The following is a 72089-nucleotide window of genomic DNA, read 5'->3' as shown; positions in this document are numbered from 1 at the left end:
CCAGTGTTGGCCACGGTAGCTCTGACCATCATTCAAGGCACCCCAGGGCGCCATAGTACACTGGTTGAAAGTCACTGCCCTAAACAGACACAGCACCCACACAATCCAGGCACGGCAAGGGAGCGTGTGCTTGTTTCTAGTCTGCTTGAGACAGGAAGTAGAAAAGTGTTGGGAGGACTGAGTGAAAGGCAGGTGTCAAATGCCTCAGGAATGTTCCAGCAAACCTGCCAAAGAACCTTTGGCACTCCCTTGCTCCGGCCCTCCCTGTCACACTTTCCCTCTCCCTCCTTTCACAGAGAAAAGATGGCGCCTTTTTTGTTCCCCCAAGGCAAAACAGGAATACTTTGCTTTCAGGAAATGGGTTCTTCCATCTGCGGCCGCCTCCCCTCTACGTTACTTGGTCCTGTGTTTGAAAACACCTTTCTCCACTTGCAGGCTACAGCCAAGACATTGAGGCGCAACAGAAGTGGGGGAATGGTTGTGGGTAGATGAGGAAAAAACAAAGGACAATGGGGATGAGTGGGGAAAGAAATGGTGGGCGAATCACTCCCAATTTTTTTTTTTTAAAGCGAGGTTTCAGGTTTCATTTGTGCTTGTTAAGTTGTTGCATTAGCCAGATACCCACAAAATGGAGAGAATGGCCATGGACTCTGAGGTCCCTTTGGGCCCCTCAATAAAATATTTGAGGGGACCTGATCCCCCAGTGTTGGCATTGCCATTCAAATGGTGTGTGTGCAACATGCCTTGTGATCTATTGTGTGGGCTTGCCTGCCTCCCCTATTTTATTCAAGTTGGGACCCCTGACTCAAATTATCTTTGAAGGCCTTCTGGTGGCCTCCTCTGTTGTGGTGTCCTGGTTAGAGGACTCTCTCCTTAAGGAGCCTTAAGGAGGCTCACTCTTTTCAGCACCAAGCATTGACTTCTAAATTTCCCAGGCTTTTAACATCTGAGACATCTTCTTTTTGAAGTCTCATTATTTTATTGCTGTTTTAAGTCTGTTATTTTATTGTTTGGTGTTTTAATGTTTTTTGTTCTTTTTAATGATCTTCTTGTTGTACCTTTGAACCACCCTGGAAGTTTTATACATAAAATCTTTATTTCGGTCCAAAGACCCACAAAGCACTTTCAAAAGCAAAATAAAACAGGAATACAGGGAAAGGATTCCAAGACGGTCACTATGTCTTATCCCGAGTATGTGGGTTTATATTTCTTATTACTTCTGAGAGGAACTTAGCCGCAGCCAGGGTAGTATCATCTGACATATCTCCAAGGAGATACTTAAGGTAGAAGGTTTTGGATTTTCCAGTTAAGTTTACCAGGAGGGGTTTAATTAATTGATCCCTGGCTTGTCTGAACTGCTCAGTGTAGAGTTGATACCCTGAGAGCAAAAGCAGAATCTATTATGATATGGTATGCCAGACAGTCTACCATTTAGTACAGTGGTACCTCGGGTTACATACGCTTCAGATTACAGACGCTTCAGGTTACAGATTCCGCTAACCCAGAAATAGTGCTTCAGGTTAAGAACTTTGCTTCAGGATGAGAACAGAAATCGTGCTCCAGCGGCACGGCAGCAGCAGGAGGCCCCATTAGCTAAAGTGGTGCTTCAGGTTAAGAACAGTTTCAGGTTAAGTACGGACCTCTGGAACGAATTAAGTACTTAACCCGAGGTACCACTGTATGTCTGATGGAAATACATTTAATCTGGCTTTGGTGAATAATCAGTGATAGGTACAGACTTAATCATGAAATATGATTGGTAACTGAAATTCATGGCCATAGTGGATTCCCTAGTAGTCCACAGGTTACATAAGATCTAGAGCGAAGATCTAGATCTAAATTTATATATATGGGCAGTCTATAAGATGAAGAATTATTTAACTAGAATTGTGCCAAACATTTTGTGTCCCCCCCCTCCCAACCATTTGTTGGGTGAACCAAAAACCTCGTGAAAGATCACTGAGGGAGGAAAATATTTTTATCTGAAATGTTTGGGAGGGGGTTGTTCACATACGGTACTTTGCTTAACTTTATGATGCGGCCAAGAGATTTCCAAGTGTTTGGGTGTTGTTGTTGTTGTTTTCAGCTTTAAAAAGCCTCCACACTACTTGTTGTTTAGTCGTTTAGTCGTGTCCGACTCTTCGTGACCCCATGGACCAGAGCACGCCAGGCACTCCTGTCTTCCACTGCCTCCTGCAGTTTGGTCAAACCCATGCTGGTAGCTTCCAGAACACTGTCCCACCATCTTGTCCTCCGTCGTCCCCTTCTCCTTGTGCCCTCCATCTTTCCCAACATCAGGGTCTTTTCCAGGGAGTCTTCTCTTCTCATGAGGTGGCCAAAGTATTGGAGCCTCAGCTTCAGGATCTGTCCTTCCAGTGAGCACTCAGGGCTGATTTCCTTCAGAATGGAGAGGTTTGATCTTCTTGCAGTCCATGGGACTCTCAAGAGTCTCCTCCAGCACCATAATTCAAAAGCATCAATTCTTACAGTGTTGCAAGGCCCTCTCCACAAGCCACCACGAGGCAAACTTCTTGGATTTCCTCTGGAGCTGCATTGCTTCACATCGTGTGACTCTGAAGGGATTCCAGAAAGTGTAGCTGGTGGGAAGTGTTACAATACTTTCTCCTTCCAGCTGCACTTCCTGACAAGATCCAGCATCACTCTCCCAGACATTTCAGATAAATTTATTCTCTCTGCAGTAAAGCAGCAGATTAACCACCTCACAATCTGTGCAGGGGAGTTAATATTTTTGGGGAACTGGGTGGGTAATTTCATCCCCACTTTAGATTTAACAGTGATGAGCACCAGACAATCAGGGCTGCACCTGATAAATATGAATGGCTGGAGTGTGTGAGAGATGAGAGAGCTCAGCCTTCTTCGCCTCCCAGCCACTCCAGACTCCCCCTCCCCTCCTAGGGGGTATTTTGCAACCTGTCATTGCCATGATTGTAGTGCATTAGTGGTGTATTTCTACTAGAAATTTCTACTACGCATAATTCCATTTGTGCCCTGCCTCCTCGATGTTATTGTATTATTGCCATCTGGAGGAGGAGGAGGAGTTTGGATTTGATATCCTGCTTTATCACTACCCAAAGGAGTCTCAAAGCGGCTAACATTCTCCTTTCCCTTCCACCCCTACAACAAACACTCTGTGAGGTGAGTGGGGCTGAGAGACTTTAGAGAAGTGTGACTGGCCCAAGGTCACCCAGCAGCTGCATGTGGAGGAGCAGGGAAGCGAACCCGGTTCACCAGATTACGAGTCCGCTGCTCTTAACCACTACATCACACTGGAGGGGCACCCTTGTGCTATATGCAACTCTATTGGTACAAAAAATAAAGTGGAACATTTCTAGTATGAAATGGTACAGGATTTCAGCAAGAAGCTATGGGGAAGGAAGCATCATGTTTGCCCTGAAACCTTTGCAGATGCAAACAATATTGAAAGCAGGACCACAAATAAACAGTATCTTGATGAACACAAATCTCTTCTTTTTCTTTCTTCTTTGGCAATCACTGAGGCCGAGTAAGATTTTCTTCCATGAACATGATCTTAACAGTGAGTCCATAAGTGACTGTGGAGGCCAGTTCTGAATCCGCACGTCCTTCCACAGTGGGGACATAGGTTTCTGGGAGGGAGTTGATTATGGTGAGGGTTTGTCAAACATGCCTTCCTCTTAGCACATTTCTCCCGTTTGTCCTGAGTTTGAGCGTCTTCAAAGTAAAGGCTGTTCTCCAATTGGAGCGCTCACAGGCCAGTGTTTCCCAATTGTCAGTGTTTATACTACATTTTAAAAGATTTGCCTTGTGAGAATCTTTAAACCTCTTTTGTTGACCAGCAGCATTACAGTACGCTGTCCGTTTTAAAGTTCAGAATAGAGTAGTTACTTTGGAAGGCGACAATCAGGATGCAAACAGTATTGAAAACAGGGCCAGGGCCGTCTTACCCACAGGTGCTAGGGGTGTGGGGCACCCGGGCGCCAGGCTCTCAGGGACACCAGGCCGAGAGTCTGGGGCCTGAGAGTTGAGTCTGGGGAAGAGCCCACCCTTCAGTCAGAGTGCCACAGCGGGCTCTTCTGCTGCGAGCGGCTCTGCACCGTGAGTTCAGGGGCGACCGAGCCAGCGAGACGCTGAGGCGGGAGGGCAGCTCTGCCCTCCTGCATGCCTGGGTCTGGGCAACTTGGGGGGGGTGTCGCTGGACGGATTTTTGCACCTCATCACCACATATGCTTAAGACAGCCCTGAGCAGGACCACAAATAAACACCTCAGTATCTTCATGAACACAAATCATCATGAAGGCACAATAAGAAGCATCTCTGGGGGAGCCTTCAGGGGATGAAAACAACAGGAGACAGACACGGCCGCCACCAAAGAGTGTCCTGGGAAGGAAGCAAGGATCCAGCCTGTGCGCAACCTGCACCTTGGAAGCTGCTGCAGCTGACAGAAAGAGGCAAACTGGGAGAGGGGAACGGCAGGGGAAAGTCTGGGGGTTATGGCTGGGTTAGGAGGAGAGGAGGCTATAAATAACCTGGACCGCAGCAGTGGTTTTTCAGTGGCCCATCTGAGCTTTCTGTGCTAAATTAAGTTCTGTTTGGCACCATGAGGTGGAAAACCGAAGCACCATTTGAGTAACAAAGTCATTTTCCTGTCAAAGGTGACCATTGTGCTGTCTGTGCTGGGTAGTGAAGGAGGCACCTCAGGGAGAGAATTTATTTTTGCGCTTCGAAGTAGGCAACCGTACCAAGCGTCATAATGACTTTTGCAGCTGATTGCCTTGGCCAGACTAGAGTTCAGGGAATGTGTATTAGGCATAACCTCATTCTACTCATCTATATGGGTTTGCTCCTTGGAGAGCCCTCCCTGGTGGAGGAAGCCATGCTGCTGTGAGACTTAGTTTCCTGAATTATATTTTTATTCTGCCATATAGAAATACTTAAGGGCTGTGTACATTCAAAGAGCAATTCAGTGTAAAAAGCTGATTAAAATGCAGGCTTAGACGACCATAATGAGCCCAGCAGATAGGGCTGACACCCACAGACTAATAAAGAGGACAGTATTTTTGGGTGGCCCTCAGCCACATTTGACTGCCCAGCCGGCCCTTGCATTGTCTTCCCAAAACTGGGTAAGGTGATGGGCTTTGGGAAGGAGGTGTGAGGGCTCCTAGAGTCCTTCCTCTTCCTTCTCAAAGCCTAGTTAGTGGTCTCCCAGCATGAGGCCTCACTCTCCCCATACCTGACACGGCATTATGCAGCCCACAGGTTCCATGTCAAAGTACCCTTGTACTGGCCCAGGAACACAGGTGGCGCTGTGGTCTAAACCACTGAGACTCTTGGGCTTGCTGATCGGAAGGTTAGTGGTTTGAATCCCCACAACGGGGTGAGCTCCCGTTGCTCTATTCCAGCTCCTGCTAACCTAGCAGTTCAAAAGCACACCAGTGCAAGTAGATAAATAGGTACTGCTGCGGCAGGAAAATAAACAGCGTTTCTGTGCACTCTGCTTTCCGTCATGGTCCTCTGTGCGCCAGTAGCAGTTTAGTCTTGCTGGCCACATGACCCAGAAAGCTGTCTGTGGACAAACACCAGCTCCCTCGGCCTGAAAGCGAGATAGGTGCCGCAGCCCCATAGTCGCCTTTGACTGGACTTAACTGTCTGGGGGTCCTTTACCTTTTACCTTATTCATATAAGCACCAGGTAAGTCAGGTCTTACCCTGGAATGATGTGGGTAATGCCGAGTACCAGGAGAAGCTCCTCCCTTCGCTATCGCAAGCACAGTCTTCTACCACCTCCATGTGCAACCTGCCCCTCTCTCAGCCCACACAGCTCAGGGCGGTGGCCTGTTGCAAGTTCTTAGCTGGTGGTACACAGCTGTGAACATTAAACCCAATGCAAATCCCTCCTCAAAATGAATTTCTCCCGCTCAGCTCACAATGAATGACTCATTGGTACAACAAGAACAAACAATTCCATGGTTTTCCTCCTCTGGGCTTTTGTGAGCATACTGCCTGTTCCCAATCTCTCTCACACACTCTCTCCAGGAACGCTACAGTTTTTGACTGAGCCTTATGTTCACCTCAGGAGCCCCTGAATTCATGTGATCTGTTTGCTCTGAGAGGACGCAGCAGTCTACCATGAAGGCTGCTGTTATGTACTGAGTTGAATAGGATCCAAACTGCAGCAGTCTGATTGGTCCTAGAACAATATGCTCCAAAAGGCAGCAGTCTGATTGGTCCTAGAACAATAGGATTCAGAATGCAGCAGTCTGATTGGTCCTAGAACAATGCAGCAGTATGATTGGTTAGCAGGAACCACCCAATCATGCTCCAGATAGCAGTGAATCCACAACCTGATTGGCTTACAGTAGAATTCTGGAATTAGCCAATCATGTGCAGCCTATTGTGTAAATCATGTATATAAAGCAGATACTTTGAGGGGACTTGCATTCATTCCTCCTCACCACTATGAGCTGAATAAAGAGCATGAAATCACTTTGCGACTCTGAGTATATTTCAGCTGCCTTGCTTGCTCCTGAAACCCCACCCAGGTCTGGCCTGGCCTGTTAAGGGCAGCCCTGTTCCCCCATCTCCAGCTTCTGTCTCCATGTCTCATTCAAAAAAGAAGAACCCTGTTTATGAGCCATCGGGTGGCATTCTGACTCTTTCACCACTTCAGGGACGAAAACATCCAAGACTGAAGGCAGGCAGGAATTCTGAAGCGAGGCAGAAACATGGTTTGAAGGCACTTCCTTTGCCCCAAACGCAAATCCTTTGGCAGGGAAAAAGTGGATGTGTGTTCTACTCTAGCTGAGCCAAAATTTTGCCACATTTTTCAGGAGTGGAGAAATGGGGCTAACCATTTTGGCTGTTTTTCAAGGAGGGGCTGCTACTCCAGCATACCTTCCAAGTGTCCCCATTTTTCAGGGTCATCCCCATAATTATGAAGGCTGCCCTGGCTTCTGATTTGATCCCAGGGTGTCTCTGTTTCCTCCACCAATGCTGCTGCTGCCAAGCTTGGCATGAGCCGGCATTTTAAAAAATGCTTTATGTGTCCACATCCAAGGTGGGCGGTACTCTTCTTTACAATACTAAAGGTAAAGGGACCCCTGACCATTAGGTCCAGTCGTGACCGACTCTGGGGTTGCAACTCTCATCTCGCTTTACTGGCCGAGGGAGCCGGTGTACAGCTTCCAGGTCATGTATCCAGCATGACTCAGCCACTTCTGGCGAACCAGAGCAGCACACGGAAACACCGTTTACCTTCCCGCTAGAGCGGTACCTATTTATCTACTTGCACTTTGGTGTGCTTTCGAACTGCTAGGTTGGCAGGAACAGAGACCAAGCAACGGGAGCTCACCCGTCGCGGGGATTCGAACCGCCGACCTTCTGATCGGCAAGTCCTAGGCTCTGTGGTTCAAAGTCCTTATTGGGTGTTCATGGGTTGCAAGGTCCAGCTGGAGAGGCTCAGAGGGGGCCCTTTTATGAGAGGTGAGGCTCTCACCTCAAATGGCAGGTTCTCAGCTGCCATTAAGCATGGCAGAGTGGGAGACAGACAGCTTTCATGGTCACATCATATGACTGCTTCAGAAAAGGTAGGGGAGCCACCACCAGGGAAGCCAGGTACAGGAGGAGTTGCCTGTCCTAATGGCGACTGTGGGGCAACTGCTCAGAGCACCCTTGGGCCCCACTGAAGGCAGGAACCCAGGCCACAGGATCCTCTGTTTGGTAGCTTCCTCAGCCCCAGGAACAAAGATGGAAACAAACACAGACAGAAGCCACCATTCGTGTGCTTGCCAGGGACTTTGAGGTCTCCCTTCATCAGGCTCCACTCCTGAGGACAAGACCTGATCTAAATGCTTCTGGGATCAGGGCCTCTCCTGATGCATCAGACCTGCTATAAGGACCTTCAGCTGCTGCCTGTGCAACGTCTGTCCTTCCCAGCTCCTTGCCTACTTTATGGACAGCTCCCTGCTGCTGTTGCATGTCCAAGACCCTGGCTGCAGTGAAAGGTTCCCCTCCTAGGCGGACACTTCCCCATCTGCCTCTCTTGCAGGTCCCCACAACGCCAAGCCCAACAGCTCTCCGCATTTGTAGGAATGGGACACTCACACCGCTTCTGTGCATTTCAGTAAAGGCATTCACACAGGTATTTCATTCTGGAATTTCCCCCTTTGCGTGGCGAGTTCTCGCCCCCCACCAGGATAAATAAAGACACAAGACACCATAATTTAAGGTTAAATGGGCGAATTAGGCCACAACTTTATTGAATTCAGGAATGAGAGGCATTGGCTTAGGCATTGGTCCTAACGACTATCCGGCTCCAGCCCATTTGCTGGAGACACAGGGAAGGGTTAACACTTTATCGGGGGAGTCTCCTGCCGAGGGGCGTGCCTTTGGCCCACACCTCCATAGGCTTCGGACAGGGCCACGCCCCCCGGAGTCCTTTAACGGACCACCCTTCGCTCGCTGGGGGGAGGTGATGGCGTTCCTCCCCCCCCCCCACATCCTCTTAATCCCTTCTTACCAATGCCTAACCGCCAATGCCGAGGAGTTGTGACGAGTTGCTACGAGGTAGGCGAAAAACCAAATGGCTGTAAATTGCCAATTGGGAAAAATTCCTACCATGCCCCTTGCGGCGACAGACCGAAGTCCATAGCAAAGTCAGAGACCTACCTAAAGCCTACCCAAAGGGAGGGAGGGTGGGAAAACGTGGGGGCTAGCCGGCGAAAAGAGGGCGAGCCCCCTCTGCACTGGCCCTAAATAGGGCAGGCCATGCCCCCCCCCCCAGCCAGCCGATTGGCCGGCTGGGGGGGAAGATGCAGCCGGGATTCCTCTGCTCTCGCGGGGGCTGAAACCAGCCCCCGCTCATGTGGGGGTGGGCGTGAAGCCCGCAACCCCACCTCCTGGGCAGGCCGGAAGTGGCTTTCTAAATGAATGGATTGCAGAGCTGCTTGGAATTTTCATCATCCCACCCCAGAGAGGTGTTATCAGTCGTTCTCATGCCATGATATCATTTGTATTCAGGAGTCTGTCCGTGCCTGGAAATCGTGTTGTATGAGTTAATACTGTTAAACCCTTACTTTATTTGTTTGTGGTCTTTTCAGGCTCTTTGGCTCTGTTGGGAAGGCTGTGCATTCATTGGCGAAACAGCCAATGAGGGATGGCGCTCAAGCACACACTTGCTGAAGTGCCACTCAAACTTACACTCATCTGTTATGGCTATTCCTTTTTTTAAAAAAACAACCAACCATTTTTATTGGTTTTTTAAACAAGTCACAATAAACAACCTCAAATAAAATTTAAGATTATAAAATAACTTTATCTACTGCTGCAGTGTTATAAAAGGACTATAATAAGCATTAATTATACATTACAATCATGTTGGCTCATTAAATGTTTTCAATCCATACCTCACTGCCACACTGGCTCGTTTAATTTCAGTCAAGATATCTTATCCACAAGCATTTTTGTGGTGGTGATGGTGGCATTAAAAGTTTTGTTTTTCATTAATAAAAGTAAAAAAAGGAAATCAATCTGTGTCAAACGTATCTTTTTGGGAAATGCCCATCGATGATGTGTGAGGCCTTCTGGTAGAGCTACGTTTCAGATAGGTAAAGGTAAAGGTACCCCTGCCCATATGGGCCAGTCGTGTCCGACTCTAGGGTTGTGCGCCCATCTCACTTAAGAGGCCAGGGGCCAGCGCTGTCCGAAGACACTTCCGGGTCACGTGGCCAGCGTGACAAGCTGCATCTGGTGAGCCAGCGCCGCACACGGAAACGCCATTTACCTTCCCGCTGGTAAGCGGTCCCTATTTATCTACTTGCACCCGGGGGTGCTTTCGAACTGCTAGGTTGGCAGGCGCTGGGACTGAACGACTGGAGCGCACCCTGCCACGGGGATTCGAATCGCCGACCATGCGATCGGCAAGTCCTAGGCGCTGAGGTTTTACCCACAGCGCCACCCGTGTCCCACGTTTCAGATACTGTATTGTTCAGCCAAGCCTTAATTGGTACATTGGAAGCTTCATTCCACTGTTGCGCAATAACTAGCCTAGCTGCTGTGAACAAAAAGAAAATTAAGTCTTTCGATTTGAGAGTAGAGTTTGGAGTCAGATCTAAGAGCAAATCAGAAGAAATAGAATGTGTAGTGATTTTGGAGATCAGATAAAACACTTTCCCCCCAAAAGTCATGGACACTCCGGCCAAACATGAAAATAGGAATGTTGTCCTCCACTGCCTTTCCAGCATTACAGTGAAATCGAAGAATGTGTTCTTTCCAAGGCGCATGGGGTTCCAATGCCATCGAAAGATACTTTTAAGGGAAACTTACTGGAGGCGAGCTGAAATTGTTTTTAAAGATGGATTGTGTCACATAGACTCCTATGCATTTCCACTTATCAAGATCCCAGTGCCATCTTCCCATCTCATTGAGGTACCTTGCCAGCAAAGATGTCTAAAATCATACCATATATCACTGACACAGCCCTTTTCATGTCAAAGCTAGGTCTGTGTCAAAGATCTCAAGCCCTCACCTATGCGTTCCAAATATTTTGCGAACGTTCATGATTGGTAAAGTTGTGGCCAAGACCATTTTATGCCTTTCGTCTTTGCTACTAGATCCTCTTCTGAAATTGCCTTGCCTCTTTCGAAGCCATTAGTTTTGAGGTCTTTAAACTGCTTATATTGATCTGAATACTTAAATGAGGAGTGATCTGGCACAGGCATTCGTGGCGACGACTTAGGAGCCAGGGCTGAGCTCCGGTTCTGCTGCACCATCAGTGCTGCTTTTGAGAACAGGTTAGCCATCTTTCCTTGTTCCATGCGATACAGCTGCAAGAAGGGCAGAGCACATGCTGATGGTATCATGCGGCTGTTTTCTATATGAACAATGGGATATCCACTCAGGCCTCTAATGAGAGGTATCAGTGATTGAATTTGGAAAACTATGTAGTGTAGCCCAAGATAGGGCATTCCTAGCCCTCCTTTCCTCCTGGGTCTAATTATGGTTTTCTGGCTGAGTTTTTACCTAATGGGGGGGAAAAGTTAATTTAGTTTGCCATTTTTAAAGCATATGTCATAAGCCATATGAAGAGAGGTGTGGACAAAGAACAGGTGACTTGGAAATACATCTAGAAATACTGTTGTTGACAACCCCAGGGAAATGCAATTTGAAACGCAGCAAAACAAAATGGCCTTCCTGCATTTTAAACCAGTAATGTGTACACGGCCTTAGTGACTGGATCCCACCAGAAAATAGCAACATTCTGAAAGCAGCCTCATGCACACATGCACCCAAGCATGACATGTTGGTTTTGAATCCATAGTGTATATCCACAATGTATATCCCTGGCAAATAAACTGGGAACTCAGCTTTTAATCACAGAAGCCAGAATCACTCAAATCCCATCAAAGCAGTCATGGAAGCAGCAATGAAGTTTGTACATTTGTGGTACGTGCCACCCATTGTCTCAGGATATTCTCAGCTTCTATCATGCCAATGTCAAGCTCTTGTGGTTCAAACTCAAAACTCTCAGAAAACATAGCCGCACATGGATTGGGGCAGAAGGGATCGTGGATTTGAAGCCAACTTCGAAAGAGCCGTTTTGAGAGTCTGACTCATGTTTTTAAATAAATAGTAATAATAAGAAACAGCTAGCAGTGCCAGGAGAAGAATTAACCATTGGAACAGTTTACGAACAGAGCACGGCAACTTCTCAATTATGCTGTGCCTTCACAATGAAGAGCAGACATTCCTTTCTCACTAAAAAGCCCTGTGAATCGCCCTGAGACCTGTGGGTATAGGGTGGCCTATAAATTCAATTAATGATGATTATGATAATGGGGGGGGTGGTCCCACCAGGGTGTTTCGTGTGCACTCAGTGTGCTGAGGCATGTTTTGTGCAGCATCCACACAACATTGTTTTCATCAAATGATCATGGGTCTGGAAAACAAGCCTTATAAGGAACAGTTGAGGGAGTTAGGTACAGTGGCGTAGCATGGGTTGTCAGCACCCGGGGCAAGGCAAGTAATTTGCGCCCCCTAACCCCTAACCTGCCGCCACTGCCAGCTTCTTCTTGCTGCTGCCTGGTCTGGTCTGGTGTGGTTCTCTCCCGCGCTCAGCACTGCGCTGGGCGCCCGCTGCACTGTCCCTCCCCCAGATAGTCCCTCGCTCTCTCTCCGCACCGCACGCCTGGCACCCTCCCCCTCCACAGTGGGCGGCGACCCGGCGGCTCGGATCGGATTCGCACAGCCAGCACTGCAGTGAGAGAGAGTGAGTGAGCCAGGTAGGGGCAGAGAGCTGCGAGTGTGAGTGCGCCCCCCCCAGATGTGCGCCCGGTGCGGTCGGCCCCCCCCCCCCACACCCCCACGCTATGCCACTGGTTAGGTATGTTTAGCTGGTGGTGCATAGCTGTGTGCTGTAAGTCCAATGTGAACAAAGGCAGTGTGGGACATGAGGCTCAAGCTATGGGTCTTTGAGAGGGAGGAATAGTTGGTCCTGCTTTGTAAAAACATGGGTTTCCCCTCCTCATCCAAACAGCAGCAGCTGGCAAGTGGTTTTCTTTTTTTAAAGAATCATGAGATTCTTTTACAAACTGGCACCATGTGTGGAGAGAAGAAATTCCCGCCCCAGTCCGAGCTCTCCCACTCTCCCTGCCCTCCACCATGTCACCTGAGGTCTGAGAAGCATGGCGGCATGGTGAGAGAGTTGATTCCAAGCCTGCGGATATTGTGAAAGAAAGCCCGCCCTGGGAATAGTGCTTCTGAGCTAGTGCTCTCATGCAAACAGGCCTCTTAGAAATGTGAGCCCTTTCCTCTGCCCGCCCCCCTCACCTATTTCTTTCGTAATTAATAGGAACTCACATACTTGAAGGGGGAGCACAGCCATAACAGGACATCTAAACACCTCTTCAGCTTTCGTTTTTCACGAAATATGTTTATGAACAAATAAGTGCCTGGCCCAGCACTTCCTTTGACACATAGATGTGCTTCTTTTGTTGGGTCACCACCAGTCTGGGAACTCTATCCAGCAAATTTGATATATATTCCTTAAAAGGGTAAAGGTAAAGGACCCCTGACAGTTAAGTCCAGTCATAGACGACTCTGGGGTTGCGGCGCTCATCTCGCTTTACAGGCCGAGGGAGCCAGCGTTTGTCTGCAGACAGTTTTTCTGGGTCATGCGGGTAGCAGGACTAAGTCGCTTCTGGCGCAACAGAACACCGGAACCAGAGCAGCGCATGGAAACGCCGTTTACCTTCCCGTCAGAGCGGTACCTATTTATCTACTTGCACTTTTTGGTGTGCTTTCGAACTGCTAGGTTGGCAGGAGCTGGGACTGAGCAACAGGAGCTCACCCCGTCGCGGGGATTCAAACCACCGACCTTCTGATTGGGAAGCCCAAGAGGCTCAGTGGTTTGGACCACAGCGCCTTAGAGTGCCAAATTGTGGGTTGAGGGGAGGGGAAGTAGCACAGGGGGAAGAACCAATCCGTGCTCTAACATTTCAGGAATCCGAACAACCCACAAGAACCCCACGGAAACCCCATGGAAAGAGGTGTTTCTTTATTTGAAGGTAATTATCACCTCACCCTTCACAACTCCCAGGGTTGTGGCCCAAGGTGACTCTGTAGACTTTGTGACTGAGTGGGGATTTGAGCCCTGGTCTCCCAGGTCCTAGCCCAAGTCTCTAACCACTACACCATACTGACAGCATGTAAGGTAAAGGTAAAGGTAAAGGGACCCCTGACCGTTAGGTCCAGTCGTGGCTGACTCTGGGGTTGCGACACTCATCTTGCTTTAAAGGCCGAGGGAGCCGGCGTACAGCTTCAGGGTCATGTGGCCAGCATGACCAAACCGTTTACCTTCATGCCAGAGAAGTACCTATTTATCTACTTGCACTTTGAGGTGCTTTCGAACTGCTAGGTTGGCAGGAGCAGGGACCGAGCAATGGAAGCTCACCCTTTCGCGGGGATTCGAACCGCCAACCTTCTGATCAGCAAGTCCTAGGCTCTGAGGTCTATCCCACAGCGTCACCCGCGTCCCTAGCTCCATATAGCATATATTCAACACAAAAAACAGTGACAATCTGTTGTTGACAAATGACAGCAGGACATATAAAGGGCCCCATTACCTTCAGTAGCTTAGGGCTTCATCAAACCTAAATCCGTCCCTGCACACATGACAGCATGTAGGTGCCTCTTAAAAAGTGTGTCAACAAACTGTGTCTATACCAGGGAAAACACCTTGTATGGAAGGACCCTGCCAAGTCCTTTCCCCAGGCCCCAGACTGTACCACACCATGAACTTTTCAGAGGAATGTATTTTCTTGTAACCAACCTCAAAGTGGAGCACTGACTGATGGCCCTGCCCACTGTACCTTAAAGCACATGTTTTCACCCAGGTTTTATTTTTATTTTTTTAAGGATGGGAACTCTCAGTAAATCTACCACAGCCCCACTGGGTGCTAACAATGGTCTGCTGTAATTATTGTATTCTTTCTTATTTGTTGTACAACCAAACCTCAGATCCTTAACGCCTCCATTTTGGAACTTTTCGGCTCCCGAACACCGAAAACCCAGAAGTAAATGCTCCAGTTTTCGAATGTTTTTCGGAAGCCAAACATCAGATGCGGTTTCCACCGAGTGCAGGAAGCTACTGCAACCAATCGGAAGCCGCACCTTGGTTGTTGAACATTTCGGAAGCCAAACAGGCTTCCGGAATGGATTACGTTCGACAACCGAGGTTTGACTGTATCTTATCTGAAGATTTGGTTATTTAAAATTCCGTTCTACACTTTTTATAGTACGTATGTTAAGACGAAGGCTGTCCTGGAATCCATGCAATTGATGGGATGGGATATTACCTGAAAAAATACATGAACCGATAAACAAACTCCAGGCCTGATGTGAACTCCATCTATATCTGAGGAATCAAGCAGATGTGTATACACTCTAAGGTCATAGCAGGCTCCTTGAGTTACAGCAAAAAGCTCTCCCAGAGCCAGCCAGCACACTCTCTGGAATCCAGGGAGAATGAAGAGCTTGGCTTCAGTCCCTTGTGGTCTATATAAGCCGGGGCTTCAGGACTCACTTCAAGGGCACATCTGAGCATCTTATGTACCCTGCCATTTCAAAGGCATGAATAATGGGTGGTAGGTCTAAGCCAGATAGAAAGAGTCACAGTGTTCTCTCCAGATGGAGTTAGTTAGAAGTGTCTCTGGCGGCTGCCACACACCACATCCTGAAAGTTTGGGCACAGGAAAGGATCCAGGTGAGAGCTTGCTGTACTACTCAGTGGCCAAGAAACCAAACGGTGTCTTCGTGGCCTCATTGATGTGGGCCCCCGGACTACAGAGATTCATGTGCTGGGAATGTGGACGCATAATATTGGTGTCACCAATGTTCTCGTTGTCTTCTGTGTCTGAATGTATGCAACATGGGCTGTTCTGGGTAAGCAATGCTCTCCTTAAGTATCTGCAGTTAGGGTTTCAGTTTCTACCTTCCCCTTAAATTTGTTCATTCCCAACCTTTATGTATATGAGCGCATATCTATATTGTGTTGAAACTAGTTGTTTTTATTTGATATCACAGTCATTTTTGAAGGTGCCCACAGTAGCTGGCACCCTGTCCCAGCAACATCAATGGCCCAAATAGGATACTTGCTTGCTTTTAATTTATTTACTGTGAACAAAGCAAAACAACAAGTGCAAACATAGCAAAAGGAAAGAAAACAAAGACTCAAAACTGTAAGCCATGAAGCATCACAGCCTGGAAAGACAAAAGTGCAGAAATGCAGCACAGCTGCAAAGGGACAATGAAGTATGTAACTCATACAAAGGTTCCATTTACAAATAATAAAGATATATAAAATAAAAGCATTCTCTGCCTAGTTGACCATTAAAATTTTTTGGGGGGGGGCAGGCATTGTTGGTATTGTAGTCCCACTCCTCCTTTAGCTGTGCTCATTTAGCAGCCGATAACACAATGCCCATTCTCAGAAAGAAACAGATCTGAACTAATAGAAAAGAGGACCAATGAACATGTACAGAGTGTATCGCCCTCAGCATTGGTCAACTGCATTCTGCCCTGCACATCAAGGAGTTTAGAGTTGCCATATTTTAAGTACTGAAAAATTGTTGAACTTTGCCTTTTTTCAGTTTTGCAGAAACAACACTGCCAATGGGTTGTCATACATCTGCCTTTTCTTGGACTTTTTTTTTTTTTTGCCAATTGCTGCCCGCAGACTGCTGCCAACTGCAGTATTCCGGATATGTCCAGGAAATTCCGGATGTATAGCAACCCTAAAGGAGTGAGGCTTCCATCTACATAGACCTGAACTCCAGGACATTTTAGTGATTCAACACTTTCCTTGCCTCCGTTCTGAGAACCGAGTACAAAAAATAACAGTGTTTTGATACTTCTGAGTAGCTGCTGATGGTGTATTTATGCCAGCATGTGGCCCCAGACTGCACCCATTCATTTCCATCAACACTTGCTTGCCTTCATTAATAAAACTTTGTCATCTCGCAAGATCTAAGCTACAAAAGCTTTGGAAAAGTCCACGATCTGTTGCTCCTCTGCGTGCCGAAGATGGGTTGGGCAGGGCTGGGCTGGGCTGGCCACACCCCATGGTCCTTGTTTGTGCAGATCTGTGGCTTCCACAGAAGCCCTGCCCAAGGAATACAATCTGCTATGAATCACTGCAATATTGGATTAGATGTCCCCTCAGCAGACGGCTAATTCAAACCATGCCATCCCACAGTGAGGCCTTTCTGCTCACTCACGTGGGTAGGCGGTGGAGGGGCAGAAAGGATTTCTGTGAATAGCACCACTCAAACACTTCATTTTGTTCTCTCTCCTCTGATTTTCTCAGCGGTCAAGTGATTTCCTCTCTTTGCATCCATGCCTCAGTTTACTCACTGTGAAGCAGAGCCAGCACTATGGCCTGTGAAATTCACCCGTCGTTATCTGACGGCATTAAACACCAAACCAAGAATCCAAGGCGGGTATTCAGCCACTGGGCATGACTCCCCAAAATAAAATTTGCATGACAAACTGGAGGAGATCCTCCTAGGAAAGGCTGCCCCCTGTTGGCTCGTTTTGGTCAATTGCTAGCACATGTGACTAACATAGGGTAATCTGAGGGCATATGCAAACAGGTACCAGTTTATCCTTCATGGCTTCCTGCAGGAAACTCAGGAACTGTATTTTAATGGGAGTGCTAAGAGTTCTCTACTGCATGTGGCTTGAAACTTAAGTTCCCAGGATTCAGTGGGGAAAGGAACACAATTACAACAGCTTAAATCTGTCCCACAAATTATGCTTTCAGGAGCTTTCTCACTGATAATGCCAGGGCGCTCCAAAAGAGGAATTCTAGCAGAGCAAGGAGCCAAAAGGTGCCCAAAGGCTAAGAAATGGTTACCAGATGTCCCCGTTTCCTGGGGACAGTCCCCGGATTTACAAATCTGTCCCCAGACAAAATCCGTCCCTGGAATGTCCCCAGATTTCATTTAATGCCCCTGGATTTATTTTTTAAATGTTGTAGATTTATTAGTAGGGAATGAATGTTACATGATTGGTTCAACGGCACAAGACACATCATATGGGGACTTCTGGCGAAGCAAAATGGCGGGCGCCACGGCAGCGAACAGTTCCTGAAGCCAGCCAGAGCCAACTGCGCCACCAGGCTGGCTCCGGGCTGCTAAGACTGCCACTGCTGCCACCACTGCCGAGGGGGAACTGGGGATGCCCGGAGCATCAACTGGGGGAACCGCTGACACACCCCCCCCAGTGACCCAAATTGAGCCGGGAGCAAGAGCGCCCAGCCACCCAGCTGACTGCCCAGGGGCACTCCAGGGCCAGGAAAACCCCGGAGCCACTGCAGGGAGAAAGAGGAGAGGAGAAGGAATAGGGGAGCCCCGAACTTTCCGCGCTGCCGCCACCACCATCGCTGAGGAGGAGAGGTAGGAGAGCACTGGGAGGGCAAGGACACGTGGCCGAGCCCAGGCCCGACCCAAGCTTACTCCATGGCGACTCAGAGAAGGCCACGCAACAGAGGAGACCACAGAAGAGAAGATATTACAGTACTTATTAATCTTTTTTTTTAAAAAAAAAATAACTTTTTTTTCTTTTTTTTAAAAAAGTGTCCCTGAATTCTCTGAAAAAAATCTGGTAGCCTTAGGCTAAGATGCACATACACAGTGTCTGCTGCTGCATAGCCCTCAACTCAGCTGGTCTGTCCTTCACACCCCTAAAAATTGCCCCCCCCCCAATTGGGCAGCTGGGCTGCCTCATGTCAGACTGGCCCCAGGACTGTGCTTCCCAAGAAACTTGAATTGCATCCTGTTTCTTTTCTTTGTAGTGTAATTTTTTATTCCCCCCCCCCCAACATTTTTACAATAATCTTCACATCAAATAGTTGCATTGTTTCCTAAATTGACTTCCCACCTCTGCAGTGTTTCTGCTCAGACCTTTTCTACAGCATTACATCAAGTTTCCTGCTTGGCAGGGGGTTGGACTCGATGGCCCTTGTGGTTTCTTCCAGCTCTATGATTCTATTATCTTTATCTATTATAAAAAGTTTCTCTGGTACAATTATTCTATCATCCCCCCCCTCCCCCGCTGCTTTTATCTTGAATCCCCTGCCCGTGATTTCATCTGACTATAGTATTTTTAAAAATATTCCACAAAAGACCTCCATTTGTCTATATAAAGTTCATCGTTTTGATCTCTTAATTTCACTGTCAGTTTTGCCATTTCTGCCTAGTCTGTTACTTTCAAGAGCCACTCTTCCTTTGTTGGAACTTGTTCTTCTTTCCATTTCTGTGCATATAATATTGATAGATGGCCAACCAACCTCTGCTTAAAAACCTCTGTGCATATAATATTCTAGCTGCTGTTGTCATGTACACAGAATCATAAGAGTTAGAAGGGACCCCCAAGGGTAATCAAATCCATACCCCTTCAATGAAGGAATCTCAACTAAAGCATTCGTTCTGGAGGTCCGTTCTTAACCTGAAACTGTTCTTAACCTGAGGTACCATTTTAGCTAATGGGGCCTCCGGCTACTGCCACACAATTTCTGTTCTCATCCTGAAGCAAAGTTCTTAACCTGAGGTAATATTTCTGGGTTAGTGGAGTCTGTAACCTGAAGCATATGTGACCTGAAGGGTCTGTAACCCGAGGTACCACTGTACGGTAATTTATTGACCTAATAGGAATCTAAAGCCATTTGCATATGTTGCCACGCAACCAGTCCATGCAGAATGTAATGTAAAGGCAAAGGGACCCCTGACCATAAGGTTCAGCTGTGGCCGACTCTGGGGTTGCGGCGCTCATCTCGCTTTATTGGCCAAGGGAGCCAGCGTACAGCTTCCGGGTCATGTGGCCAGCATGACTAAACCGCTTCTGGCGAACCAGAGCAGCGCACGGAAACGCCGTTTAACTTCCCGCCAGAGCAGTACCTATTTATCTACTTGTACTATGACGTGCTTTTGAACTGCTAGGTTGGCAGGAGCAGGGACCGAGCAGCGGGAGCTCACCCCGTCGCGGGGATTCAAACCGCTGACCTTCTGATCGGCAAATCCTAGGCTCTGTGGTTTAACCCACAGCACCACCCACGTCCCATGCAGAATGTAGGCACCCTATATATAGAAATGAGCAAACCAGTGATATTTTAGGGAGCAGGCTAGCTGGTGGGGCCCATGACTTACATCACAGGAGCCTATACAACAAATGATCTTTTATCATATATTTTGGAACTGTACATCCAGAGGTTTTTTTCTTTAATTTTTTGGGGGGGCTCCCAAGAGAGCGTGGCCCTAAGCTATAGCTTGTTTAGCTTATACGTGCATCTGGCACTGGCATCAGTCATCCATGTGGCCTGCCCCCGACTGCCTCCTAAGGCCCCCTGCTTGTTACCTTCAGCAGCAGCAGAGGGGGTGTCCTGTTGCCAGGGCTGAACCAAGACCACGTTTAAAACACCCTGCATTTAAAACATGATGAGATCACTTTAAAGCATTATATCAGCTGCTGCAAGGGTGCTGAGAGTTGTTCAGAGACCTCTACTTGCCTCCTAGAGTTCTCTGTGAAGAGGAATCAATTGTTAAAACACTATGGCAATCCACCCTCTGCATTTCACTGCAGATGGTGACAGCAGCCATGAAATTAAAAGACGCCTGCTTCTTGGGAGAAAAGCAATGACAAACCTAGACAGCATCTTAAAAAGCAGAGACATCACCTTGCCAACAAAGGTCTGTATAGTTAAAGCTATGGTTTTCCCAGTAGTGATGTATGGAAGTGAGAGCTGGACCATAAAGAAGGCTGATCGCCGAAGAATTGATGCTTTTGAATTATGGTGCTGGAGGAGACTCTTGAGAGTCCCATGGACTGCAAGAAGATCAAACCTATCCATTCTGAAGGAAATCAGCCCTGAGTGCTCACTGGAAGGACAGATCATGAAGCTGAGGCTCCAATACTTTGGCCACCTCATGAGAAGAGAAGACTCCCAGGAAAAGACCCTGATGTTGGGAAAGATGGAGGGCACAAGGAGAAGGGGACGACAGAGGATGAGATGGTTGGATAGTGTTCTCGAACCTACCAGCATGAGTTTGACTGAACTGCGGGAGGCAGTGGAAGACAGGAGTGCCTGGCGTCCTCTGGTCCAGGGGGTCACAAAGAGTCGGACACGACTAAACGACTAAACAACAACAACAACAACAAGGGTGGGTGGGTGTGTTCATTGTCAATTACCCGCTTGCAATATCTCAGTGACCCATCTGCATATTTAACACCCATCTCAGAGCATCCACAGTCCAGATAAGATTGAACACTCTTAAAATCACATGCTCTGGTCCATGGGGTCACGAAGAGTCAGATACGACGAAACGACTAAACAAAAATCGTAATGCAAAGGACAGATCACATTATCTGCCACAAGAGGGCAGCATGTGCTTGGAAAAATATTCTTCTTCCTTTCCTTGGCGAGTAGCCAAGTACGATTGTCTTCCATGAACAAGGTCTTAACAGTGAGTCCTTGAGTGAGTGTAGTTTTTAACATCAGAAAAGCTTGGAGAGGAAACCCACCGTGCAAAACTTCATCAATCTCAGTACACAAATATAATGGGAAGTTTAAGTTTAGTTTACGCTGCTTTTTTGCAATCAGCTGTTCTCAAAGCAGTTCACAGCAAACATCAGCTATTTGTTCTCCCCATATGAACTGACTCGGACCCTGCAAGCATCATCTGAGGCCCTTCTCCATGACCCTCCTGTACGAGAAGTCTGGAGGGGGCAGTAATACAAGAACGAACCTTTTCTGCAATGGCGCCCGATTGTGGAATCCTATTCCCAGGGAGGCTCACCTGGCACCTTCATTATATCTTTAGGCACCTGGCAAAAACATTCCTCTTCTCCCAGGCCTTTGGCTAATTAAACAATCTATGGACGCAGGTGGCGCTGTGAGTTAAACCACTGAGCCTCTTGGGCTTGTCGATCAGAAGGTCGGTGGTTCGAGTCCCCGCAAGGGGGTGAGGTCCCATTGCTCAGTCCCTGCTCCTGCCAACCTAGCAGTTTGAAAGCATGTCAAAGTGCAAGTAGATAAATAGGTACAACTCCAGCGGGAAGGTAAACAGCGTTCCCATGCGCTGCTCTGGTTTGCCAGAAGCGGCCTAGTCATACTGGCCACATGACTCGGAAGCTGTACACCGGCTCCCTCGGCCAATAAAGCAAGATGAGTGCCGCAAGCCCAGAGTCGTCCAAAACTGGACCTAATGGTCAGGGGTCCCTTTACCTATGGTCTTTTAAACAGTGGGAGCCAAGTTATAGTTTTTGTTTGTTACTAGGTTGTGTATTTTTGTGGTTTTATATTGTGACATAAAATAAAATATAAAATATTGTGATCCTTGGGGGAAGGGCTTTATATAAATTTAATAAACTATACTAATAGCCCCATGGCCTGACTCGTAACTTCCTATGTTCATATCCACTTGTAGTAGATTCACTGCAGTGTTCATACATGATCTCTTTCTGAGGGCTCCATTGTATTAAATGACATGGATGGTTATGGTTACCAAACTTTGTTTCATGTATAAAAGAATTTCATATATAAAAATAATTTCAAATCCCACACAGGTACATATATATTTAATCTCTAGGGACTCAGCTGCATTAATAAAGAAACAACTCTTTGAATGTGCTATAAACATGCAACATCAGATGGCGACAGAGAGCAGGAAATATTTAAACAGATATTCCTTTTGTTATAACAATCAAATTTCTGACTTATTTATAGCGGTGTGTAGACCCGCTCTATAATTCAGTTAACAAAAGTAAACCTTAGCTGCCGTCTTTTAAGCTATTAAGATAGTTACAAAATCAAAACCCTTAATTTTGGCTCTACCTGAACCATAAATTTAAAGCAACTTAAACACCACTTTAAACAGTCATGGCTTTCCTCAAAGAATCCTGGAAACTGTAGTTTGTTAAGGATGTTGTGAGCTGTTAGGCTACCCCTATTCCTCCCACAGAACTACAGTTCCCAGAGTTCCCCAAGATGAGGAATTGTTCCTTAACCACTCTGGAAATTGTAGATCTGTCAGGGGAATAGGAGTCTCCTACCAGGGACACGGGTGGCACTGTGGGTTAAACCACCGTGCCGCTTGGGCTTGCCGATCGAAAGGTCAGTGGTTCGAATCCCCGCGATGGTGTGAGCAGAGTCATTCATGGCGGGACTTAATTGCCAGGGGTCCCTTTACCTTTACCCTTACCAGCACCCATAACAAACTACAGTTCCCAGAATTCTTTGAGGGAAGCCATGACTGTTTAACAGGGACGCAGGTGGCGCTGTGGGTTAAAGCCTCAGCGCCTAGGACTTGCCGATCGAAAGGTCGGCGGTTCGAATCCCTGCCGCGGGGTGCGCTCCCGCTGCTCGGTCCCAGCGCCTGCCAACCTAGCAGTTCGAAAGCACCTCCGGGTGCAAGTAGATAAATAGGGACCGCTTACCAGCGGGAAGGTAAACGGCGTTTCCGTGTGCGGCTCTGGCTCGCCAGAGCAGCGATGTCACGCTGGCCACGTGACCCGGAAGTGTCTCCGGATAGCGCTGGCCCCTGGCCTCTTGAGTGAGATGGGCGCACAACCCCAGAGTCTGTCAAGACTGGCCCGTACGGGCAGGGGTACCTTTACCTTTACCTTTACCTTTATGACTGTTTAAAGTGGCACGATACTGCAGGTGGGATTCTTCAAACACCTTCAAACCTTAAGCTCAGGGGGTCAAGAGTGTTAATCAGACCATCACCAGATGGTCAGAGCCAAAAACAGAATTGGCTACACAGTGGCTCCTTTCCAAAGCTGTCAGCATTTTCCTTTTTTTAAAGGGAAATTCCCTTATTCTGAATAGGATTCCTTGCAAGAAAAGGGAAAAGTTGACAGCTATGCTCCCTTCCCAAGCAGCTGCACAAGGCGGGGCTCAGTTTTTGGGCAATGCCTATCTGTGTCCTTTGCAGCATTCTTAAAACCAGCAGCACCAACCATGTGGTCTCTTTCTCAGCCACCGTCTGTTTGGCTCTCCTGACCCCAAACCACAGGCTAACGGTTTCCTGCCTATTCCAATAAGCCGTATCCGGGACACAGAGCCTCTTCATAAATGCAGTGATATGCAGATGCAGCTGGTATCTGGCTGTGTGGGCTATTAAGACACATGATGTCTGCACCACTGAAGGGGTGTGTGTGTGTGTGTGTGTGTGTTGGCAGTACAGTGCAGAATCCGGAAGAGGGTTAAATTAGAAAGGGGTTCTAGCTCACTGGATGCAGGCCCTCCAACATTTCTCCAATGAAAATAGGGACGTCCCATTCCATAATGATAATACAGTGGTACCTCGGGTTACAGACACCTCAGGTTACAAACACTTCGAGTTACAGACTCCGCTAACCCGGAAGTAGTACCTCAGGTTAAGAACTTCACCTCAGGGAAAGAAGGAATGAAATTTACTGCATGTACTACAATAAAGGGACGCAGGTGGCGCTGTGGGTTAAAGCCTCAGCGCCTAGGACTTGCCGATCGAAAGGTCGGCGGTTCGAATCCCCGCGGCGGGGTGCGCTCCCGCTGCTCGGTCCCAGCGCCTGCCAACCTAGCAGTTCGAAAGCACCTCCGGGTGCAAGTAGATAAATAGGGACCGCTTACCAGCGGGAAGGTAAATGGCGTTTCCGTGTGCGGCTCTGGCTCGCCAGAGCAGCAATGTCACGCTGGCCACGTGACCCGGAAGTGTCTCCGGACACCGCTGGCCCCTGGCCTCTTGAGTGAGATGGGCGCACAACCCCAGAGTCTGTCAAGACTGGCCCGTACGGGCAGGGGTACCTTTACCTTTTACCTTTACTACAATAAAATAAAATGTTATGAAAATGTTATATAGATGGTATGTTACACCAGTAAAACTTGGAAAGATGTATAAAGTGAGTAATAAATGCTGGAAATGTCAGGAGAAAGAAGGAACATTCTATCATATGTGGTGGGAATGTAAAAAAATGAAAGGTTTCTGGGAAATGATTTATAATGAATTGAAAAAAATGTTGAAATATACCTTTGTTTAAAAACCAGAAACTTTTCTGTTAGGAATACTAAGAAATGACATAAAAAAGAAGGATGAGAAGTTGTTTTTATATGCAGTAACAGTGGCAAGAATCTTGGTGGCACAAAAATGGAAACAGGAAGAAATCCCGACGAAAGAAGAATGGAGAATGAAGTTGATGGAATACACAGAATTAGACAAGCTAACGGGGAGAATTCGGAACCGGCAAGACCAGAGATTTACCGAGGACTGGAATAATAATGGAAAGAAATATTGTTTTATAATAATTGTTAAGATCGATTTGGTTAAAAAAAACCAAAACAATATAGATGCAAGAAATGTGAATAACTGTGAAAACATGAAAATTTCCAGATAGACTGAAGGAAGTCTGAAAGTGGAAAGATTAGAATTGGATGTATAATTCAAATGGAATGGTTTTTTGTTGTTGTTGTTTTGTTAAATTTGAAAACTTTATAAATAATTTTTTAAAAAAAGAACTTCACCTCAGGATGAGAACGGAAATTGCGCGCCGGTGGTGCGACGGCAGCGCGAGGCCCCATTAGCTAAAGTGGTACCTCAGGTTAAGAACAGTTTCAGGTTAAGAACGGAACTCCAGAACGAAGTTCTTAACCCGAGGTACCACTGTATTACTATTTATACCCCACACATCTTACTGGGTTGCCCCAGCCACTCTGGGTGGTTTCCAACACATATAAAAACGTAATAATACATTATACTTTTTTTTTTAAGTCTTCTCTATACAGGATAGCCTTCTGCCGGCTCAGGGGTCATGTTATGTACTGAGTTGAATAGGATCCAAAATGCAGCAGTCTGATTGGTCCTAGAACAATAGGATTCAGAATGCAGCAGTCTGATTGGTCCTAGAACAATGCAGCAGTATGATTGGTTTGCAGGAGCCACCCAACCCAGCTCCAGATGGAAGTGAATCCACAACCTGATTGGCCTACAGGAGAATTCCGGAATTAGCCAATCACGTGCAGCCCATTGTGTAAATAATGTATATAAAGCTGATACTTTGGGGAAACTTTCATTCCTCCTCACCACTATGAGCTGAATAAAGAGCATGAAATCCACTCTCAACTCCGAGTATATTTCACGTCAGATAACTCCATACCCTCCAACATTTCTCCAATGAAAATAGCTACGTCCTAAGGAAAAGCAGGACATTCTGGGATCAAATCAGAAACTGGGACAGCTTATCTAAATCAGGGACATCCCTGGAAAATAGGGGCATTTGGTGGATCTGCTATTCTACATAGGAACCTGTCTCAAAATGGTTGCAGCCTGGTGTGATTTCCTGTACAGCTCCCTGTGAATGCACAGATGATTGGCATAATTGTCACCATATTCAATTAGAAGTATGGCAATCCTGTGTGATTTGTGGAAAGTAGCATTAGTGCAGGGGTAGGCAACCTAAGGCCTGAGGGCCAGATGCGGCCCAATCGCCTTTTCAATCTGGCCCGCAGACAGTCCGGGAATCAGCATGTTTTTACATGAGTAGTATGTGTGCTTTTATTTAAAATGCATCTCTGGGTTATTTGTGGGGCATAGGAATTCATTCATTCCCCCCCCCAAAAAAAAAATAGTCCGGCCCACCACATGGTCTGAAGGACGGTGGACTGGCCCACGGCTGAAAAAGGTTGCTGACCCCTGTGTTAGTGGCTCTTCAGCAGGTATTCACCAGATTTTCAGTTATTTCAAAACTGACCATTTCCACAGGGTAGAAATTTCTCTTTGGCAGGGAGAGTGGGGAACTGGATGACGTGATCATGTTTGATCATGTTAAAGTGATTCCCATGGCTCTTATTTATTAACTGCCATTCCCCCTTCCACACACACCGCTGCTTCTCTGCGTGAATTAATCACATGAGCAATTGTGCTCAGTCCAAACTCATGAAAGTACATAAATAGCTGTAGCACCCTGCTTGTGGTTAACACTTAGCTGGAATGAAATATTCAACGCAGCAATAGAGAAATTAAAATAGTAATTTATTTGTCAGACAAATAAATGAGAGGCACAGTGGTATATGGTTACCAAGCTCTGGCCTGGCCTCCTGCCATTCTGGCCAGCACTTATATTTCCTTAATCCAGCCCCCTTGCTCCTCCTGTGGCTGCCTCTGTCCAATCAGCCTGGTTGAACTTCCTATTGGCTGTTTGCTAGAACCAATCACAAAAGATACACCCATTTCCTTTTGTCCTTTTATGGGAAACAAAAAGCTATATATTCTTCTATCTATAAATGACAAATAAGTAGTAATATATCTTACATGTGTCTCAACAAGGAATCTTAATTACCAGCTCACCTCTTGCCCTCCTTGCCCTATTGCCTTCCAAAACAGATGGTTAATCTTAAATTTTTATCTTAAACTTTTATCTTAAACAGATGTCAAGGATCTTGAGTTCACATCAACATTGAAAGATCTCCTTCATTTGGAGGTCTTTAAACAAAGGCCTGATAATGTTTCCTGCTTGGCAGGGGGGCTGGGCTGGTGGCTGACTTAATTTTCAGGATAGTTACAACTCTTACAACTATATGAAATAAGAATCCATCATTTCTTAAATCCTTTGCATAATTACATTTAAGCCAATATATTTAATACATAAATAACCTTTTAAAAGGAAAAGAAATCTTAAAAGGATCTCAGTTTAAGAAAGAAACAACTTTAGAAAAGACTTCCAAAAATACTCTCTCCCTTTCTGCCAGCTATTTGCTCTTGGCCTTTTAGGAAAATATGGCTCAAGTTTAATGGGAGGCACATGGTGTTATTTTACTATTTACCCACTCTTAATTATGTTTATCTCTGCTTTTTTATATTCTGTAACATGCAAGGTCAGTGTCCTGCTCTCAGCCTGTAATTCCTTTTTTTACGACTTTGAGAATTGTTTTCTGCTATAAATCAGGGGGCCCCCTTGTCTAGGAGGAAAAACATTGTCAAGGTTCTTTAAGCAGCTGGTCTTCTGCCTGGCATAAACATTTGAAAATCTTTAGGCTCATTTTAAGATACAGGCCTTGATCAAAAATATAAGCTTTGATAAAAATGCAGGCTTATGATTAGATGCCTCATAGCCACAGTGCCCTCTCTGATGTGATGACCTAACTGGATGTTTGTAACCATAATTTGGCTATGGTTTTTCTCAATATGACAAATGACGGCAACTGAAGGCAATAAGTATATAGGGATGAATTTTTCAAGGGATAGTGGGGGGGAAAAGCAAAAATACATACTTTTTTATTTGTATAACATTGATTTGTATGTGTATGAAAAAATGTGGCTTGTTTCAGCACAACCCTTGTCTTTAGCAATAATTCTGTGTTTTCTCTTTCACACTCTGTGAAATCTAAAAAGAGGAAATGAAAAAGTAAACTGTGAGGCTGACAACCTCATTACCTAGCCATTCTGTACTTTGTTTCTGCCTGAAGTGCAGAACAGATCAACTAGGGTTCTTAACAAAACCAGGCTTCATTTAAGGTATGTTGCAGTTGCTGATTTTTCAATGTGGCTGGCACATCACAGTTTTATTTAAACACCTGTTCTGGTTCAGCAGGAAGAGGGCTCTGAGAGGAAATCTCTCCAGCCCTCTGACTCATCTTACAAAGCCATCATTGCCTCATCCCACAATGAAGGGGAGATGGACTCCAAAGTCATGACTTCTCAGATTCTCTACCAAAATCTCCATTCCCTATCCTTGGCCCCCGTGATTAATGTACACGAATATCTCAAGGACCGCCTCTCCCCATGTGAACTGAGCCAGACCCTGTGACCAACATCTCAAGCCCTTCTTCATGTGTCTCCTCCAAGAGAGGTCAGGAGAGTAGCAACACGAGAACGGGACCTTTTCTGCAGTGGCTCCTCATTGGTGGAATGCTCTCCCCAGGGAAGCTTGCCAGGCACCTTCATCACATTTCTTTAGATACCAGGCAAAAACTTTCCTCTATAACCAGGCCTTTGGCCTTTACCTATCTGTGGCCTCTAAAAAGCAGGTGGGATGCTTTTACTGTATTCCTTCTCCCTTTGTTTTAATGTACCTCTTTGCGGGGGGTGTTGTTTGTTTGGATGGTTGTAAGTCACATTAGCTTGCGCTGGGCAAGATAAAGCGACTAATAAATTTAATAATTATTATGACGGTGAATATATTGTAAGACACTAAATAATTTCATGGAGGCCAACACCAGTTGCAGTGGTTCAAGCGGCAATGGAGCAACTGGTTCCTATTGGCTGAGCTGATGTGATGTCATGAAATACTGATGAACATTCCATTTGTCAAGAATAGTTGTCACTCAGAACGTGGTATTCCAGGCACTGAAAGTTATAATGAAAGACCAGCGGCTGAAGGAAAACCTTCTGCTTAGGGCTGTGGGTGGGGTGGAAGACAATACAGCCAAGATATGGAGGGGAAGAACCCAGAAGTTCAATGGGAAATGATCCCAGGGCAGTTGGGATAGCTAAATGCTCAGAATAAGACCACATATATTCTTAGGTAAAGGAACCCTGGTAAAGTCCAGTCAAAGGCAACTATGGGGTTGCAGCGCTCATCTTGCTTCAGGCTGAGGGAGACGGCGTTTTGTCCATAGACAGCTTTCCAGGTCATGTGGCCAGCATGACTAAACTGCTTATGGCACAACAGAAGACCATGACGGAAGCCAGAGCACATGGAAACGCCGTTTACCTTCCCACCACAGTGGTACCTATTTATCTACTTGCACTGGCGTGCTTTTGAACTGCTAGGTGGGACGGAGCAACAGGAGCTCATCCCGTCGTGGGGACTTGAACAGCCAACCTTCTGATTGGAAAGCCCAAGAGGCTCAGTGGTTTAGACCACACACCATACCTTTACCTTTACCTACTTATATTTTTACTCCCATTTCGTTACACAGTGTCCAGACACAAAGGAGGAAAGAACATGGGAAAACAGTGGTTTCCGTAAATGAAGCAATTGTCACCAAACACTTGCCTAAGACAGAACTGGGAAACAGATAGATTTTCTATTTCCAGAGCTAGGGACTCAGCCATTGAAAGTTTATCCCTCCCAACAGACTACATGAAACCTGCCCTAATAGGGGTTTTGGATTTTATTTTCTTAGGGGCCAGTGCAGCTACCTTTACTTTCCTTCTTTCTGGAACTATGCATTTTCTGGACTTAGCATTTCATGACTTGGAAGCCAAGGCATGTCAGCCAGATAAAGCTTTTAACCAATTCACCAGTGTCGTTTAAATAAATTCATTATGGCTAATATACTGTTACATTCAAAGTTATGTTGATATATTATAGGTATCTGTTTTGGGGTATTAATGGTGGTTTGAACAAACAATTTAATAAATAAAGCTATCTCTTATTACAGGGAAAGTCATTTTTTAATACTTTCAATAATTTTATACATATTTAGCATAACCATTTCAAACATTAAAATACAAAGTTCTTTTGAATCTTCAGACCTCTTTCCCTCCCTCCATGGGTTCCATGTTTAAGATTAAATTTACTGCATCTTTTACAATTATCCATCTTTTATATAACCATAATTATCATAAATAATTCCACTTTACAATTGTCATTACATCCCTGCCAAATATGTTAACTGTTTACAGTGGTCTTTTAAGTAAATTACAAATTTACTCCAGACTTTATAAAATATTTGATCTTCCTGGTTTCGGATCTTCCCCATCAGTTTTGCCATCTCCACGTACTCCATTCTGAAGTTATATTATGGATTTGAAGTCAAAATAGCTTTGAAAACTAAACCCATGTACTCTTGAACTGAAGCTTCACTTCACAATATTTTCAGTTGATTAATCTGCCAATCGAACCAAGTGAAGCTTGCAGTCCTGTTGAAAATCCCGATTGCTTAAGTGGTGCCAGTTTCACGATTCAGCCTGACCATTCAGGAAAGATTTTTGTGGTTTGGGAGAATACCTTTATTTTTGTGGTTTTGGGAGAATACCTCATGGTCTATTGGGGAGATGGGAACAACCTTCAGCAATACAGAAGCTGGCTACCATTCCTGCTTTAACCCCTTGACCTTATGTCCTATTTAAACTGGCAGTGGCAAAATAAAGCTTTGTGTCTCAGGACTCCTCTCTTCGGTGCTTCTCAATCGCCACAACACAACATTACCCTTTAAAAGAGAGAGAGAGAGAGAGAGAGAGAGAGAGAGAGAGAGAGAGAGAGAGAGAGCTGCTGCTGCTGCTGCTGCTGCTGCTGCTGCTGCTGCTGCTGCTGCTGCTGCTAAACTCCACCTCCATCCCTGGGGCAGGATGGCTAGGGAAGGGAGATGAGCTCTGATTCTTTAATGCCAGGCACCCTGGATCAGAGTGTTCATGCCCCAGTTGTTCACTGGCGCATAAAATTTTGCTTTCAGCAAAAATATGTTTACTACATGCATCTGAAAAGGAAGCATTTGCGCCTAGTGGTTAGAGTAGGAGGGGGAGGTAAGGCTGGGTTATTTATATTCCAGATGCGGGGAAGCAATGCCTTTAAGAACAAGGCTCCAGTTTTTTTGCAATCATCTCTCTGCAAGGGAGATGGGTCTGTTGAATTTTGGTGAGCAGGGATTCCTGGGTCTGTGTTTGGGGATCTGCGGAGAGGCAGGAGGAATCCAATTGGGCACGAAGCCCGCAGGACTGCTACTACCTCAGCAGCAAGCAACTCAGTTCCTGACCTTTCCAAGGGGAATCAAAGGCCCTTTGCTTCCTCTTCGGCAAAATGGGGGGGGGGGGACGACCTGAAACACATGCTCCATTCTCTCCTCTGATTTCTACCACGTGCATGCCTTGAGTGGGGTTTGCGGCACTGACACAAAGGCCACTAAGAGGGCTGCTATGGCTTGGGGGCTCCCATGGGCAGTGGGACACCTGCAGCTGCTGCCAGACCAGAGTCGGGATGTGGTTCCGTTCAGCTGCCTCATAGGAAAACCAGAAGACAAAGGGAAGCATGTGCAATCCAAGCCCGACCATTGTGATTCAAGACAAAACGCCTAATTTGGGGGCAAAGGACAGCGATAACTCGCTGTGGGTTGCAATGTGATCGGATATGACGGCCTTTGAAAGCAAGGACGCTCCAGACTCCTGTCTGGGATGCCGGTCAATATGTCAGCTGCTATCTGTCTCCACACAGCTCCCTAATGAAACGGTTACCACCAAATTCGCTGGAGGGGGCAGCAGTAGTATTTCCAGGCTTATTACCATAGGGGCTTCCCAAGGGGATAATAGCGTGCGAGGTCGTCATGCCAGATTTAGAAGCACAAAACCACCTTTGGCTTCAAGAGACGTAACATCAGCTGTGCAAGACTGCATGAGATTCCAGCTACAAGCATTTATAAGTAGATCAGTCAACTAAGATTTTAGTTGATTAATCTGGGAGTGTCGAACTCTAACTGGAGAGTGCCATTGTCAAACAAAAAGTTAAAAGGCACACTGGTTTGTTTTAAGTTGTTCTGGTTCTGATGTGTTGCTGCAGTAGGAGAGTTACAGATAGGTAGCCGTGTTGGTCTGCCATAGTCAAAACAAACAAAAAAAATTCCTTCCAGTAGCACCTTAAAGACCAACTAAGTCAGTTCTTGGTATGAGCTTTCGTGTGCATGCACACTTCTTCAGATACCTATTCTTCAGATACCTATCTGAAGAAGTGTGCATGCACACGAAAGCTCATACCAAGAACTGACTTAGTTGGTCTTTAAGGTGCTACTGGAAGGAATTTTTTTTGTTTGTTTTGCAGTAGGAGACAAAAGGCAAACACTAAAAGCCTTTCCTTCCTACAAGAAGGTGGTCCTTTTTATGTTTAAAATATGTCTATACTGAGGTTTTGGTAATACACAGATCTATTTATGTACCTTGGTTGTTGAACGCCTTGCGACTCAAATGTTTTGGCTCCTGAACGCCGCAAACCCAGAAGTGAATGTTCTGGTTTGCGAACGTTCCTTGGAACACGAACATCCGACACGGCTTCCAATTGAGTGCAGGAAGCTCCTGCAGCCAATTGGAAGCCATGCCTTGGTTTTCTAACGTTTTTGGAAGTCGAACGGACTTCCAGAATGGATTCTGTTCGAGAACCAAGGTACAACTGCAATTATAAATTAATTTAAAAATTACTGATTATTTTTAGCACTTAGCAACTGATTCTTGCTTCTTTGTTTATGAAAATGTTGGTGAGGTTATCTATTTAAAATGATTGTGTGATAGTCAGAGTAAACCCATTGATATTTTAATTAACTTTAAGTCCATTGATTTGGGTTGGTCTGTTCTAAGTATGCCTAACATTAGATGCCCCCCACCATATCTGTTTAATGCAAGAACAGGCACACAAAGCCCCTACAAGTGAAAGCAAGCTCCCATCCTTTCTCCTACGACCCAGCAGTGAACCTTACTAATTTGGTTCCATTCATTTTGATGGGTCTACTCGGAGTAGGGCTAAAGAGACAACCCATAACTTCCAGAGAGAGCAGCTACTCTAGAGGAGGCCTGAGTAGTAATGGCTCTCACCTGGCCTTCAACAAAGCAGGGGACATGTAATGTAAAATCAATTAACTAATGAGTCCGTGAAATGATTTTTAGAGCATCTTCTCTGATGGTCTGTGACGTTTTATTTTATTTGTACATAGATATAGGAATCTCTACCTGGCCTTTCTAAAATTACTCATGGCAACTTTCAACAGTTAAAAATGCAGTAACATAATAAAACAAAGCACAATGCGGCAGAGAGGCACAATGGATAAAGCCATTGACTATATCTGGTTTTGGTAGCCTGCTGAATAAAAATATATTCATTTACGAGTGGAAGGGGAGGTGTTTCACAACTGGTGCAGTCACTGAGAAGGCCCTGTCCATCTTCACCACTGAGCAGGCCTGGCCCAAGATGCTGTGCTACTCCAGCCTAAACTGAACATGCTTCCCTGCCTCTTCCACCTCTGCCTCAGCCACCACCTGGAGGCAACCCAGGAGGCAGGAGAAGATCCGGCAGTGGCGGGCTGCAAGCGCCTCACCAGGTTTCATGGGCAGGTCAGCCATGCCTTGGCCCTTGGCTACAGAGAAGGGCCTCTTCCCCATACCCTCCCAAATTTCTCTGATGAAAATAAGGAAGTCCTAAGGAAAAGCGGGGCATTCCGGGATCAAATCCAAAACTGGGATGGCTTCTGCAAATCCAGGACGGTCCCTGGAAATAGCCCGTTCTTCCCTTTATCTGTGGGAGTGAGCAAGCTGGTATAGGAGCAGGCAGTCCCTCAGGTACCATTTAGGGCTTTAAAGATAATTGCCAGCTCTTTGAATTGTGCCCATGGAAGCAAACTGGAAACCAATTTAGGCACTACAGGGATATAGGTGGCTTCCTGGTTCTCAGTTTCAGGAGTTTGTTGCTGACTTGTTGACACGAGGAGCAAAGCTCTTCTCCCAACCTTTCAACCTTTCTTGACACACAAAGAAGAAGAAGAAGAGTTTGGATTTGATATCCCGCTTTATCATTACCCTAAGGAGTCTCAAAGCGGCTAACATTCTCCTTTCCCTTCCTCCCCCACAACAAACAGTCTGTGAGGTGAGTGGGGCTGAGAGACTTCAGAGAAGTGTGACTGGCCCAAGGTCACCCAGCAGCTGCATGTGGAGGAACGGAGACATGAACCCGGTTCACCAGATTACGAGTCTACCGCTCTTAACCACTACACCACACTGGCACTGGGTGGTACTACTTCACACTGAAAACCATAGATCTCCCCTTGTTAACTAGCACAGCACCTAGAATTATAGGACATGGGCACCTATGCTTTTGTGACTGGCGTAGCTGTCATTTTCCAGATGACCAGAGTTAGGAGACCACAGGCTTCCACACTTCTCTCCTCTTTCTGTCCTAATCTCTCCCATGCTCATTTCTTCCTCTCTTCTATGTTCTGCTTTAATCATGCTGTAATGCTGCACCATGCGCGGCCGCTAACCATCATTAATGCCCTTGCAAATCCACTTCACCCCCTAGATCCAAGTTCTGTCTAGGAGGGCAATTCATTCTCGCTAGCATTAGGAATCATTCATACCAGTCATAGCACTACAAGCACTATGGTTACAGCAAACTGTGAAAGGGAAGGGGGATTTGTAGGGAAGAGAGGAGAAGGGAGCTGGTCATTTGAGTTGCCAACTGACCAGGAAAAATACTCTTCCTTTGCCTCTACTAGCAGCTTGATATGCAGAAACTGAAAGGTGAAGCTTTTCAGAGGATGAGGAGATACCTAATCAACTTAATGCATTCAGATCAAACTGCTGTTACCAGTGCAAGAACAGAGGATAGTACGGAAATTTGCAATCCTACAGAAAAGAATATGTCTCTTTTTCCAAGTAGTAAGGTGGCTGTCTATGGGGGTGAGAGCCTTGTTAGTGATGGCTCCCCAGATGTGGTAAAAAGTTGCTTGGTGCCTTCCTTATAGTAATTTCAGTGTTACGGAAGGACTTCTTTTTAGCTTTCTAGGCCGTTTAAAATCTGTGAATTTAAAAGTTCAGGACTAGAAACCTACTCTTCTATCTCTGCTCATTAAATATATATATATATATATATATATATATATATATATATATATATATATATTGCAAATGTTGCTTCATGGTATTGTATCTTAATACTGTATTTTACAATTTTGCATTTGTGAGCTACCCAGAGAACAATGGTATTGGGTGACCTGTAAAGAAAAGAAAAAAGCCATGCATAAACACACAAATCACCACATATTTTCATGCCATATCCCCATCGTACATTGCTCTGGAATCCTATAATTATGTATAACCTTGCTCACGACAACCCCTTTCACAAAGTCTCTTAGAAATTGCAGGCTGGGGTGTGGGGTGTGTGGACTGAGTGTGGCATTTCTCCAGCCAAAAGTACTGTAACACAATCTGCTCTCCAGATGCCAGTAAAAGCCATGGGTTTTGTCACGAGGCCACCATATATCCCACTTTCTACAAGCCTCGAGACAAAAGAAGAGGAGACGGAATCCTGTCGGCCTCTTCAGAGTCATTAAAGTGTTTATGTACCAAATTAAATATCCTCCCTTTGCTCTAAGGCAGAAGTGAGGAACCTCGGGCTTAGCAGCCAATAGCACCTTCCAAAAGCTCCATCTGGACCTGGGGGGCCTCTTCCCACATCCCTCACAGGCCCTCTTCTGAACCCTCCTTGGGTGACTCAAACGCCTCTTGCTTGGCTGAATGGAGGACAGAGAGGTGTGCTATATTCATTTATTTAGTCTCTGTGTTTACATCCCGCCTTTTACTTCAAGGAACTCGAGGTTGTCTCTGTGGTCCTCCCTCTCCTCATTTAACCCTCACAACAACTCTGTGAGGCAGGTCAGGCTGAGAGGCACTGACTGGCCTGAGGTCACCCAGCAACCTTCATGGCTGGGTGGGGATTTGAACCCTCGTCCCCCAGGTCCCAGTCCGACACGCTAACCACTAGATCACACTGGTCTACTGTACAAAGGTGAAATTTGCATTTGCCACCCTCAGGCCCTCTTCGCCCACTGCCATGTGGCCCTCAGAAGGTTTCTCAGGTGAGAAAGGTGTAATTTGTGCCTTTGAAGCACATCCCACCACCTCAAAGCATTCTCAGCACTAGGGTTTTTTTAAGGGCTGCTGGGAATGGCAGCTCTGCGAGGAGATTAACTACAGTTCTGAGGTTTCTAACTTGGTCCTCTTCAGTCCAACCACTACACCATACCTCGGGTTACAGACGCTTCAGGTTACAGACGCTTCAGATTACAGATTCCGCTAACCCAGAAATAGTACCTCAGGTTAAGAACTTTGCTTCAGGATGAGAAGCGAAATCGCGCGGTGGCAGCGGGAGGCCCCATTAGCTAAAGTGGTACCTCTGGTTAAGAACAGTTTCAGCTTAAGAACGGACCTCCAGAACGAATTAAGTTCTTAACCTGAGGTACCACTGTATTGGCTAAAAAGCAAATAATGCAAAATACAGTGGTACCTTGGGTTACAGACGCTTCAGGTCACAGACTCTGCTAACCCAGAAATAGTACCTTGGGTTAAGAACTTTACTTCAGAATGAGAACAGAAATTGTGCGGTGGCAGCGGGAGGCCCCATTAGCTAAACTGGTGCTTCAGGTTAAGAACAGTTTCAGGTTAAGAACGGACCTCCGGAACGAATTAAGTTCTTAACCCGAGGTACCACTGTAGATGGTCCAGCCTTCCCTCCCGGGGACTCACACTCAGTTGCAGCCACCGGTGGTGTAAAAGCAGCAAGCTTTTCAGAAGTCGACACCCTTAAGGACAGCCTAGTGGGAGACAGGCAGGTCTAACAGCTGAGAGCCTTGTCTTGCCCAGGCGCCACTGATATAAATGGAGGGGTTGTGTAGCTCACCGTCACTTGAATGGGCCCCTGCATAGTAGATAACCTGCTCTGGTGTGTGTAGCATTTTTCGCCAATACAGTGGTACCTCAGGTTAAGTACTTAATTCGTTCCAGAGGTCCGTTCTTATTAACCTGAAGCAGTTTTTAACCTGAAGCACCACTTTAGTTTATGGGGCCTCCCGCTGCTGCTGTGCCGCCGGACCATGATTTCTGTTCTCATCCTGAAGCAAAGTTCTTAAACCGAGGTACTATTTCTGGGTTAACGGAGTCTGTAACCTGAAGCGTCTGTAACCTGAGGTACCACTGTAGTAAAATCAAATGACTAACAATTTGCTGGACCTCTGAAAACCAGCTGTGTCATTTTCAACTGCATATTATTTCGTAATTATATTTTGAATCTGTCCATATTGCCCATAGTGTTTGTGACATTACAAGTGTTACAGTGGTACCTCGGGTTTAGAACTTAATTCGTTCCGGAGGTACGTTCTTAACCTAAAACTGTTCTTAACCTGAGGTACCACTTTAGCTAATGGGGCCTTCTGCTGCTGCCTCGCTGCTGTGCGATTTCTGTTCTCATCCTGAAGCAAAGTTCTTAACCCGAGGTACTATTTCTGGGTTAGCGGAGTCTGTAACCTGAAGCGTATGTAACCTGAGGTACCACTGTAAATAAATGGAAACCACTCGAGAGGTGTGGACCTGCCTGCCCACTTAGAGTAAGGCTCCTCTGAATAGTGGGATCGAAGAAGCGATCCTGGCGGGGGCCTCTTTTATTCTCACCCCTCCAGAGGCCAAGCTGCACTTGCCCCCATTCGCTGTGACAAAAAAACCCCTGTCCCCCTCTGCATGGGAGTCACCCCAGCCAGGCAGTCCACTTCCTTCTTCCTCGGGGGCCCTGATCCTGTATCTTTACCAGCACCTTGGAGAGCAGAAAATCTGGCACGGAGGTGCTCCCCCAACAAAGCCTCTCCCGGTTCATTTCTCCGCATCTGTGTTAGCAGCGGTACAAGAGCAAGGCCGGAAACCCCGGGAGGGGGCAGCCCAGCCAGCCAGCCTTAGGAATAGGCGTGGGATGGATCCATTTCTCATGCACCTTGGGGAATGCTGGCTATCCGGCCGCGCCTGCTGCCTCCCTCGCGTGTCTGTCCGGCGCGCTGGGGGTTAATGTCTGCTCCTTGGCGAGCTTGTCTGCAAAATCCTCCCTCTGATACCCAAGACCGTTCTCTTTTTTGAAAAAAAAAGGGGGGGAAAGGGGAAAAATCAATCTTCGGGGCTCGCGGCCAATAAGAGGAGTCCGGGGCTTCCCGATCAGCCAATCGGGGAGCATCCTCGGCGCTCATCTGACCCACCCCACCTCTTCCCTGAAAACTGCCCACATATGGGATGTATATGTAAAACGTCGAGCTCTCGCTCCTATAGAGACGGGTCGGGTCGCGACGTGGATTTGAACGGGGACCGGGAGCGAGCGGAGCCGGCGCCGGATGGGCTGAGGTGGGGAGGCGAGGAGGCGCGATCCCTTGCCAAGTGCGGGCGCGATCCGGGAGCAGCTTGAGCTCTCTGCCGCTTTGGCCCCAAGCGAAACAAGGTCACGGGCTCCCTTCCCGCGGCGTCCGGCGTGGCCGCCACCGCGGAGCGCGGGGTGATGCGCTCTGTCCGACGGCGCGCCCGTGGGAAAAGAGCACCCGCCGAGCGACCTGCGAGGCCGGGAGAGCGTGGCAGGGACCGGCGGCCGCCCTGCCTCCCGCCCCTCGCGAAAGAAAGGCTAGTTGATTGTTTGTTGCTTGTTTTGTTTTGTTTTCTTTCCGCGGAGGGAGCAGCGGGGCCGCCCCGCCCGCCCGCCCGCCGCGCCTCTATCCAACTTTCCCCGCCGAGCCTCTTCGCAGACGCCAGCCAGGAGGGAGGGAGGGAGGGAGGGAGAGGGTCTCTAACCGCCCCCCGCCCTTCATCTCCGCTCCGGAAAGCGCGAAGAAAAGAGGACCCCGCTCGGCTCCCGCGGCGCCCCTTCTCCGCCAAGTGCCACTCGCGGCCGGGAAGGAAACGGCACACAAAGGGAAGGCAAGCCGGAGCGCGCCCCCCCCCTCCAGCCAGCGCCGTCTTTGCCGCCCCGCCCCGGCGAGAGAGATCCGAGGAGGAGCCGTGAGTAAGGCGGCGGAGGCTCCCCCAAGGCCACCCCACCCCACCCCGGGAAGGATCGCGGAGCCCCTCGGGCGGCGGCGGGAGTGCTAACCCCCCGCCCCGCCCCCCTCCTCCCTTCCAGACGCTCCTGGGAGGGAAGGTCGCCGCCCGGCGGCCCCTTCCCCTCCTGTCTGCGGTCAGGATCAAGTGGGAAAGCAGGAGCGGCGTGACGGCGCGCCGGGCCTTAAATCTGCTGGTCACGGGCAGCCCCAGACGGCGGCGGAGGGAGGCAGGGAGGGCGAAGCGACACCGCGTGGCCTCCCCCGCAGGCGACATGGGGGGAGGGGAGGCGAGGCCGGAGTCTGCTCTCGCCACCAGAAGTTCATGTGCTTTTGAAGTCCTAATCGCATTTCCAATCACTCCCCGCCGCATTTGCCCCCGTTTCCCTTTCGTAAGCGGGTGGGGGAATTTTAAGATTTTTTTCCCAGATGAGAAATGGTTTTGGTTGTGGGGTTTTTTTGTTTTTTTTTTGCCATTTAGGGAAGTGAGACATTGCGATGGGTGAAATTCCCCTTCATCTCAGGCTTAGAGGCATCTCAACAGCGACGAAGTGCAACCCCTAGAGAAGTGTGGACATGGGGGGGGGGGGGCAGAGCAGACCTTTGGGGCTGGTGAAGCAAGGGTGTTCCTTTGCTAGAAATGAGGACTTTTGCCCTGAGGCTTCTAGCAGTTTGCCCTGATCTGGGGATTATGCTGGTCAATAGCAGGTCCTGGCAGGCGACCAGTTCTGAGCTGCTGTCAGACTTCAGCCAAAACAGTCATATGAAACTTTTGTGGAGTCTGCTGGGATGGAGGGAGACAAGCAGATGTACCTGGTGCACCTATAACTTTTGCTCCTTTTGTTCCTTTTGTCTTGTGGGAATCTTACATGAGGTGTGTGAGAAGTGTATGGAAGTGTATTTCTGATCCATTCTTCTGCTCTCTCGGTCAAGGGTCAGCAACTAGAATGCCTCTGGCCCTTGCAGGGTGGGGCCTGGCTCCTTGAGTTGACAGCACAGGTGATATAGAGGGTGGCAGCCTCTAGGCAACCCTCCATACACCTGAGCTGCTGACCAGGCTCTGGTTGAAGCATCTTGTCTTCAGGAATGGCGAGACTCCATAAGCATCTCTCTCCAGCTGCACCACTCAGAATGCCACGGAAGCTGCCTTTGTGCCATGATCCTCCAGGAAAACGCTCTCCGCCTGGAGGCTTGTGCCTTGGCACTCAGGGAGATGGTAGCAGAGCAGCCTTGGGTGAACTTTGCCTCTTGGATTGTGTGGTACAGTATTTGAGGGCAGCCAAATTGCCTTGGCATGGCATGGCCTCTTGCCACCCTGGCAGAACTTGATATGGATGTGAGGCACTGGGCAGGAATGTCCCATTTGCCGCTGTGCTGTGTTGCTTGATGATTGAAGTTGGCATAATCAAAACTAATTCTCATCTGCCACTGTGGAACGAACAGGTATGGCCAGAGAAATAGCAGTAGTTGCAGGAGATATAGCTGTGGTGCCGAAGTACTTTTGTAAGCTATGAGCATTAAAAGGCCCATTACGTATCTGAACTTCATCCTTTAAAGGGAGGCAGAGCAGCATTTAATTTCTAAAGATGGGTGCACGGCTCTGGATTTTGTGGGAACCCTGTCCTTGGCTTATGCAAGTTGCCCTGCTTTTAAGCCTGTGGAATCAGACCAAAGTTGCTCAGTGCAATCTGTACGTGCTCAGAGAGACTCTAATAGTCTGCTTCATAAGGGGCATTAGCCTCAGATGAGAGATGGAGTATTCATTTTGTGATGTTAAAGAGGGAGGGGGAACTAAGAGACGAGGACTTAACAGTGCATTTGCAAGGAACCTGCAAAAAAAAGTTCTGTAGGTGATGTATCCAAAGTTTCTTACTAAGCAACAATACAGTTCTGCAATATACCTTGCATATTCTCCTTTTGCAGTTAGGAAGACATTGGGAGCTGGCAAAATGGTTTCAGAAAGTGACCAGCTAACTGTTTTTGTTCCCATTTAAGTCAGAAGGGAGAGCTTAGTCTACCTTGCTATAGATGACACTCTTTTCGTCCGTAGCAGTGAATATATTGCTAACTGGTACAAGTTGACCTTGCTGTGATACGGGCAGCAGAGCCACACACTGCTGAATATTCATCTGCTCTTTGTCACCCAGGAACTTGTACAGAGGCCTCTCTAACACAACGAGGCAAAGAGAACCCCAGCTGGTGTCTGTTCACACTGTACGGATCCATCCTAGAGCCTGCCTAGATCCTATTGTCACAGAGAAGTAAAGAGAAAACTTTGAATAGCAAGTTTTCATACTAGCAGCGTAAAAGATATCGGATTATTGAGGTGCCTGCCACTTCTGCAACCTGGGAATGGGCTTATCAAAGCCCATGTAATAGTTTGAAGGGGAACTTGCATGATGATGTTTTCAAGATGGTAGATGAGAAGGCAGTTTTTGGCTCGTTTAAAGGCTGGCAGCATTGTAGAATGGCATTGCCCCTGTGCCCTGGCCTAACACAGTAAAACTCACTAAGTAAATGAAAACAATTGTTGTGGGACTTGTACATAAAACATTTGTGCTCTGGACAGTAGCAGCCAGCAAGGTGTTGTGGGTTGATTAAAAAAACAACAACTATTAAGCACCCATCATTAAGCTATGATGATGTTAGAAGTGGGGGGTAATGATAACAAGGGGTGTCTATAATTTATACATGATAGAGATTTGAGGTACCCCTAAATCAACCTAACTGAATATTTTTGTAGCTTTGGGGAGACACTGGTTTGAAAATTAGTATTTGTATTATTATTTATCTTAATTCACGTCAAAGCATGAACGTGGGCTTAGCATTCGTGAATTGCATCTACAGGATTCAATAAATGGTGTCCAATTCTCCATAAATGTATTCCATTTTTTCCTATGAAATTTGTTAATTTGGCCCTGGCCGCAAGGTCTCAGGATTTTGTTTGGTTTTTAAACACAGCAGCCTCTGAATAAGGACAGTCTGTGGCTCCACAGGCTTTCTTAACTCACTTGTTCTTAACAGTGCAATCCTATAATGTCCACTCAAAAGTAAGTGCAGTTGAGTTTACTGGAGCTTAAGTTAGTGGGCATAGGATTGGAGGCTTAGAAAAAACTCCATAGCCTCCTCAGAGTGGGAAGAAAGATCCGACAACTTCACATAACGTCCGCTTCTTTCACCTGAGATCTTCATCCCATGCTGCATCTCCCAGCAAAGTCCCAAGATGCAAAAAAAAAAAGGGGGGGCTGTTGTTACTCATCTTTTTAATGTGTCAGTAGTTGGGCGATCTGATAACTGGCAAAGGTCCCAGAAATACACTTGCCATCCATGAATCTCAGCGATGTGCTGGAGATGTTACAAAGATACGCACCTGCAGCTGTTCCCCAGAAACAAGAACGTTCAGAACATGAGTGAAAGGGGGCAACACGCTGCTGTGGTGGCAAGTAAGTCCCTTTGAGGTGAATTTGCCATCACTCCAAGCGAGAATCAGATCAACATGAAGCCAAGCATACAAGTTACAGCTTTATATCTCCCATTGGTTAGTAGGGGCATACATCTCAGCAGTGGCATCCTGGGTTGCTGATAGCACCTTCAGAAAATGGATTTTCCTCGTGAATGCAGTAGGGGAACAAAATGGTTGGGCCAGGCAAAAGCTACGGTCAGGCAAAGAATCATAGACACCAAGAGACAACATGACTGCTCAAGGTGCCCCGACTATAAAATTGGAGAAATCGAGAGATATATAGCTGCAACGGCAGCATATCTCTTCCTTCACGTATCCAGAAATGCAAGAAGGGTTTTTACAGTCGCCAGAAGTTCAGCTCTGCCCTCGATGAACCTGGAAGGATCCTTTTAAAAAGTCCCATATGCTCAGAGACTTTGCGCCTGTTCATTGGGGGAGATAGGAAGCCCAGAGCACTTGTTCTTTAGATGAACCTTTTATGAAGAGGCACAGAGTGAGACCATTGATCCCCTGCTGGTGAGGCTCTCTGACCTCCCGGAAAAGCAAAAATTTGACCTTTTCCTGTTAGGCAAAGATCAGAAGATGACCCGGATGGTCGCCAGATTCTGTGTACAGATCTGTAGGCGCAGGCCATCCCCCAACCCAAACTAGTTTGTTAAGAAAATCCCCAAACTCGGTTCCATGGGTGACTGGGTCATCTCTCTGCGGTAGCTTATCTTAAAGTTTCAAGTGTATATATGCTTGTCACATTTATAAATTTTAAATTTATTGTTGTACATTGTTTTAAACATTTGTTTTCCTTCTGGGATTGTACCCCCAAGTGTGTTTTATAAGCTGGCCTCTGACTGTAATAAATTATCTATCTAGGGGAAGAAAATGTTACTCAGTGTTAGCTGAGATTCCTACATTGCAGCGGGTTGGACTAGATGACCCTTGGGTCCCTTCTGACGCTAAGATTCTATTCTTCTTCTCCGTGTCCACTCTGGTCTTGTAGACAGTGTTGATTATCTCAGGCACTGTCGAGTATCAGTCCTCCATGTTCATGCTTTTTGTATTTTTCTTCACACCTTACATGCACCTTAAGAAGCATCTAACAGTCTTGTCTGGAATTGTGTAGACTCCAGGATTTGAGATCAGACCTGGAAAGCTGTGAGCTCCCACTGGAGCAGAATCCTGTCTCTCTAATGCCTCTAGCATTGCTGCTCTGGCCTGTGCTGAGTCACAGTTTCTTTCCAGCTTCTCAGTTTTTACCTGCTCTAAAGAAACTTGCTGATCTCCTTGGGAGAGGCACAAGTGTTTTGGCTCTCAAAGGGTTCAGTTATTTTTGGAGAGAGACCAGCCCTCATTCAGAGGATTCCTGCTCTGTCCAAGTGAATGGGAGGCAGAGCCAAGCCCATCCAAATGCCAGTGAGCTCATGTTTGCAGGGAGAGGCCGGGATTCCCAACGGGAAGGTGAAAGCTGATTGCAGGAAGGGTCTGCTTCAACAATCTTGGAGGAACGAGAGCTGCATTTCTTTGATGCCTGCAAAGTTGCTTTTGCAACACCTTTCACCCAAATTATTATCGTTCTAAAAAGTTATCAGCACCTGCTTTGTTACTCATCTTTCTCCCAAGCACTTCTTTTGCCGACTATGGTCCAGTCTACATTACTGATGTAAACCAGCTTCATGCCTTTTTGGCCATTAGGACTCGCCCCCAAGACACCTTGGGAATGGGAGACTTTGAAAGGACTAAAGATCAACACAGAGGGGATGCATGGGACTCACAATTGCATCACCCAACTTTTAAAAAATGGATTTTGATTGGTTGGTTGAGGACAAACCACATGAGAGGGTGCATTGCTTCCATGCACTGCTTGTGAGCTTTCCTCCTTCTTCTTTGGCGATCACTCTTAGCCGAGTAAGATTGTCTTCCATGAACACAGTTTTAAAAGTGAGTCTGTGACTGTGGAGGCCAGTTCTGGATCCACACATCCTTCCAGAGTGGGGACATACATTTCTGGGCAGGAGTTGATCACGGTGAGGGTTTCCTAAGCATGCCTTCCTCTTAGCACATTTCTCCCATTCGTCCTGAGTTCAAGCGTCTTCCAAGCCCATGACACCTTTGGTAAAAGCTGTCCTCCAACTGGGGTGCTCGCAGGCCATTGTTTCCCAGTTGTCAGTGTTTATATTACTTTTTTTTAGATTTGCCTCAAGAGAGTCTTTAAACCTCTTTTGTTGACCACCAGCTTTTCATTTTTAAGTTCGGAATAGAGGAGTTGCTTTGGCAGACAATAATCAGGCATCAGCACAACATGACCAGTCCAACGAAGCTGATGTTGAAGAATCATTGCTTCGACACTGGTGATCTTTGCTTCTTCCACTGCTTGTGAGCTTTCCAAGGGGCATTTGGCTGACTAATGTTAGAAAAAACATGTGGGCCAGGACAGGGGGAGACCTTGGCCCTCCAGGTATTGCTGAACTACAACTTCCATCAGTCCCAGAAATCATGGTTAATGGCCAGGGTGGATGGGATCTCCAGCAGCATCTGGAGGACCAAAGGTTCCTCACAACTGGTCTTGATGGACCCTCTGATAAGATCCAGCAAAACCATCCTTATTCCCACTTCAGCCTCCAGTTTAGTCCTCAAGTTATTTCTCTGCTGTTTTGCTTTCTGTAATAACAGGTAATGATGCAGCGACAGTTGTCATGAAGGAGATAGAGCTTTGGGCTCGCCTTTTCACCCCAAGGGCTCCCTTCCTTCATGGCCAATCTCTTGCAGGCTGTGTGGTGGGCTGGGCTAGATGGAAGCAATGGAGGTGACCTCTGCCTTTGAACATTGGAGTACATTCCATCCTCCGTCCAGGCAAACCAGAGGCATTATTGTAGTCTGGTACCACTGAGCCTAGGGCTTGCCGATCAGAAGGTTGGTGGTTCGAATCCCCGCGATGGGGTGAGCTCCCATTGCTCGGTCCCAGCTCCTGCCAACCTAGCATTTTGAAAGCAAGTCAAAGTGCAAGTAGATAAATAGGTACCACTCTGGCGGGACAGTAAACAGTGTTTCCGTGCGCTGCTCTAGTTTTGCCTGGAGTGGCTTAGTCCTGCTGGCCACATGGCCCGGAAAAACTGTCTGCGGACAAACGTTGGCTCCCTCGGCCAGTAAAGCAAGATGAGCGCCGCAACCCCAGAGTCGTTCGCGACTGGACTTAACTGTCAGGGGTCCTTTACCTTTACCTTAACCATATTCCAGCCAGGAAGAATCACCTGTGCCTACTGCTGTGCTGTGCTGCACTTGGAAAAGGTGGTGGAGAGATTCCACAGAGCCTCTGACGCTTCTGTTCTACATGCTGCTCGTAATGAGTGGGAATGTGTTGAATTGCACAAAGCCCCATTCCCAGCCCCCCCCCCCCAATGTCCCTGTCCTTAGGGATGCTGCAGGGATCTGTCCTTACCTCCCCTATGTGAAATGGATGGTGGTTGGGTAGAGGTGATGATTTAGCCACTATTCCATCATAGCGATTAGAGCAGCTTCCAAAATAATTACAACTCCAACACAGCATAAAATCACGCTGGGCAGGTTAAAACAAAAATCGGGGCAGGGGGTGGGTTAATCCCCACTTCCCTCTGTGTAGCCATTCCAAAACTCGATCAGAACCTTCAGTTACTGTTTTGCGAAAAAGACCGTGAGTGAAGAATTGTTGGCACATGCTTCCAAGTAATGTGTAGTTCAGCTACCCAGAAACTTTTCGTATTCTCAGCTGGAGCTGGGCCTTTCGGAGCCGTGTCTGAAGGAGCGGAGAGATGTCCTCTGGCTGCTGTAAGTGCTTCTTTGCAGCTCCATCTTCCACCATGCCCCTGGCTTCCAGGCAGAGTGGTCAGATTTATTTTTAGAATGGTGGGGGGGGGGGGTTGCACTGTTGTGAATGTGACTTAGTATGGGGAGCTGATGTGTATCTCGGGCGCTGCAGAGCTATCATTACTGCTCTGCAGAGCTTTATTTATAGCTGTAGGAGGTTTACTTAGATGAAGACACCCGCCAAAATTTGCTATGAAAAGGCGAAATGGGCCCCTGGTTAGAGGCCTGCAGAGTTACAGTGGATGGACCTCTCCTCCGTGTTAGAGAGGCAGGTAATTTAGGACAGGCGTCAGCAAACTTACTGCGCCTCTGGCCAGTGTCTCCAGCACCAATCGCGTGGTGGGCCGGAGGGCAGGGGAGCGCGTGCCCACACGCATGCGCACACGCTATTTCCCGCGCACTTCCAGGTCAGAGGAACACCGGAAATAGCTTGTGCACATGTGCACCAGAATGTGCACCAGAAATAACACTTGCACTTGTGCAAATGCTGCTTGCACATGCGCCCAAGCTATTTCCGGTGCTCCTCCGACCCGGAAGTGGGCAGCCACGCAACGCAGCGGGCAACGGGGGTCGCCGCGGGTCGGGTAAACAAGTCCCTCGGGCCTTATCCGGCCCGCGAGCCTTAGTTTGGGGACCCCAATTTAGGATGTTGCCCGCCTCCACTGTCTCCATGCACGCACATGCAAACAGTAATACAAGCTGCCAGACCCAGCCAGCCTGTCCCTGTGGGAGAATGCACATCTTTGTATACATAGGAGGTAGTGGACTGCCTTTCCTTGGAGGGTTTAAAGCAGGGGTTGGATGGCCACCTGTCATGTACGATCTAGTTGAGATTCCTTCATTGCGGGGGGTTGAACGAGATAACCCTGCAGGTCCTTTCCAACTACAATTCTATGAGGCTCCGTGTGTGTGTGTGTGTGTGTGTGTGTGTGTGTGTGTGATACATAATGTGCATTAGCAGAGTTGTCAGTTATTCTGGTTTAATCACCCAGGCTGTACTTTGAAGACTTTTTTTATCCCAAAGACATTCATGTTTTATGCTTTATTAATAAATATGTAATCTGTATTTACATAGTACCTACGGCTAAGCACAGTACCTAAAGTGTTGAAGGACAGGCCCCTATCTACAGATTCATAATCTGAAAGCAAACTTTTAGCAGAAAATGGGTCAATGGAATGGGAAATCCTTCTGTAGAAGAATTTCTGCATCCATGTAAAGAGATTGTGAATCACCTTAGCGCAATGGCTGTCACTGCAGCAGGGTGGGTGGTCAGGGAAGGAAGGCAGACAGAGGTATTCTGCAGGTGCAAGAGCACAGGTGGGCAGAACATGGTCCAGCAGCCATATGCAGGACTCAGCTAGATGTTATGTTCCCCCTCCTGTTGCTTCCTGAAGCTACTTCATCTTTCCATCCCATCAGAATCCCTTCCTTCCTGTTTGTTTCCTCCTGGTGCTCCTGGCTTTTAAAATTGTTTCCATGTAGTCTCAGAACAGTTTGAAGGGGGCCACATTTTATTTTATTTCCGTTTTTCCTAGTTGTATGGCCCGCCATCTAAGGACAAATTGGTAGGCTTCCAAGAAGACTAAAGTCACTTTTATGCATTTTCAAGAACAGTAGCTGTATTGGTGCATTGCCCAAAAACAGCAACTTCCACATACGGTGGACGCTCGGGTGCAAACGTGATCCGTGCGGGATTCACGTTTGCAACCCACAGCGTCCACAACCCATAGTGGCGCATCTGCGCACACACAGGTTGCTATTTGGTGCGTCTGTGCATGCGCAAAGCGCAAATTAGTGCTTCTGAGAATGTGTGACTGCCAAAACCCAGAAGTAACCCATTCCGGTACTTCTGGGTTTCAGTGATTCGCAACCTGAAAAAAAACAACCTGAAGCGTCTTTAACCCAAGGTATGACTGTACTTTTTTGAAAGAAACCCCATCCATCCCAGTGGGGCTTGTTTCTGAGTAGACCTACATAGGATTGGGAATTCTAATTGGAGGTGACCAGACTGAAAATTGAAGAAGGGCCCTCTTTATTCTGGATTAGTTAATCCAGAACATTTTTGCCTCTGGCTCTGTCTGGCCAGTAGCAGCATGTGGACCTTGGCAGATCATCCCTGAGGGAATGTGGCCCTCAACAGCAACAAAAGAGGAAGAAACTGGCCCCTGGTAGTATCCCTATCATTGATCTATTTTCTGCCATAGATGTGGAGTTCTGTGGAAGAATGCTGCTGCTTTGCTTGTAGAATTCATTCTCTACTGGTGCAGCTGTAAATAAACACTCTGGGTTCTCTCTCTCTCGCCTCCCAAGGAAAGACTTCCCTGAACTACTCCATGCTCAGGCTGTGCGCATGTGATGTGGGGGGGAAGACATTTTATAACGATAGCCGTTGTGGCATGCTCCATTTCCAGTACTTGGTGTTCCAGAGAGCTGCTCTTGGGGGCTATCGGCTTAAATAATTGAACCATCTTAAAAGCACCTTTATATAGATCTCTGCCTATGGAGCAGGAGTCCTTGTGCTAGTTCTAATTTCAAAGTTCTCTTAATGCATCTATTTTTCAGGGCAGGAAAGGCTTACAGATCCTGCCTAGCACTCGAAAATGTACGGGACACGTTGGGTCAACTTGTGTGTTGTTGCCGCATGCAATATTCATTCCATACTGGGAACACGCAAACCGTGAGGGGAACAGCCTAATCCTGATCATAGCTGTCAACTTACAGATATGAAAATAAGGGACCAGCAGCCTCGAAAATAAGGGATCAGCAACCAAAATAAGGGATCAACAATTACTTTGATAAAATACATATTTTGTTGCGTGCAAATGGCTTTAGATACCTATCAGGTCCATAAATTACCATATAGCATATAGTCAACACAAAAAACAGCAACAATTTGTTGTTGACAAAGGACAGCTGGACAAAGAAAGGGCCCCATTATCTTCAGTAGCTTATTTAAGGGACATCATCAATAAGGGACAGCAGCAGGACATGGCGCTGGGATAAGGGACTGTCCCGCCAAATAAGGGACGCTTGACAGCTATGATCCTGATTTACCCATCACATTTAGATTCTGTCTTTCCTCTCAGGAGTTCAAGGCAATGTCCTCTCTCTTCCCCCTTTTATCCTAAAAACAACTTTGCAAGGTAGGCCAGGCCAGCCTCACCCTCTCAGCTTGATGGCCAAATGGATATTTGATGGGGTCTCTAACAAGTCTTAGTTAGGCAAAACTCTAGCCATGGCTGCTCTTATCTCCTCTTCGAGTTTTGTGTTCTTTTGAATGATTCGGGTTCGAATTTCAGCTCAGCTCTTGGCTCCCTGAGTGATGGCAGGTAGGAGTCATTCTGTCTCAGCCTCAGGTCTGCATCTGTGGTCTTTAAAAAAAATAAAAGGGAATGCACTTCACAGAGTTTCTTAATTAAAATGTTTTAAAAGGTAATTATTTTTAAGAGGCATGAGTGCGGAGAGCTGGGAAGAGGAAAGTCAGCTGCACCCTTTTCAACCAAATCTATCGGTTTCTGTGATTTCCCTGCTCAGCATTGTGAATTTGAAACTGCACAAATATGATTTTAAAAGGAATGACCTGCATGCATTGGCTGTTTTTATAGAGTGCCATGTTCAGTATTCATTGTGTTCCTTCCCTGCTCTACTAGGTGTTAAGTAGGAACTTATTTCATTTGTGAGAGCCCCTGTTTTGTGTTTTTTAATCCAGTGTGCCGTAAACAGTGATGAGGATGTGAAATATGCCTGGGTTCTCAATAATGTAGAACAAAACTCAACAATGAACAAAATTGCTAAGGCAACACTAATGCCATGTTGGCGGGGGGAGCAACTAGGTGGCACAGAGGGGGATAGTTGGCATTGCCAGTAGCACTGGGGGGCATGCAGAGAGCACCATATGCCCTCCCATGCTGGAGAATAGGCACTCGCATCCATGTTGTTGTTGTTGCTGCTGCTGTTTTAAGCAAGGTGATTATTGCAGTGCCACGAGGTACTGGCACTACTACTACGTATTATTATTATTACTATTGCTATTATTTATACTCTGCATTTCCCCCTGACACTCAAGGCAGATAAAAATAGAAACAGCTAAAAAAAGGGGGCAAATCATTAAAAAGCAATTAAACATGAATAAATTTAATGCATGGGTATCACCTGGTTCCTGCTTTCTTCTGTCTTAAAAAAAAGTGTGTGTATGTACATATGTATATATGTGTTGTTGTTGTTTTTTTTGTGTGTGTGTGTATTCCCAAACTTGGAGAGGGGTGCCCTTAACCAAATGGTGGGGGAACACTCTGGAGCAGGGGTCAGCAACCTTTTTCAGTTGTGGGCTGGTCTACTGTCCCTCAGACCTTGTGAGGGGCCGGACTATATTTTGGGGGGGGGAATGAATGAATTCCTATGCCCAGCAAATAACCCAGAGATGTAAAAACATGCTGATTCCCAGACTGTCCATGGGCCAGATTTAGGAGGCAATTGGGCTGGATCTGGCTCCCGGGCCTTAGGTTGCCTACGCCTGCTCTGGAGAAAGGAAACTGGTTGTTGTCGTCTGAAAGTTGAGGGGAGGGAAGTGGGGAGAGGAGTGATATGAGGGAAGAGAGCATGTTCTCCTCACTTCTGTGTGATGTCATAGGGAGGGAGGGCCCTACTATTAAGCAGAGTGAGGTCACCTCCCGCCTTAAGCACCAGATGTTGGAGGTCAGCTTCCTTGCAGCTCCTCCTGAGCCTCCCACCCCACCCCACCCCACCCCCGGCAGCCATTCCACTCCCTTAGAAGACGGGGCTGCGTATGCAAAATGATGGTCAGTGTTGGGCCCTCTGACTAGCCCTGCTATGCCAGTTGGAGTTGATGGAAGTTGGGAGTCCAGCACACCCCCAAGTTAGGGCAGGCCGTTTTTTTTAAATACAAAAACGAATGCCTATCAGGTGCTACTAGAAGTTGCTTTTGCTGCCACATATTTTTTTCCCTGGATGAAGGCATACAAATTCAATAAATAATAATTAATAATAATATATTTTATTTCCCAAAATTTATATGCCACCTGATTGTAGGAAGAAAACCTCGAAGCAGTTTACAAAAAAAAAGATAAAAACAATAACATTGTCACTAAAAACATTACAGCCACGATTTTAAACATACAGAAAGTTAAAACCGGAGTAGAACAGAGTGAAACAAATTAAAACTCATGCAGGCTTTCTAAATATCTGGGTAGACTTGTCTTATTTATTTATTTATTTTTTTAAAAAAATAATATTTATTACTTTTAAAGCTTACAAGAAAAAAAGAGAAGAAAAAAGACAAGAAGAAAAAACAAAAGAGAGAAAAAAACAATACAACACAATACAATATATAAACAATACAAAACGCAACCTTAACACATTAAACTAAACAAAACAAGACAACAACAGTTTAAAAACATACATCATATCATTTCAATACTCTGTATCTTTCATTCCCTTGTTTCATCGACCTCCTCTCACCTCCCTTTTTGTATTCCACTTCTGTTAATTGTTTCAGCAATTCCTTTCCATCTTTCTCTATTTTTTGTCATATAAATATCGTAACATATTTTTAACCTTATTTTCCATTAATGCTAAAGTACTTATTTATGCTTAACTCCTTATAACATTTCTACTAAAGCCATAAAATTTCATTCCAACATTTTTCTAACACTCATTAATTTTACAGTATTTCTATATATAAACTTTAAACTTTTCCAATCTTCTTCCACCATCTCTTCTCCCTGGTCTCAGATTCTGCCAGTCATTTCCGTCAATTCCACATAGTTCATCAACCTGGAGATCTTCTGTCCGAGGCTCTTAACTCTTTTCCAAGTCCCTTCTGCAGGTCTTCTTTATATTCTTTGATGCTGAAGAGCAGATCTCGGGGAGACTCCGACCTAACAATGCTTTTATTCCTTCTCGATAGGTCAGCCAACTCTCCATAGTTAAAACTAAGGTCCATATAATATTTCAGGACATGTTTCAAAATTCCTCCAAATCCAAAGGCCCCCACAACTCCAATCACCTCCTGACCCAAATCCAGGTCCCAAAGGTCAGTAAATCCCTGCATGAAAGGATCTATCCAACTTTCCTTCTCCAGTCCGAGCAGGGCTCCGATCCTCAAAATGGGTAGACTTGTCAAATTAAGAATGCCTTCAAGCAGGTGCCAACATGGCTTCTCCTAGAGGAGTTCTGATCAATGCAGCACTTGTCCGTTCCTTGCTTGGTGGTGTCCTCCCTTCACTTAACCAAACCCCATCAAACGTCTTTGCATTGCCCTAGCTCAGGCATGGGCAAACTCGGCCCTCCATATGTTTTGAGACTACAAGTTCCATCATCCCTGACCACTGGTCCTGTTAGCTAGGGATGATGGGAGTTGTAGTCCCAAAACATCTGGAGGGCTGAGTTTGCCTATGCCTTCCCTGGCTTGTTTTGATTTCGGTAACCATTTGGCGAACCAAATGAGTTCAATGCAAATTAAGTTTTGTGAAATTTTCGCCGTGAAACAGAAAAGCAAAAGCAAATTGAGGACACGGCCGTACCATGCATGCACTAGCAGTTCAGCTTGAAACAGGAAGTGTGTGTGCAGCAGATCATTCCATGACATGTTGCAAGGGGTTCCCTCTGTGGGGAGAAATGTGCCGCAAACACTACTATCACGCACCCCCAGCTTGCTCATATGAACTGGTACGGCTTCAGATAGTTGCTGCATAGCTTGGAGCCATTGAATGTTTTTTTCTGAACAGCCTCATCTAACCTCTGAACATAGGACTTTCTGTGTGTAGACATGGTCCTGAATGCTATCTATTCAAGTTCAAACGACTGTAGATTTCCAGTACTTAACTCTTCTTGCTCAACCTTCTTCTACCTATAAGTGCACTTGTTCAGTGACTGGAATCTTTTGGGCTTGGCTCAGTCTTCTTATTTCCATCAGATTTACCCCGCATGCATGAATGCATTAAAGATGATTGGCATAAGCAGGTCACTGAAATACTGCAAATGGGTCGTTGGAAAACAGGTGCATGTTTTTTTAAACAGATTTCCCTCCGGAAAGGATAAATCTGGATTACGTGGGGGAAGATATGGGTTGGCATTTTGTTGACAAGGGCATCGTGAAAAGCACTGATCTTTCAATAAACATCTGTGTGGAAGCACCTGATTTCTCCATCTTTGAGGGTCTTAGAAACCAATAGAAAAGATTGAACTTTTTGGGGTTAAATTGCACTATACGTAGGTGAACCTGCAGAGAGGTGGGCACATCAAACAGCCGGTTTTTGGTGCTGTTACAGGCAGCAGAGTAGGAGACAGGTCTGAGATGTGGACCACCGTCTACCAGGAAATCCTCGTGCAGGTCCAGGGCATGAGGCAGAGAGAGGGGGGCCGACTGCCCCAGGAAACAGACCCGGGTGGGGTGGGGTGTGGAGCACCAACAAGTTGTTGGAAGGATAGAGCTGCGTGTGCCACAGGGCCTGTCCTGCATCTTCCTAAACTAGCTTGCTGCCCATTGGTGGCTGGTGGGTCCCATTGGAATTGGTAGGATGAAGGTAGGCAGCAAAGTCCCTTTGGCGATCTTGCATTCATCCTACTGAAAGGATCAGGGGCTCTTGTTTTTCCCCAGCTGGACTTCAGCAGGAGACTTTTCTGGTGGGTTATACCCTTCATTAATTGTTGTTGTTGTCGTTTAGTCATGTCCAACTCTTTGTGACCCCATGGACCAGAGCATGCCAGGCACTCCTGTCTTCCACTGCCTCCCGTAGTTTGGTCAAACTCATGCTGGTAGCTTCGAGAACACTGTCCAACCATCTCATCCTCAGTCGTCACCTTCTCCTTTTGCCCTCCATCTTTCCCAATTAATTAGCAGGTGCCAATTTCCTTTCCCACCCTGGGCATCATGATGTCTTGGGCTGGCCCTAAGTGGTCCTACATCTTTGTGTCCACATTTCCACAGGAAAACACTGTCTTCCGGAGACCCACTACAGTGAAGCAGCAGTGCCTCTTGGAGCCAAGCATGGCAGGAATTGTCCCGCATGTGATTGCCCAGTTGCTGGCAGTCCAAGTTCCCTTTGTATCAGAACTTTCCTGGCAGGGGAATTCCTCTCCACCTGCCTTGCTGCTGCCACCGCAGCCAAACTAACTGTTAAAACTACAAACACATATATTGGGGGCAAAACTAGGTTTTATTTCACCCGGGCCAAAGCCCCAGTTTCACACCTTTCCCCATGTGCATTTGCATGCGCGCGCGCGCACACACACACACACACACACAGATTTTGAGCCTTAATGGCACCCCTCTGGAGGCTTCACCCAGGGCAAAAAAAAACTAGGCTAGGCCCCTACAGCTATGGCTCTGCATATATTTAATATAAAGATGTGGAGGAGGGAGGGAGGGAGGGAGGGAGGGAAGGAAGGAAGGAAGGAAGGAAGGAAGGAAGGACGCCCAAAGGGAGTGCTTAGCCTACTGTTCCCCACAAGAGTGTTTTGAGTTGAGACGTGGGAGTAAACTGAGTGGTTTTTTCGAGGCAGGTAAGTGGTGGCCAGGAGCCAGGACTCCTGGGTTCTCTTTGGCCCTCTTGCAAGAGGTGGGGTGCTGTTAGGAATTCAGGGCATTTCTTAATACCAGGTCATACAACTTGTTCATCTAGCCCAGTATTGTCTACTCTGGCTGGAAGTGGCTATCCAGGGCTGAGGTCTTTGACATCTTCACCCATGACTACTCAGCATTTTTAACTAGAGATGTTGTTGTTGTTTAGTCGCTTAGTCATGTCTGACTCTTTGTGACCCCCTGGACCAGAGCACGCCAGGCCCTCCACTGCCTCCCGCAGTTTGGTCAAACTCATGCTGGTAGCTTCGAGAACACTGTTCCATCATCTCGTCCTCTGTCGTCCCCTTCCCCTTGTGCATCAGGGTCTTTTCCAGGGAGTCTTCTCTTCTCATGAGGTGGCCAAAGTATTGGAGCCTCAGCTTCAGGATCTGTCCTTCCAGTGAGCTTCTGGCTGTGGCCAGTTTTCAAGAAAAAGCTGGGCAGACCATTTGCTGAAGATGTATTTAGGTCAGGGCTGAGCCAGCTGTGCTAGCAACTCAAGAGAGGTTGTGATACGGTTTTAATATGTGTTCCCTAGCATAGTGGTGCATTTCGGCAATTTTTATTATTATTATTTTTTAAAAAATATTTTAATTAATTTTATTAAGTACCGGTACAAATTAGAAAATCTATCAATATAGATTGGAAATGGCTGTGTATAGTGAATACTTATCTACTTTTAAAAATTTTCACTTTTGATTTTTTTTCTTCTACTTCTTTTTTTCTTTGTTCTTTTTTCTGATCTCTTACCTTTTATCTCACTTCGTTCTTGTGAATAGCATTTCATAGAGGTATAAATAACTGTAAATATGAAAAGAGACAAAATATTCTCTAACTTTTTTCTTGGTTACATGTATTTTCTTTTTCTGTTGTATTTTCCTTTTTTGTAAATATGTATATTTTTCTAATTTTTCATTTCGGCAATTTTAGACTTTGGACTTAATGGTCTTTTCGAAAGGGAACTCTCTAAATGGCATTACTTAAGAACGCTTTCACTATGACACCCGTATTTTGACGATAGGAAAGAAGACCACTGCTGAGGTCTCATAGGGCACTCCCAAGCTGTTGCTGTTTTCAGGTAGAATTCGACTCGTAGCAGAAAATTCTGGTTGTGCAATTAAAGTTGATTTAGCAACAAGCTTACTTCCTCCCCACCCACCCAAAATGGGCCTTTGGTGAAAGGGAAAGTGGTGGGGGAAATTCACTGTACATTTGCCTGGCGCATGACATCGTTTAAACCTCCCCAGAAAACAAATCAGAATGAAGGCTCGCTAAATGTCTGACATCATCTAACCTTCCCACAAACAAATCAGGATGAATGCTCAATAAGCAGGTCATCTGGAAATGACCACAGAAAGAGAGTTTTTTCAGGGGGAGGAAACTGGGCCAAGCTGTATGTTAACCCTGTTTCTAGAACGAGATACCAAGTGAGGAGAATAGGGGCATATCTTTGGCCAGAGAACAGAGATGCCATTAATGTACCAAGCCAGTCCAGGGGTGTGTGTGTGTCCAGTTTTGCCACTAGAGGAGAAACGAGAAATGCCACCCTATCCTGACACTGCTGCTGCTGCCATCGCCGCCACCCTCATGAAATGGCTGTAGATATGATCAAAGCCAAAAGCAGGTTTGCGTGTACTAAAATAAAGAAATAAGATGTGTTAAGGTATCCTGGGGTATGCCAGAGGTAAAGGTAAAGGGATCCCTGACCATTAGGTCCAGTCGTGACCGACTCTGGGGTTGCGACGCAAATCTCGCTTTATTGGCCGAGGGAGCCAGCGTACAGCTTTCAGGTCATGTGGCCAGCATGACTAAGCCGCTTCTGGCGAACCAGAGCAGCGCACGGAAACGCCGTTTACCTTCCTGCCGGAGTGCTACCTCTTTATCTACTTGCACTTTGACGTGCTTTCGAACTGCTAGGTTGGCAGGAGCAGGGACTGAGCAAGGGGAGCTCACCCCGTTGCGGGGATTCGAACCGCCGACTTTCTGATCAGCAAGTTCTAGGCTTTGTGGTTTAACCCACAGCGTCAACCGTGTCCCTATGAAATGGCTGCAGATATGATCAAAGCCAAAAGCAGGTTTGTGCTTACTAAAATAAAGAAATAAGATGTGTTAAGGTATTCTGGTATGCCGTGGAAAGCTGGATTTTGCAGCCTCTATCAATCATGGCATTTTTTTTGCATTTGCTTAGTTTGCATAATGTTGCTCCATTTCTGCCTAGCCATGAGGAGGAGCAATGAGATATGTGAGGCACTGAAACTTCTCTTCTGGCTTTAGATTTCACCCAGAGGACATCCCAAGCTGCACATTACGATCACAAGGACTAGAAACTTGCCTGAATCTGGAGCCTTTGGAGTGCAACATTCGACTGCTGAGTTATGGCCTCAAGAAAAGGATAACCTGAAAGTTTGCAGACCACAACTCAAGGCCTGTTTCATTTATTCTTTTCTTTGCATGATGTGCCTACTATGTTATCGTATGAATTGATCTGTGGCATAAACTCTCCTGTACCCCTCCTGCCCAATGGGCATGAAAAACAGAGACACTTCGGCTGGCTGCTTTCATTTCTCTCTGGCTTTGAGTGCCCACTGGTGGTTGGGGTTTGCACGGTGCTTCTCATTGTTTTAAATTCTAAGCAACTTTTTGAACCCTGATTCCAGCCTCGCTATACAAGAGCTGGGAAATCCAGTTTTCTTTTTTCTGATACAGTGGCAGACCTTGGCGCCTCGAACTTCAGTGGCGCCCTGTATCCACCCTCCCACCAACCTCTCACCTTTCATTGGGCATCATAGTTGTGGCGCCTGCCGCAGTACCCCAGAAGCTCTGTGCCCAATGTGTCCACACTGGTCGCACTCCCCTGAATCTGCCTTTGGTTGATATTTCTGCAAGCAGAGAACGGGGAAGAGCCTCTTTCCTGATTGCAGCAACTCCTCCTTCGATCGGAATAAGCCTATGGAAATAAACAACAGAACACGAGCATCTTCTTGTCTGAGCAATTTCGCTGCCCAAGAGAACTTGAAATATACACAAAGAACGAGACGTTCCTGAATGGTAGAGCATTCCCAAAAGAGGCCACTTTGCCATGTCTACCTGTGCACATGAATGTTTTCAGTTGTTTGAGGTCTTATTATTCAAGGTCCCCAGGAGCACTGGTCTGTATAAGGATAAGCACATGGCCCTTCATGTACTGGTCTGTATAAGCACATGGCCCTTCATGTACTACCACCCCAACACAAACTGATTTTTTTCTTAAGCTTTTAACATCCTTTCCCTAGACGTTTCAGCCATGGCAAAAAGAAGTGTGCAATATAATCACTGCCTGTGTACATTTTTAAAGTACCTTTAAAGTACCACCTCCATCATTCAGCCCGGACACTGAGGTCCAGCTCCGAGGGCCTTTTGGCGGTTCCCTCACTGCAAGAAGCCAAGTTACAGGGAACCAGGCAGTTCCAGCGAGTCCTTGGACATTGCCTTATGGCTAGCCTGATCGTTGATCCATTGGGCTTAGCGCTGTCCACACTGACTGGCAACAGCTCTCCAGGATCTCACATATGAGTTCCCCCACTCCTTTTAGGTGCTGGGGCTTGAACCCAGGGCGTTCTGCTTGCAAAGCATGTCTTCCGCCACGGAGCCACCTTCCCCTGTTTCTAGCACTCCTGGATCAGACCAAAACTTCCTCTAGTCCAGCATCTTGCTTCTCACGTGTAGGGAGGGCTGGGAAAGATGTCTGTCTGAGAACAAAAAAGAAGAAAACCCAGCAAACCAAAACAAGTGTTAAAAAAAAAGAGAAAGTAAAGCAGATCAGGTCAAAAGAAATTATAGTGGCTTAAAAGGTCTGTAGGGACGCGGGTGGCACTGTGGGTTAAACCACAGAGCCTAGGACTTGCCGATCAGAAGGTCAGCGGTTTGAATCCCCGCGATGGGGTGAGCTCCCATTGCTCAGTCCCTGCTCCTGCCAACCTAGCAGTTCAAAAGCACGTCAAAGTGCAAGTAGATAAATAGGTACCACTCTGGCGGGAAGGTAAATGGCATTTCTGTGCGCTGCTCTGGTTCACCAGAAGCGGCTTAGTCATGCTGGCCACATGACCCGGAAGCTGTACGCCGGCTCCCTCAGCCAATAAAGCGAGATGAGCGCCGCAACCCCAGAGTTGGCCATGACTGGATCTAATGGTCAGGGGTCCCTTTACCTTTACCTAAAAGGTCTGTAAACCTTGGGATGCTAAAAGGAAAGGAAGAAGAAAGGTGTTCAGCTGGCACTCTAGTTAAACATCAAACTTGGTTTTCCCCAGGGAGAGTATGCCAAAGGCATCACCGCCAAAAAGATGCTCTCTCTGGTCGCCTTTACACCCAGATGATGGGGAGTTTGGGATGGATGAAGACAGTCCAGCAAGCGCCTGAGTCCTAAGCTGGGTACTCATGAGAAGGTGGATGAGCCTGACCTCTCTGTCTCCCCTACTTGTGAGCAAATTTAGTGAACCTGGTGCATCTCTGCTTGCTGCCTTATCCCTGTCTTCTTGTCTCTCTTGTCTGTCTCTGGTGTGCACGTGGGGTGCTTGCAGGAGCAAATAAGAGATGTGGGAGGGAGAGAAAGGTAGCTGCTGTAGAGAGGTTTCGGTGCCTAGTGCTGCAGGAAGGAGACCTGGCCCCAGCAGCAGACTGTGTGTAAAGAAAGGAAGGAAGCTAGCTCTCTGCTTGTCTGGCTCAGAAGTCAGAGAAGCTGCAGCTGGTCCCCCTTTTTGGCAGCCTGCTGGAGAAGGCAGCCGCTGTGGTCCTGCAGAAAACAGAAAACAGAACTCAGTCATAGGCAGCAAGAACCAAGAGCGATGACCTCAGCAGCTCTTGCCTGTCAGAACTGATATGTGTTGGCATCTTTGTCCTGGGGGCTCTTGGCTGTCTGTGCATAAGCTCCCTTGGTTCCTTCTGCAATGTGCACCAAAATAGCGCTGGGCTCTTTTAGAGGAGATGCCCCCAGCTCTGAAAATGGGGGCATTTGATGCCAATGGATGGCCTCAGGGGGAAGGATCCAGAGGGGATAAGGGACTGCTCCCCAGTCTCTCAACCCTTGGCTTGCCACAAGGGTGTTCATGTGCTCCCAACCCCCACCTTTCCTTCTTGTAGTGGGTGGCGCTGTGGTCTAAACCACAGAGCCTTTGGGGCTTGCCGATCAGAAGGTTGGCGGTTCGAATCCCCGCGACAGGGTGAGCTCCCGTTGTTCGGTCCCAGCTCCTGCCCACCTAGCAGTTCGAAAGCACGTCAGAGTGCAAGTAGATGGTGGGAAGGTGAACGGCATTTCCGTGCGCTTTTCTTGTTCGCCAGAAGCGGCTTAGTCATGCTGGCCACAGGACCCTGAAAGCTGACAAACACCGGCTCCCTTGGCCTATAGCAGTGGCGTAGCATGGGTTGTCAGCACCCGGGGCAAGGCAAGTAATTTGCGCCCCCTAACCCCTGGATTTTAGCACTCGAATGTGAGCGCGCCCCCCCAGATGTTGCGGCCGGCCCCCCTGCACCCCCCACGCTACGCCATTGGGGCTGGGGGCAAGTGAAGGAACCAAGGACCCCCCCTTAAGGCTCAGCAGGAATTTATTAAATTTATTATTTGCGGAGCCCCCGCGGGCTGAGGCAGCCGAAGCCCCCTCCCCTCGGGCGCCTCCCCGCCCTCTCCTCTCCTTGGGCGCTCCGAGGCGCTCCAGATCCGGGCTTGGCGAACGCCTCTCCTCCCCCCCAGCCTGGTCCGGGGGCTTCCAGCCGCGCTCCGTCCTCGCCCGCCGCCCCCGCCCCCCCCGCGGCTGAGGCTTGCACTGAGAGCCGGAGCCAGCGGCGCCCCCTTCCGCCGGGAGACCCTCGCCCGCCCGCCGGCTTCCTCTCGGAGGGTTTGGCTCCTCCCTCCCAGTCGGCAGAAGCAGCCGCCGCCTGTGGCTGGGCCGAGGGGATGGCGGCGGCGGGGGTGTGTGTGGAGGCTGCCCGTGCCTGGCCAGGCGTTGGTGGCGGCGTCGGCGCTGCTGCAGCGGCTGCTCCTCCTGCGAGCAGAGCGCAGCCGCAGCGGCGGCGGCGGGCGCGCGCGCTAGGGCGCAAGGCTGGCGGTGGCGGCGGGGAGCCCGGCGGAGGAAGGAACTTGTCCCTTCCCTCTGGACTTGCGCCCCCTCAGATGTTGCGCCCGGTGCGGCCGGCACCCCTGGCACCCCCCACGCTACGCCACTGGCCTATAGAGTGAGATGAGTGCCGCAACCCCAGAGTCTGTGACTGGACCTAACGGCTAGGGGTACCTTTACCTTTATTGCGTTGTTAAAGATGTCAGCTTTACTTGGTGTACTTCCTTGCATCTGCTGTTTTCTATTTGCATAGCTTGGAAAAATACACTGTATATCATAAAAACTATATTTCCCATCCATAACAACTCCGTTACCCAAGCAGTATTTCAAATATAATAATATTTGCATAAATCATCAATGCATCTCCAAAATAAAAGGCAGAGTAAATATATTCAGTAAGTTTCATCAGGGCTGGTACGACTTGCACACGTGTAATTTTCAATTGTAGTTTTAGCTTTACTGTAATCGGTTATACAATGGTTTAATAGTAACATGAATAAGGCATATTTATTACTATAATTTAGACTGCAAAGCATGTATACTATACTAAGGAGTGAGATAAATTGAACTCAACTTACTTTTGAGTTAACCTGTGTTCGATTCCCTCTGCAGACTGCATGGTTTAATAGATAATTTGTGTTGAGTTAACGATTTTTTTGCAAGATTAGTAAATTCGTATTACAGTGGTAGCTCAGGTTACAGACGCTTCAGGTTACAGACGCTTCAGGTTACAGACTCTGCTAACCCAGAAATAGTACCTTGGGTTAAGAACTTTGCTTGAGGATGAGAACAAAAATTGTGTGGCGGTGGCGTGGCAGCAGCGGGAGGCCCCATTAGCTAAAGTGGTACCTCAGGTTAAGAACAGTTTCAGGTTAAGAACGGACCTCCAGAACGAATTAAGTTCTTAACCCGAGGTACCACTGTACTACAAATTCAGTATTGATGCAGAAGAAATGATAGAATTTGGTCTCAAGTATTTTATGGTCATTTGGAAAGGCAGACAAGTAAGTAATGAAGGCAGTAGTGGCTTAAAAGATAGTAAAAGTTCTCTCAAAATGATACAAAATGCAGACAATCATGGATTCACGGCTGGGAGACATTAGGCAGGCTGCTCTCCTTAGGTTTTCTGGGAGCAGCTCAGTTGTGCAAAACCCTGGGGAGGAGGAACGGTCTTTTTGCAGGCTTCTCACCCAGTAGACCTGCCCTTAATTGCTTGAGCCTCCTCTACAAAAGCTAACTCCCAGAACCAGAGAGTTTGGAAGGATGTAATTAACGGCTGCATCTGAATAAAAATTGTGCTTGAATCTTTTCATTCGCCTTGTACTTGGTGTTGCTGGTGAATTCGAAGATGCCAGAAAAATCAGTGCAATTTTGAAATCAGTAGTTAAAACCAGTCCAGTATTGAAAGGTCCAGCCGGCCACTTTGATTCAAAACGGCATCCAGTGGTATCCAAACATAGACAGAAACCTGCTCCTTGAACCATCATGCAATTTATTTATTTTGCTACGTGTATCTTTGAGAGGGGTCTATATGCATACTGAGAAGACAAACAGCTTTCCAAAATGCATAGTAGGTACAAAACTCCAATAATCCTTTTTTATTTCTAGAAAGACCACACTGGGAGGGGGAAATAAACTGGCAGAAGAGGAGGGATTGCTTAACATTTTTCTTGCTTATCTCTTCTCTGCTAATTTTATTTTATTATTTTATTTTATGACATTTTTACACTGCTTTTATTTTTAAGAAAAAACCCTCAAAGCGGTTTATTTTTCTTGTGAAATTTTGTGCACCTTCCCCCAATTTTGCTCCCGAGGCAACAACCCCACGCTACGCTACAACTCTCCTCCAAATTTTATTTCTCCCCTCTCCCCCGCTGCTTCCCCCTACCTCGCGGTGCTTCTAAATGCACATTTACGATCAGTGCTTTTTTCGGGGGGGGGGGGGCAGGATTACGCATATGCTTAAACGTTTTGTGAAACTAAGTTTGGCCTCATTGAGGGGCAGTATTTCAATATAAGTAGGAAAACGAGAGTACCCCAAAACATTGTTTTAGAAAAAAGCACTGTTTACGGTCATGCATTCTGTGTATTTAGGTTTATGCCAAAACAACGTGAAAACGTGTTTGCAAACGTGTGTCTTAGACAGAGGCACTTTTTGGAGAATGGGGTTTGTTTCTTTTGAGTGTTCACTTTGTACCACACCTGGCTTTGTGTGATGTGAAAATTAGCCAGGCGTTCCATACCAGGAGGGTTTCGTTAGGTCCCCACTTGCAGTCTGAGAATAAGGAGCAATATACACACATACACAACCCTGCCTTTTTAAAATGCTGCCCTTATTGGTGTCCTAGATTTCTCAGTGGAGAAATCCATTGAGTCGGAAGAGACGCAGTGGGGTGAGGCATCTCTGGAAAAACGTCTTCCCAAATGTTTCGTGAAAGCATATAAGATTTGACAGCCTCCCTAGGGCAGCGTGTTACATCGCTGAACCACTCATCCAAATGACACACCCACCCCTTCCAGATCTGTTGGTGCTAAAGATAGCCAGCATTGAATTGTAGCTGTGTTGTAGCAGCAGCGCGTGTTCACCATTCAACCTTTCTTCTCACTTCAGATCTAGAGAGGACTGTGCAGAAATCAGGAAATATGTATATATGGTTTATGTAGATGTAACCAAATCATCGAGCAAATCTGTGCATCTCCAGATTTTTGGGCCATGATTGGGAGGGCGAAGGACTCCCTACTGCTGCAGCTGAAATACGATGGCTTAAATTATAAAGGCTTGAATCTTGCCTCTGCTGTAGGAAGTTCTTGGTGGTCTTCAACAAGCCCCTCACCCCCTCCCTGTCCCACTTACAGTAGCTGGAAAATCTTCACCGCCCCTCTTGCCTTGTAAGGTTTACACCATGGGTAGGCAACCTAAGGCCTGGGGGCCGGATCTGGCCCAATCGCCTCCTCAATGCGGCCCACGGACAGTCCAGGAATCAGAGTGTTTTTATAGGAGTAGAATGTGTCCTTTTATTTAAAATGCAAATCTGGGTTATTTGTGGGGTCTGCCTGGTGTTTTTACATGAGTAGAATGTGTCCTTTTATTTAAAATGCACCTCTGGGTTATTGGTGGGGCATAGGAATTCGTTCATCCCCCCCCCCCAAAAAAAAATATAGTCCAGCCCTCCACAAGGTCTGAGGGACAGTGGACCAGCCCCCCTGCTGAAAAAAATTGCTGCCCCCTGGTTTACATCAAGCTGAATTTGCAGGAAATATTCCCTAAGTGCTCTGCAAATGCTAGGTGCCACTAATGAGAGCGCTGGAAGTGGTCTCTGAGAGAGGCGTTGCTCTCGCACACGTTTTCTGTTTTGTCCCACTGCCACCTCTGGCCAAAGGGTTTTTAATTAATGCAAAAGCCTGTTTAACAGATGCACAAGTGGGGCAGGCATAAGCAGCAGATAACCTTCTCTCTTCTAAACAACCTTCAGCTAGAAGGAGGAGGAGAATCTCCCCCAGTTCCCCTCTCTTCATCTTAAGATGCCTGCAAGGTTTCTGGCTGATGGTGCCCTCTGTGTGCATTGGCAAGAGGGCAGCCCCTGAGTTTCCCGTCAGAACACCTCTGAGCGAAGCCTTGGCCAGCCCCGTCGCAACCCGACAGGAACCTCTTTTCAGTGCTCAGCAGGATTAGGGGGCCTATGTAGAACTGGGGCACCGAGGCACAATGCTCCCATAAGCTCCTTACTCTCTTTCTAATTTGCTGTCAGAGCAGAATACATTAACGGGGGTGGCTGTCATCAGAATAGCAAAATCCGGGGTGGGTGGGAGGGTGGGCGTGCACTGCCTGCTGATTAATCCAGAGCAGGTTTCCTGATTCCCTGCCTCTTAATTCAAATAGTGTTGTTAGGCAAAGATCTCTCTTTCTCTTTCTCTCTCTCTCTCTTCCCACCCCGCCAACTCCTGCCAGGAACTGTGTACAAGTGTGCAAAGCTATCGCTGGCATATTAAAAAGAATGGCAGAAGATAGCTTGAGCTTCAAAGCAGCAGCTCAGAAAGTCTGACACGGGAGAATGGCTTTTTTTTTTTTTTTTGCAGATCAATGGGGAGAGGGTACAGGAGGGAAATGTTTCAGCCTCGCAGAAGACGGAGGACGGGTTGAGGAGGGGTTGAGGAGGGGTTAAAGGCTGCGTGTTGTGGGTGTTGGCGGCCAAGACCAGATTAAGGAAAGTAGGGCAGGCCAGTGAACTCTGTATTGTGGAGTGGTTTTACAAAGCGGGAGACTTGTGATGGAGCTATATGGTGTAAATGCTTTATCTATGTGTCTCCCCCTCCCCGCAAAAAAGCCCTCATTGACCCACTTCCAAATTGGGTGTAAGCTATCCTGCAGCTGAGAATTTGAGAGAGGTTGGAAAATATTGTCTGCTGTGCCCTTGGACTAGTCTCTTAAAGTCAGACATGCCCTCTCAAAAATATATTGCATTTATTTATACATACATACATACATACATACATACGCTGCCTTTTTCCCTGACAAGGACTAGAGGCAAGCTTATGTGTAAACATAGAAAAAGCCCCAATAATGTAAAAGCAATTGAACATAGACAGAATCAAAACTATATATAACATCTGTGAAAAGCATACAGACAATCACAACAAAAAACGCACAGTGCCAGCATGGGCGCGTGCACACACACACACACACACACACACACACATATATAATTTTCAGATTTTGAAATTTACAATCGTCAAGCAACCATAACAAAAAGAGAGATCCATAAATTCCCATGGACTTCCCTCCTCCCTTTTGTGGGTCCTTATATTAACTCTTTTTCCTCCTGCGTCTTCTCTATTAATCCAATTCTATTAGATTTCCATTACAACTATAGTCCAACACATAATTAAGTATTTCTGTTTAACTGACCAATTGCGTCGCAGATATCTCGGTTCTTCTCCCCCCAACAGAAAGCCTGCCCCCCCCCAAAAAATAAATAAATCCTGGCTATGCCCAGGGGTAGCTGACATTTCATTAAAAGCAGTCAATTCCCAAAAGCCTGTTGGAACGAGAAGGTCTTCAGCTACTGGTGCGGAAAGAGAACAAGGAGGGAGCCAGTCTGGCTTCTCTGGGAAGGGAGTTCTAAAGTTGTCTGGGAGGAGCCACCACCAAGAAGGCCACCATCAAGTGGTGGCAGCCACCACCAAGATGGCCCTCTCCCATGTCCCCACCAAGCATGGTAGGACTGAGAGAAGACCTCAGAAACTGGGCAGGTTCATATGAGAAAATAACATATTTCAGGTAGCTTGGACCTAAGTGATATAGGTCAATTTGGTAATTGGCAGCCAAATCTGAGCTCTCTAGTGTTGCATAGTATACACTAGTGGCCAAAATTGTGGAAACCGTTTGGGAAAAAAGTGTGCTTCTGAGGTTTGATGGCTCATAACACCACTTTTTTGCAGTAGTAATACCATAAAATTACATATCAATGGAAGGATAATTTGATGAAGAATGTAATGCAAGAAAGTTTGTTCAACTATCTGTATTCTATCAAAAGTTATAGCCAAATAACCAGAAAAGGGAAACACAACTTGCTTAGATTGATATGCAGTAGCTTTCCATCTTTTCAATGTAGCCAATGAGCATGAGTGTTTAGAGAACCAATCAGGTGTTGAAGAGCCATCAAACCTCTGAAATACACTTTTCCCAAAAGGTTTCCACAATTTTGGCCACTAGTGTAAAAGAGGAAGGTCCGTAGCAGTAGCATGAAAGAGGAGGGGACAGATTTGCATGAAATGTGCATATATTTTAATTATATTTTACATTTTGAAAACAACTGCTGTAGTTTAAATCATAAGACAGTACATCCCTTCATAGTGGCAGTGGCAGACTTTGGGCTTTATAATTCCAGCGGTGCCCTGAGTGCTGCCAAAATACAGCAATTTCAGATGGACGACCGTCTTCTGACAGTCCTTCAGGTACAGTGGTTTTCAACCAGTGTGCCATGGCACCCTGGGGTGCCTTGAATTATGGTCAGGGGTGCCACACTCAACACTGGCCTCTGTCCATCTTTCCTTCCCTCCCTTCTCTAATGCCCTCTTGAGTCTCTGCCTCTCAAAGGTTTGCATGGCTGTTTATTGTGGCAGTGCCTGCTGCCGCTTCCCCAGGTAAGGTGCTGGCCTCACGTCCACCTTTGTCCAGTCTCCGCTGGGCCATTAAGGCTGGGGGCATCCTCTGCCCAGGCCCCTGTGGGGTGACATGAGGCGGCACCTCTCTCTCGCCCTGATCTAGCCACTGTGATCCACGCGACGGTCACCTCCAGACTTGATTATTGTACCTCACTCTACGTGGGGCTGCCCTTGAGACTGACCCAGAAACTCTAGCAGGTGCAGAATGCCACGGCGAGACTCCTTGCAGGGTCCTCGCTGCAGGATCACATTCACCCGGTGCTATACCAGCTGCACTGGCTCCCGGTGGAGTACAGGATCAGGTTTAAGGTGCTGGTCTTAACCTTTAAAGGCCTATGCGGCCTAGGACCCACGTACCTACGGGACCGCCTCTCCTGGTATGTCCCACGGAGGACCTTACAGTCTTCAAACAAAAACATCTTGGAGGTCCTGGGCCACAGGGAGGTTAGGCTGGCCTCAACCAGAGCCAGGGCTTTTTCGGCTGTGGCCCCGATCTGGTGGAACGCTCTGTCACAAGAGACTAGGGCCCTGCGGGACTTGACATCTTTCCGCAGGGCCTGTAAGACAGAGCTGTTCCACCAGGCCTTTGGCCAAGGCACTGGTCTGACCCCCTCCTTTGGTAATCCTCACAGAACTCTAGCCCAATGGTTGCCATTAATTTGATTTTGAATTGATTTTAGATGGAATTGATTTTAGAATGCTGTGTTACTTTTATTGTTGTTAGCCGCTCTGAGCCCGGCTTCGGCTGGGGAGGACGGGATATAAATTATTATCATTATTATTAGGGGTGCGAGGGGCAACTCAGAGATCGGGTTGTGTGTGTGTGGCAGCTGCTGCCCAGAGGACTCCCAAGGAGAGGGGAGAGGGCTGAGGAAACACCCCACAAGGGAAGGTGCTGGAAAAAGGGTGAGAGGCTGCCAGCTCTGCAGGCAAGGGGTGACAGAACTGGGTTCCCACAGGGTTGGCACAGAAAGAATGGAGTTGGTCAAGGGAGCCATGGTCTCAAAAAGGTTGAAAACCTATGAGATAGAGGATTGTAAACTAGGATGCTGTTTCTCTCTCTCTCTCTCTCTCTCACACACACACACAAACAAACAAACACACACACACACACCCATCTCTCTGTGTCCTTCTCACATTGAGACACCAGACCACCACCGCAAGGTTTCTATTCCCAGTGATATTTAACGGCAGGTCTCTGCTATTGCTCTTTAACCCTGTTTGGTTTGTTGGGCCGTGTGCTGCTGCGGCAAGTAAGGGGAGAGCATTGCAGTGTGTTTTCTAAATGTAGGGCTCTCCTTGGCAGCAGCCTGGCTGTGTCTAGACAGCCCCACCCCCACAGTGAGCCCTCTCCCATTCATTTCTGATGGGGATGTCTGGCTGAAGTGAACACACAGCTGGCCTGTGGGGATTGAGGGGCCACTGGAAGCTCTTTCATCTTCCTTTTGATTCCCCTTTGGCCATTATTTCCTCTCCCCTCCAGTTCTGCCCTGTCTTCCCTCTCCTCTTCCGCAGGTACATAAAACTTACTGGCGACCTCGGCCAGCTCCCTGTACTCATCTGACACAAAAGCCCACCTCCAAATGCAGGGAGGAGATTCCCCTCCTTTGGAAAATAAAACCAGACCTTTCGAGCGGAAGGAGTCTTGCCGCTTCACAAAACACACAGCTCTTTCCAGAATTAATCATTGTGGTGCTGGGTTCAATGATGGAAACCTCTCTGAGCCTGGCTTCGGCTGGGGAGAGCAGGTTATAAATAAAATTATTATTATTATTATTATTATTATTATTAGACATTTTGGGTACCTGCCCTTTCTTCCACGGAACATGGGGGCTACTTCCCCTTTTTATTCTTACAACATCAACCTTGCAAGGTAGGCTGGACTGAAGAAAGGTGAGTGGTCCTAGGCCATCCTAGGATCCGCACCGCGGCTAAACAGGGATTTGAACTCAGGGTCAGTGTTCTGCTTCCACTGTCCGAGGCAGCCTACTTCTGAATGCCAGTGGTGGGAATCCCAAGTGGGGAGAGCACTGTTCCGTTCGGGTCCTGCTCACAGGCTTCCCATAAGCCAGTGGTGCCCAAACTTTTTTTCAGAGAGGGCCAGATTTGATGAAGTGAACATGCATGAGGGCTGACCACTGGCTTTAGGATAGAAGTTGCTGAGCTTTTCTTTTTTTAGGATTTTACCCCAGGACATATACTGCCACAGGGGGCCAGATTAGGATTAGGCTTTGGACATGCCTGCCATAAAACATCTATTTGGCCACTCTGAAAACAGGATGCAGGGCTGCCATAGCCTTTTGCCTGATCCAGCACAGCTCTTCTTAGGTCCAATATGGTATTGATGGCACTGGACCATTGTCAAAGTCTGGTTCACGGGCGATCAAAGTCCCAGCTGGGGACGTCGGGATTGGAAGCAAGATGGCAGGGTGGGAACAGGAACAGGAGTCCAGAAGCCAGGAGTCAGGAAGTCAGGGGTCCAAGAAGCAAGGAGTCAAGGAACCAAACACAGCAAGGCAGAGAACGTGTTGCTGTGGCAAAGAGCCAAAGGGAAAATGCTGACCTTCCCCGCTCTTGCCACCAGGTGCTGTGAGTTACCAATCGGCCTCACCTGTGCACCCGCGCCTTGCCTCTCCAGAACAAACTTAGGAAGGCCCCAGTCCTGGTCACAGGGACTGGCTCCTGCACACACTCCTGACAACCATGCAATGGAGAGTTGATCACCTGTCCCTTCTTGTGTGACAGGCAATAATTATACACCAGGGTTTCCCAAACTTGTGTCTCCAGCTGGTTTTGGACTACAATTCCCATCATCCCTGACCACTGATCCTGATAGCTAGGGATGATGGGAGTTGTAGTCCAAAAACAGCTGGGAGACCCAAGTTTGGGAAGCCCTGTTATACGCCATGAAGAGTCCTGGTTGTTATGGCAGCACTGGTGGAGCATTCAGAGCCCGCTGGCCCTTCCCCAGAAAACTGAGCACTATCCTCTCCTCAGCGCATCTGCCAGTTCTGGGTCTTCATCACTGTTTCTCACTGTGCAAGGGAGGATTTCCATAAGAATGAGTGCACAGTTGAGAGGGGAAATATGAGCTTCTCAGATCCCATGCGCCCTCTACTGGAAAGGTTCAAGAATGCCAAGCGGGGATTTTTGGTTGTGGGTGAAACATTAGTAGAACTGAAAGAAAATATAAAACATATATATTTAGACAAGATTTTGGCAGGGTAGTTATTTGGGGATCAGTCTCCTTGTTCCATTTTGCTTTTAAAATGACTTTGTTGTGTGTTGATGTATATTTAAACTGAAGGGGTTTATAGGTGCATCTACTACAGTGGAATGGGACGCGGATGGCGCTGTGGGTTTAACCACCGGCTCCCTCGGCCAGTAAAGCAGGATGAGTGCTGCAACCCCAGAGTCGGTCACCACTGGACCTAATGGTCAGGGGTCCCTTTACCTTTACTACAGTGGAACCTCTATTTTGCAACCATAATCTGTTCTGGAGGTCTGTCTGGAGGTTGAAACGGGTCTCTGGGAGAGCCGCCGTTGTGCGCAGGCACGGGCGGCGATTGCCCGCTTCTGCGTATGTGCGAAGGGCGATTGCTCGCTTCTGCACAAACTGCGATCGCCATTCCTGCGCATGTGCGAACGGCAGCAAACCCGCTGGTTACTTCCGGGTTTGCCATGGTTACAACTTGGAATGACAGTAAGAAAAGGCAGTGCTAAGTAGAGGTTTGACCTATTAGATATTAGATATTAGCATAGATATTAGAACGAAGTAAACCAATTCCAGCCACAAACTATACCTAGATCAGGGTGTGTGTGTACATACACATAGGTGATGATGATAGAATTGTCAAGAGTGAGGTCATCAGGAAATTAATGTTGCCATTATTGGTTAACCTTGTTCTCTGTCCTTTTCTTCTTTGCAGAGAATTCTTCTGCCGCCACTGTTATTCCAACCAGCTGCCTCTTCTGCGGGAAGCCACCTGGCGAAGAATTGGCAGGAGGAGCTTCAAATCACAACATCCCAGGGATTCCCAAGGAAGGAGACAGCCAAGCTGCCTTCCCCGAAGACAGCAACCTGTTCCATTGTTCCTGCTCCATGTTTTGTGTTCTCCTTGTGGTGTGGCTGGAGCTGGCCTGCTAACCAGCCTGAAAAGAGGGGTGGCATGCCACCCTGAAGACCCGTTAGCTCATTGTGATGCCTGACTGATGAGCCACAGTTGCATGGTTGTCGTGAGTAAGCCTATGTGCATAGCATGCTCATGGCAACATACCATGTGAGCAGTTTATTAGACCAGCTCGGGATACAAGAACACAGGAAACAGCTTGCATCTGGGCAGACTATTTTATTTGTCCATTTAGCCCAGTGTTATCTTTCTGTGCTCTGACAGGCAGAGGCACTTCAGAATCTCAGGCAGAGAGAGTTCTTTCCCATCAAAGCAGGGTGCTTCCAGATCATGGGTAGCCAAACTAGGGGCCGGATGCGGCCCAATCGCCTTCTAAATCTGGCCCACAGACCATCCAGGAATCAGCGTGTTTTTACATGAGTAGAATGTGTCCTTTTTAGTTAAAATGCATCTCTGGGTTATTTGTGGGGCCTGCCTAGTGTTTTTACATGAGTAGAATGTGTGCTTTTATTTAAAATGCATGATTTGTGGGGCATAGGGACGCGGGTGGCGCTGTGGGTAAAAGCCTCATTGAAAGGGCGGCTTTTTGAATCCCCGCGGTGGGGTGCGCTCCCGTTGCTCAGTCCCAGCGCCTGCCAACCTAGCAGTTCGAAAGCACCCCCGGGTGCAAGTAGATAAATAGGGACCGCTTACTGGCGGGAAGGTAAACGGCGTTTCCGTGTGCTGCGCTGGCTCACCAGATGCAGCTTTGTCACGTTGGCCACGTGACCCG

The 72089-nt window shown here is 47.1% G+C and overlaps 1 long non-coding RNA gene across 2 annotated transcripts; it reads left to right on the top strand.

Moving 5' to 3' along the window:
* Positions 1-38276: 38276 nt before the first annotated feature.
* On the top strand, positions 38277-71665 carry LOC310835339. Of its 2 annotated transcripts, XR_014559569.1 has the most exons (4): positions 38277-38374; positions 57211-57364; positions 59227-59391; positions 71117-71665. It is a non-coding gene; the product is annotated as an uncharacterized lncRNA (long non-coding RNA). The 2 variants fall into 2 exon arrangements; XR_014559570.1 differs by lacking the exon at positions 38277-38374 and having other exon boundaries at positions 56976-57364.
* Positions 71666-72089: the final 424 nt, after the last annotated feature.

Source organism: Podarcis gaigeae (assembly GCF_964106915.1).
Source record: "Podarcis gaigeae genome assembly, chromosome: 17".
Lineage (NCBI taxonomy): Eukaryota > Metazoa > Chordata > Lepidosauria > Squamata > Lacertidae > Podarcis > Podarcis gaigeae.
Note: the sequence above shows the minus strand (reverse complement) of the source record. Positions and strands in the feature narration are given on the sequence as shown.